This window comes from Henckelia pumila, chromosome 2 (assembly GCF_033568475.1).
Source record: "Henckelia pumila isolate YLH828 chromosome 2, ASM3356847v2, whole genome shotgun sequence".
Classification (NCBI taxonomy): domain Eukaryota; kingdom Viridiplantae; phylum Streptophyta; class Magnoliopsida; order Lamiales; family Gesneriaceae; genus Henckelia; species Henckelia pumila.
Window position 1 is genome coordinate 11,984,984 of NC_133121.1, and position 69,955 is coordinate 12,054,938.

Here is a 69,955-nt window from a genome sequence, read left to right on the forward strand (position 1 = left end):
TTTTCATCAATTTATATTCCCCATGCTTTCTGAGGCATGTTCGAATGACTAAAAGTCATAAAATAATTCATGTTTCTGAATATAAATCACATTTCATCAATTTATATTCCCCATGCTTTCTAAGGCATGTTCGGATGACTCGTAGTCATTTTCTGGATCACTTAGGATCTCCTTTGTTATTCCGTTACTATGGATAGTATAATTTGGATGAAGTTCTCTGGTTAATGCGTCAGGTAATGAATTATCCGTTCCTTTGACATGCTGGATCTCGAACTGATAATGGTTCAATTCCAATTTCCATCTAATTAATCTTGCTGCATTTCTTCCTGCATTTCTTGATATTTTCCTTGTCTTGAAATATGTTAAATTCATATTATCCGTTCTTACTAAAAACGGTTTAGAAATAAGATAAATCTCATAAGTTCTAATTGTAAATATTGAAGATAATAATTCTTTTTCATTTGAATGATAATTTAGTTGTGCACCTTGAAAAGTTCCTGATGTATAATTACATAATTCTTTATTATTCCTGGTAGTTGTTTTAGTAAGTTCTTCTAAATTTTTTTTCTCCTGTATAAGTTTTTAAACATGCTCCTCAATATTCGTCTGATGCGTCTGTTTCAATTATTATTATATCTTTATTTGATGAAAAATATAATTCAGGAAGATTACTAATTATTTTCTTTTTAAAAGTATCTATGTAATTAGTATCTTCTTTCGACCATTTCCATTTATAGTCTTGTTTAAGTTTTACTTGTAAAGGTTTTCTTATCTCTGCAAGTTTCTTAATATAATTTTCAGAATATGTTAATAATCCTAGAAATTTTTTTAATTGATCTTTATCTTTGATTTCACTAGGAAAGTCATGAATTTTCTTGAGTATATGTTGTTGTAAACAATGTTTTTCGTTTTTTATTTGTAATCCTAGATAATTTATTTTTGTTTTAAACAATTGTGCTTTCTTTTCAGAAAGTATAATTCCATCTTATGACATATATCTAAAACTGTCATGAGGTCTTTATAATATTGATCCAATGTTTTTGAGTAAATTAATATATCATCTTTGTAAACACACCAAAAATCTACATAAGGTTTAAAAGATTCATCCATGTATCTTTGGAAAATACCTGGAGCTTGTTTAAGTCCGAAAGGTAATACAGTCAATTGATATTGTCCTTTTGGACAACTGAATGCTGTAAGTAATTGTGATTGTGATTCTAGCTGAATTTGCCAGAATCCTGATTTACAATCTAAACTGGAGAAATATTTCATTCCCCCTATATAAGATAGTAAATCATTCTTGTTTGGGATGTAGTATCCATCCATAATTGTTGCATTATTCATTTTTCGATAATCAATTACCATTCTTTTCTTATCAGTATCTTTTTTACTGACATAAAAAGCTGGTGAAGAGTGTGAACTCTTACTAGGGATGATTATCTTAAGTTTTAATAATTCTTGAACCTCTTTTTCAAATATTTTTACATCATCCATGTTACATCTTCTTGGTGCTTTACGAATTGTGATATTAGGGTTTTTGAGTTTTATTGAAGCAATGAATTGTTTTCTTTTTTTAATTTTGTCATGAGGATTTTCAGAACAAATATCATGAAATTTCTTCATGATTTCTTTTTCAGGATTAATCGTTAAAATATTTTCTATTTTTAGTTCTATTGGATTTGTATTTCGTTTATGAAAATTCTTTGTAAATCCTTCATTTCCTACACGAAATGCTGATCGAATTTTAGGAATGTAAATCATTGATGATCCTTTGTTTAAAGTTATGTGATCTTCAAACTGTGTAAAAGGAAGATATTCTCTTAAAAAGTTATTTCCTATTATAATGTCTATTCCTAATTCTATTTGGTATATAATGGGTATTACAAATTTTGTTTCCTCAATTTCTATTTTTAATTTTTTTGCTACTGTATCAAGCATGATTATTGATCCATCTTCTATTCGAACTTTTAATACTTTATCGTATTTTTTCCAATAATGATTTGGGAGTATGTGTTTACTTGCTAGACACATACTTGCTCATGTATCAACATAAGCATGTATATGATATGGTTTATGTTCTTTAATTTGAATTTTTATATAAATGCTATTTGGATTTTTTTTGTTTTTAGTATCCATTCTCTCTTTTTTTTGTTTTTTGTTTTTTTAGTGATTTAATAGGATAAGGGTAGAATTGGTATTTGTAAACAAAATTTTCTCTCTCAAGGGAGTAGAAAATAAGTTTTAAATGGGTAGGTATTTATAAATAAGTTGGAAAATAGTTTAGGTAGTGATTAACAATTAATCCTAGATAATATAATAATAATAATAATAATAATAATAATAATAATAATAATAATAATAATAATAATAATAATAATATAGTAATATATATCTATTACTATATATAAAGGGAGAGGACATAATAGAAATCGTTATTTGGTAAAAAAAATTTATATTTCAATAATACCCTTCTAATTTTTCACTACCCATTATCCACATTTTTTTAAAAAAACAAAAATCTCATCCAATCATGTTAATCCGCATAATCTTTTTTTCTCACAATCTCAAGGTTTAATTCAACTTACCTTAAGGATATTATCCTAATAGGAGATCTAACAACCCATGATTTTCAAGTCAATTTTATAATATTAATTATGTATATGTGTGAGATGTGGACCCTTAAATGAATGATTTGGGTATTATTCATATGGTAGAATCTCATTAACTTTACACACCTAACATCTATATTTTGATTGGTTAATCACCAAATCTATTGATGAGTTTTCAAATTATAAAACGAAAATCTTATCTTATGATGTAAATATTAAAATTTTTATTAGGTTCCGATTAATTCTTTTTTTACATAAAAAATTGCATAAAATTTCATTAAAAAACTAATTTAAAAAATAAAATATTTCAAGCACACGTATTGCGTGTGCATTGTCGCTAGTATATATATATATATATGTATGTATATATATATTTGAAAAATGAGTTTTTATATAACTAATCGTAGGATTCAAGTATGTTTTTTTTTAAAAAAATCATAATCTAACCCTTTAATAATTTTTTAAAAACCTTTTTTAAGATAAATGTTTATGTAGAATTTCGAGAATATCATATGTTTTAAAATACTATTTACAATAATAATTTCCTATTTTTGTAATTGGGAAAATAGGATAGTATTTGTTTGATTGAGAAATTGGGAGGAAGAGGACATCCAACAAATTGGACAAAATATCGGTTGTGGAGTTAAATATATGTGTGACCCCCTAACAAATTAGAAATCAAACACTTAACTGCTTTGACTCGAGATGCACCATCATCTATTCATCTTTCCTTGAGACATTTCACTACGTTTTTAGCTGTACGTAGTATGTTAATCTTACTTTTATAAGACCATATCTAAATGAAAAATAAAATATTTATTGATTATTCATTTTTGCTTTATCAAATGATTGATATTTATATCTTTATCTTTCAATCTATGAGTCAAACAGTTCCCAAAAGTATTTTAACGTATCATATATAATCATTTTATTTTACATATTTGAGTTATCCATTCATGATATTCATACTAATTAACATATGTTTTTTAACATCATAAAATATATGTTCTGATCCTAATACTAGATAATAACATGAAAAGACATGGCAATGACAATTGTCAATGTAAATTGAATGGGGATAGAGACAATAGGGTGGACGATAATTTCTAAGATTTCGTGTGTAGATTATAAATTTATTTTTACAGGTTTTTGATAAATTTATTCAGAGCAACGTGAAGCACGTATGTCTTAAAAAATTTGTTTATTGAGTTTTAAATTATTAAAGTGTTCTATAATATAAAAATACGGTCTTTCGTACGCGATACATGCATATACATAATTTTTTTGTAATTAATTTTCGTGTTAATTTAGAAATGAGTTAAATATTCAAAAATTTGATACATATAATATATAAATTTTTTTTTGTTAATGTCATAATGATACGATGAATTAAACATTCAAATGTTTAGATAAATATAAAATATTATTTAGAAATTTTATTTTAAAATTTAAAAATAGATAAGATATTATTACAAATAAATTAATTATTATACACTTCTTAACCTTAATATATTGTATGTATAAAGAAAAATAGCATGTACTATACAGTATACACATTCAATACTACTGACCATTGGTTTTTATTGCATTAGAATACATCTAACCTTTATTAAACTTATTTGGATTAGTAGGTCAACTCGAGTTATAAATGTTGAAAATATATATAAATATATATTATTATTTATTGTTGAATGTTGAAGGTTGAAAGTTGAAAATTGAGTTGTAAAATATTGAAAATTAGTGTGTGATGATGTAATTAATGATGTATTAATTTTTTACTAATCTCCAATTGAGATCTATAAATAGGTCTCTCCATTTGTGTAGAAAAACACAATTGTGAAGAGAGAAAAATTTTATAAAGTGTAGAATTTGATAAATTTTGAGTTTTTGAGTTTTTACTTTTTACCGTAAATTTTTACTTTTTCACAACACGTTATCAGCACGATCGCTCGAAGGTTCTCTATATTTTCCGACGCTCCAAAATACAAGAAGAAGTCAAAAATATTCAACAAGTAAGAATTTTTATTTTACTGTTTATATATTTTTATTGTGTATATATTAATATATAATATCATGTTATGAAAAAAATAAGTTTTTTTCAAAACTTGTTATAAATCCTGGGAGGATGTTAAGACGACATCCCACACTTCCGGTAAGGGATACGACAAGTATAAAAGCCTCTAAGGTTTTTAAACAATAACGTGATATATATTTATTATGTATATATATTAACTATATTAATATATAATTTCATGTTATTATATAAAAGGTTGTCTATGACACTGACCTTATAATAACGTGATATGATATATATTATTGTGTATTTATATACTAACCATATTTGTATAATTTCATGTTATTATATAAAAGGTTGTCTATGACACTGACCTTATAATAACGTGATATGATATATATTATTGTGTATTTATATACTAACCATATTTGTATAATCTCATGTTATTATATAAAAGGTTGTCTACGACACCGATCTTATAATAATGTGATATGATATACTATACCTGACTTTATACTAACTATATTGGTATAATTTCACAACATTATATAAAAGGCTGTCTACGACACTGACCTTATAATAATGTGATATGATATACATAATTATTTAATTATGATTATCATTATATGCATTACATGATTATCACGAATTTTTATTCAACACATACTCAATTTTTTCTTTACCCCCAACGGTCACAAACGGTAACAAAACGGCTAGTTTTTGCCCTATAAATATGTTCACTCAAACTCATTTTCAATCACACCAAATTCATTCTTTCTCTCAAAATATTTTATCCTCGGTTTTTTCGAAGATGGAGATGATGACATTTATAAGGATATTTTTCATAACGACTATGATCATCATGCTCACGGGTCCTTTACTCACCAGCGATTTTCCAACACATATTTTTTCTCTATTTATATACGCACTTGTAATTTACGTTCTTCCATTATTTTGTATTGTCATATTTATGGAAATTAACTAATAAAATGCATTGTTATTTTCTAGTACCACCATGTCGAACTTGGCGAAACTCGAATTCATTGCACTTGATATAACCGGAAAGAATTATATGCCATGGACCCTCGATGTAGAAATGCATCTCGAGTCATTGGGTCTTAACGAAACTATCAAAGAAAATAACATATCATCCTCACAAGATAAAGCAAAAGCGATGATATTTTTACGCAGACATCTTGATGAGGGGTTGAAATGTGAATATTTGACCGAAAAAGACCCAATGATTTTGTGGAAAGGGTTAAAAGAACGTTTTGAGCATATACGGGAAGTTATACTTCCGACCGCACGAGATGAATGGAATACTTTAAGATTCCAAGATTTTAAAAAGGTGAGTGATTATAATTCTGCGATGTATCGAATTGTCTCACAGCTGAAATTTTGTGGGCATAATATTACTGAGATGGAAATGCTTGAAAAGACATTTTCCACATTCCACGCATCAAATATAACTCTACAACAGCAATATAGAGTGCGTGGATTTTCAAGATACTCAGAACTCATCGCATGTTTACTCGTGGCGGAAAAGAATAATGAATTGCTCATGAGAAATCATCAGTCCAGACCTACTGGTTCAACGGCATTTCCTGAAGCAAATGTCGTAAGTAAAAATGAAAACCAAAATCAAAGATATAGACAAGATTTTGGTCGAGGTCGTGGACGAGGACGTGGGCGTGGACGTGGGCGTAGAAATGATCGCGGTCGTGGTCGAGGCCGTGGATTTGAAAATAAAAGAGATAGTTATTTCAATAACTCATCTCAAAGGAACGTCACGAACCACCCACAAAAGAGGCAGCATGATAATACGAGTGAAAATGAAAATCATCCAAAAAGAACTGAGAGTGTTTGTTATAGATGTGGCACTCCAGGACATTGGTCAAGAACTTGTCGAGCCCCTGAGCATCTGTGTAAGCTCTATAAAGATTCAATAAAGGGGAAAGAAAAAGAGACCAATTTTACTGAAAACATTGACCATGCAAGTGGTTCAATGAATTTAGATGCTGCCTACTTTTTGAATGATTTCGAAGATATTGATTAAATATACTGGTGGGAAAAGAATGTAACAATGTAATTTTTATTTTATAAAACATATTATATTTTGCATGTATTGTTTGCATGTATCTTTCTTAATTCATTTTATTGCATATTGTTTTTGAAGATCATTATGGAAAATGCTATGATCAAAGATGGAAATAATGCACTGGAAGTTTGCATACCAGATAGTGGTACAACGCACACTATCCTCAGAAATGAAAAATATTTCTTGGAATTAAAACCAACAAAAACAATGGTGAATACAATATCAGGTCCTGTAGACTTGATTGAAGGATGTGGCAAAGCACAATTTTTGTTACCTAATGGTACAAAATTTTTGATAAATAGTGCTTTATATTCACCACGATCACAAAGAAATTTGTTGAGTTTTAATGATATATATTCTCATGATTATGATACGGAAACAATAACCGAAGGAAATGAGAAATATATGTGTCTTACTACATATAAATCAGGAAAGAAATATGTAGTTGAGAAATTATCAATGCTCCCTACTGGATTGCATTATACACATATAAGTCCAATCGAATCAAATATGGTTATTGGAAATTCTTCAATACTAACAAATTGGCATGATCGATTGGGACATCCGGGTTCAATAATGATGCGAAGGATTATAGAAAATACAAGTGGTCATCCACTGAAAGACCAGAAGATCTTTCAGAATAATAAGTTTCAGTGTAAGGCATGTTCTCTGGGGAAACTTATTATAAGACCATCACCAGCTAAAATCCAAAAGGAATCACCCATATTTCTTGAACGTATTCAAGGTGATATTTGTGGGCCAATTCATCCACCATGTGGACCATTTCGATACTTTATGGTATTGATCGATGCCTCTAGCAGATGGTCACATGTATGTTTATTGTCCACTCGGAATGTGGCATTTGCAAAATTGATGGCTCAAATAATAAAATTGCGGAATCAATTTCCCGAATATACGATCAAGAAAATAAGACTTGATAATGCTGGAGAATTTACTTCCCAGACTTTTAACGACTATTGTATGTCGATGGGAATTACTGTTGAACATCCTGTAGCTCATGTTCATACACAAAATGGATTAGCTGAATCATTGATTAAACGTCCGCAGTTGATTGCTAGACCAATGATTATGAGAACGAAACTCCCTATTTCTATATGGGGACATGCAATTTTACATGCTGCTGCATTGATTCGCATCAGGCCAAGTGCATATCATAAACACTCCCCATTGCAGCTTGTATTTGGCAAAGAACCAGATATTTCTCATTTGAGAATTTTTGGATGTATGGTGTATGTGCCTATTGCACCACCTCAAAGAACAAAAATGGGACCTCAAAGAAAGAATGATATTTATATCGGCTATGATAGTCCATCAATCATTAGATATCTTGAGGCTCAGACAGGCGATGTGTTTACAGCACGGTTTGCTGATTGTCATTTTGATGAAAATAACTTCCCAATGTTAGGGGGAAAAAAGAAACACATCGAAAAAGAAATCACATGGTATGTACCATCATTATTACATTTGGATCCTAGAACTAAACAATGTGATAAAGATGTACAGCAAATTGTGCATTTGCAAAGAATAGCAAATCAAATGCCAGATGCATTTGCAGACACAAAAGGGGTAACAAAATCATATATACCTGCTGTAAATGCCCCTGCTCGAGTTGAAATTCCAAAGAAACAAAATGAAGACATTCATGATGTCATAAAACGCCTGAAGCGTGGAAGGCCAATCGGTTCAAAGGATAAAAATCCTCGGAAAATAAAATACATAGAGAAAAATGATGATCAGAAAATAGAAAATGGTGTTCCAGAAGAAACACACGATGATAAAAATATTTTGTCAGAACCACAAACTGACGAGAATCATGAAATCTCTATCAATTATATTAATACTGGAAAAATATGGAACCGAAAGAATGTACAAGATATTGATGAGATATTTTCGTACAATGTGGCATGTGACATCGTAAATGAAGATAATGAACCAAAATCTTTTGGTGAATGCAAAACTCGAAAGGATTGGTCAAAATGGAAAGATGCCATCCAGGTTGAATTAAATTCGCTAAATAAACGTAGTGTTTTTGGACCTATAGTCCTTACACCTAAAGGTGTTAAACCTGTTGGGTACAAATGGGTTTTTATTCGAAAGAGAAATGAGAAAAATGAAATAGTGAGATATAAAGCTCGACTTGTTGCACAAGGTTTTTCTCAAAGACCTGGAATTGATTATGAAGAAACATATTCTTCTGTTATGGATGCAATTACGTTTCGGTATTTGATCAGTTTAGCAGTGTCTGAAAACTTGGACATGCGTCTAATGGATGTTGTTACAGCTTATTTATACGGATCACTTGATAGTGATATATACATGAAAATCCCTGAAGGATTTAAGATGCTAGAAGCACAAAGTTCAGAACCCAGAGAATTTTATTCTGTGAAATTACAAAGATCATTGTATGGGTTAAAGCAATCCGGCCGAATGTGGTATAATCGGCTAAGTGAACACTTGATGAAAAAGGGATATGTAAATGATCCAATATGCCCTTGTGTTTTCATCAAGAAAACAACATCGGGATGCGTGATTATTGCTGTATATGTTGATGATTTAAACATCATTGGAACGAATAAAGAAATTCAAGAAGTGATGTTATACTTGAAGGAAGAATTTGAAATGAAAGACCTTGGAAAAACCAAGTATTGTCTTGGTTTACAAATTGAACAAAAAGAATGTGGAATTTTTGTTCACCAGTCTAATTATACAGAGAAGGTCCTTAAACGTTTCAATATGGATCAATCAAATCCTTTAAGTACTCCAATGGTTGTCAGATCATTGAATATAGAAAAGGATCCATTTCGTCCATGTGAAGATGATGAAGTTGTTCTTGGTCCTGAAGTACCATATCTAAGTGCCATTGGTGCCCTTATGTATCTTGCAAATTGCACTAGACCAGACATATCTTTTGCAGTAAATTTATTGGCAAGATTCAGTTCATGTCCAACGAAGAGGCACTGAAACGGAATTAAACATATATTCCGTTATTTACGAGGAACGACGGATTTGGGACTTTTGTATCCAAAAGATACAAATCAGAGAATAATTGGTTATGCTGATGCTGGATACTTATCTGATCCACATAAGGCACGTTTCCAAACCGGATATGTATTTACTCGTGGAGGCACTGCAATCTCTTGGCGATCACAGAAACAAACACTTGTTACAACTTCATCAAATCATGCCGAGATTATTGCACTACATGAAGCAAGCCGTGAATGTGTCTGGCTTAAATCAATGACTCGGCATATCCAAACTTCTTGCGGATTATCAGTGGACAAGAATCCAATCACACTGTATGAAGATAATGCCGCATGTGTTGCCCAAATGAAAGAAGGATACATCAAAAGTGACAGAACTAAACATATTCCTCCTAAATTCTTTGCATACACTCAAGAGCTGGAGAAGAATAAAGATATTGATATCTGTTACATTCAATCAAGTGAGAACTCATCCGATCTCTTCACAAAGGCACTTCCCACGGCGATATTCAGAAAACACATTTATAATATTGGGATGCGCAATCTACGAAATATGTGAAGAATCATTCATGTTGACATCAGGGGGAGTTTACGTGGCTGCACTCTTTTTTTCTTACTATGGTTTTTGTCCCAATGGGTTTTTCCTAGTAAGGTTTTTAACGAGGCAGTATACAACACGTAATGGAGATAGTCATTCTATCATGATCATCATCACAAGGGGGAGTGTTGAAAATATATATAAATATATATTATTATTTATTGTTGAATGTTGAAGGTTGAAAGTTGAAAATTGAGTTGTAAAATATTGAAAATTAGTGTGTGATGATGTAATTAATGATGTATTAATTTTTGACTAATCTCCAATTGAAATCTATAAATAGGTCTCTCCATTTGTGTAGAAAAACACAATTGTGAAGAGAGAAAAATTTTATAAAGTGTAGAATTTGATAAATTTTGAGTTTTTGAGTTTTTACTTTTTACCGTAAATTTTTACTTTTTCACAACAATAAATACAATAGAAATAATATTTTTTAATATAAAAAGCAATAACTTTTATAATTCGTGTCGATAAAAGAGATCGGTATCACAAAATAGAAGCGTGTTTTCTCACTGTAGGTTTTATAAACCCTGTTTTTATCCTCTGTGTTTGTACATGCTTCCAAAACCTTATACATTGGCAATGTTGGCATCAAACTATACTCCAAATTTGCAAAATTTCATACCAACAACAAGAAAACATTCGACTCAGAATGTCGTGATATATATATATAAAAAAAATCGGGAAAAACAATAAAAATATACACTCCCAAGAAATCTGCTAAAGAAAGAGACCCTTTCTCCATCGCTTTCTTTCTCCTTGTATTTCATGGTCCCCACCACCACGCTTCAATCCCACCTGTGCACACGCAGGTGGCAATGGCAATGGCGCATATAATACAATGCTGCTTCTTCTCCTTCCATTAACAAAAAGCTCGAGAGTTATATATATGTCTTCTCTCTCACACAGACACGCACTGTTACTTTCACTTTTTCCGACCTTTGATTCTTTTCTCCCGTCTTTCAGACTTTAATGGCTGCTTCCCACATCATTTTGCTCCCACTCTAATGAGTGTTGGTGGGTTTCCTATCTGGGGCCACTCTCTTTTTGGTCGGTTGGGAATTAGATACGCTCCCACCTAAGCAATAAAGTTCCATCTTTCTGCATTTTTCTTGGTTTGCGTTTGTGGGTATGCTTGTAAATGCTGCCAAGATTTAATCTTTTTTTCCCCTTTAGCTCTTTGTTCGTGTTCTAAAGGTGTAGTGTAAAATGTGGTTGATCTTATTGTTGTTACAGAGAAAGAGTTTGTATCTTGATTGGGAGTTTCATTTCCCAAATGGGCTTCAAATTTTATGTTAGAAGGAATCTGATGTTGTTGAATGTTGAAAGTTAAAGGGATTAGAGATTGATCATCGCTATAGCCTTTGAAGCATGCATACGCATAGGTCATTACTTGATTGTTTGATGTGATCATGTTATTCGTTATAAGATCTCCTTGAAGGCAAATCTGGATGATTTGCACATTCTAATCAAATCTTAAATTTCTGAAATGGATGAGTGATTGCAAGAAATTTCCGGTAAAATAGTTCTAATTGGAGTATGCATTTTGAATCTTAGGTAGAAACAGAAGATCCATGAAGGCAAAATCCTGTTTTCTTGACAGAAACAGAAAGATACATTAACTTGAGCTATACTCTTTTGTACATCTGTCTGCCTGTTGGATCCATTTTCAGGTAACAATTCTAATTTGAGATTTTGCCTTTTAGTTTACTTCTCAAGCACCATATGTACACAGAATCTTTGTTTTCCTTCCTGATTTAGCTCTTTTGTGTCTTTACTGTAAACTCGAGTTTTTGGGTGTAAGATATAAAAATGTGTTACATTTTCAAAATAACTGTGAACGAAATTTGAGGAATTTTTGTATGATGAGATCGTGTTGATCGGTTTCGAATTTTGCCATGATTGGAACAATTTCTTGAAGTACATGTCTTTGCTTCCAAATACTAGTTTTTTCCATGAAATGTTATGATGTGGAATGGAAGTTGATTTCTTTGGATAAGACGAAGCAGAGCATTTTTTGTTGGCTGACCTAATGAAATCAATTCATAGCATATTTACCAAATTATTCCTGAATTAAATTTAAAATTTTTATTGTCCAATTGTTTGTGAATACCGACATAGTTTGTTTTGAAAAGATTAGTAGAAGCTTCAACATTTTGTAAAACATTAAAACAGGACTTCAAGCCCTTTTTGCAGCCCTATGATGAATTTCTAGAGATGGACTCGTGTTTATCTGAATTATTTGATATTGCTTGCGAGTACCTTTTTCCTCCTTTTTTTCAACTTAATTCATCAATTGTCGATGTCGATTAATTTTCCGTCACTGTTATTTACTTGCAGCGGACGGATAATTAAATGATTGCATGATACTGAAGTGAAAACATCACTTGTTATGGCTAAGAGATCAAAGAGACGCCCGTCACGGGGTGAAAGGAATCAAGCAAGTTGTATATGGGGTTTAATTAGCATATTTAGATTCGGTCATGGCCGTTCCACCCATAGATTGCTTGGAAATAGAATGCGAGCAAGCAAGCAATGCGTTGGTAAGATTTACACCTGCAAGTGTTGCTCTTTTCCTAGAATCAAGGTTATTTTTAATCCAATACCTGTTTTATTTTAACTCAAGTCCTGTGGTTCTGCAGTTGCTCCTTCGAATACCAAAAGAATTCTATCTGGTCATGCCGAAAAATCTGAAGTAGTTTCTGTAAGTTTAGGTATCTTTTCCTAGTTAGCATATTATTTATCTGTCTGCTTATTTATTTCATGAAGAATCTCAGGATGTTGAAGAAAAGAAGATGGCAATGACTGTTGTCAAGACTAGAGTGAAGGAACTTATGGAAGAGGAAATGTTCAACGAGCAGGGCTCAACAAAGCAGTCAGATGCTTCTGATACACGTTTCGAGCAAAACGATTTGCAAAAAGGATCTCGAGTAAAAAATAATCACAGGCGAAAAAATAAAGCGTACGGTAGTTACTCAGGCAATATGGAAGTTTCCAAGTTTGATGCTGAAATTTGCTTGATGCCTGATGAATCTTGTGAATCCCATTTGCAAAAATCATCTGACATTCTTGATCTTGAAATGACTATGGAAGAGTTAGCATCCTGGATTAATCAGAGAAACACAAAGTGCACAGATCATGATTTATGTAGCAAACCTGATAGTCCAGCTGGTCAGGCTGTTGTGGTTGGAGAGAATATAGTTGCAGCAATAAAGGCACTTGTAGAACAGAGACTAAATGACCGTATAAATTTAGGGGAAGAGGGGAAATTTTGTTCAAAAGGATTGATGGATACCTTCGGTTCAAATGAGGAATTGTTCTTAAAACTGCTACATGATCCAAACTCTGTTCTGGTCCAGCACATACAAAATTTAGAAGTTGCTGGGTTTGAAAAAGGTCAAAAGCTCGGTTTGGTGACTGGAACCCATTTGTCTGAAGAAAAGCCAACCAACTTAAAAGATGATGGATTTAGTAGCCGTAAACAGTGCAACTTCTTCCGCCGAAGGACCAAATCTCTTGATAGTTTCACTTCTGAAAGAGATGAGGAATTTGTAATATCAAGGCCTGGATCTAAAAGGTTGCAAAGCCCTGATACTACTATCAGATATTCACCACATTCACCATGCAATGCTGTTAATAATGCACACAGCGAGAGAAATAGGTCTCAGTTCTCTTTCACTGAAATTAAAAGAAAGCTTAAGAATGCAATGGGAAAAGAGAGACATGGGATTTCTTGGGATGGTATTATCCAGGAATCTTGTTCTAAACAGCAAAATAGGAACAATAATGAGGATAAAGGTCAAGTGGTAGAAAATTTCGGCTGGAGCTCTCCTAGCAGGAACCATTTCTACTCTGAAAGATTTGCGAATCCATCTACCATTCTTAAGAGGGGCGAACAAGCCAGCAAATCAAGAGATAGAAGTTTGGAAGCGGTGAAGGGAACATGCCAATATCCAAATCTTGGGGAATCTAATATCTATATTGAAGCTAGGAAGCATCTTTGTGAGATGCTGAATAATGGAGATGTAAATGCAGAATCAACGAGTCGGCGGCTGCCCAAATCCTTAGGTAGGATTCTCTGTCTACCTGAATATAATAGTTCCCCTTTCTGCAGCCCGAGAGAACATGTAGATGACATCTTCATAACTGCCCAGATGAGATTATCTCCGCGTGGCGTAGTGAAAAACAATGTTAGCGGGTTAGCACAAGAAAATCATATCACTCAGGCAAGTGCGGATAGGCAAAACTATGAGAATTTGTCATATCCCTTCTTTGATAGAGTACAATCTTCCGATACAAATATCAATGTTCCCTGCCGAGAGGATCACGAAAATTCTTCAGAAGTTCAATCCTGTACAGAGCATATCACTGTTCATGAAGGTGAATTTTGTTTATACTCTAAAAGTAGTTGTAAAGTCGAGTAACTCCTCAGGTCAGTGCTGAGATTTTTTTATTCTTTGAGCCACAGTTCCTAGTTATTCTTCAAAACTTTTGGGGATTGAAGAAATGACTGAATCAAGGTCTGATGAAGCGGGTGAAATTATTAGTGTTTCTTGCAAGTTACCCAGCAATGCAACCCAAATAGATGTTCAGAATGGAGACATTCGGGAAGTTGACGGTGAAGAAAGTTCTTCCCAACGCCTGAAAGATTCTAACCAAGGATTTAAATCGGTGAAAAATCCTATTTGTTGATTCTATGCTCCCATGAATTTCATTAGTGTCTTGTTCTCCTTATCATTTTCTTAGAATGACTGCCATTTTCTTGATATTTTCAAGGATTTATTTAGAGAGGGTCAAATGCTGTCTCCTCCAGCATTACCCCTTGTGCATTCTCCAGGAACCGTGGAAAGCAAAGATTCTGAGGATGCAATTAACAATACTGATCGAGCCAGTCCCATATCTGTTCTCGAGCCATTATTCACAGATGATGATGTCAGTCCTGCAAGCAAGTCTCAACGAGGTTAGATTGGTCATAAATAGTTTGGGCTCTCTTCACTTTCTATCTTTCATCTTGATATTAACTTAATGTGGCATTCAGTCGGAAAAGATGTTGAACCTCGACAAATCCATTTCGAAGAGCAGTCTTGTGCAAGTGAACAAGGAACTTGTATGAAAATTTCGCTTGAGGGTGAAGAATCAGCATTTGAATACGTGGAAGCTGTGTTGCTTGGTTCTGGATTGAACTGGGATGAATTTCTTTTAAGATGGTTCTCTCTCATCGAAGTTCTTGATCCTTCATTGTTTGATGAAGTTGAGTTATTTTCTAGCCGACCACGGCATGATCAGAAACTTCTCTTTGATTGTTCTAATGAAGTTCTAACGAAAGTGTGTGAGACACGTTTCGAGTGCTTGACTGGGAGATCAAGTGTTTCACATAGTATTCTGCCAGTTCCTACAGGGATGGATCTGATTAACGAGGTATGGAAACAAGTCGAATGGCATGTCTTTCGGTCTCTTGTGCTTCATTCTCTGGATCAACTTGTCAAAACAGACACGGTACAATATGGAAAATGCCTGAACATCCGATCAGATATTGAGCGTACCAGTTACGAAATGGGGGAAACCATTTTTGATGAACTGGTGGAAGATACGGTTCTGACCTTCTTAAACGATACTATCATAGACGATGAGTTCATGATACTTGGATAAAAATGTAACAGTCCTCATTTGGAGAGAGCCGCATGATGTGGTGAAGCTTATGGACATACCAGTGTGGTATATTTTCTTTATTTTACGAGTTTGCAAATAAATGATCGTTTTCTTTTCCAGTTTTCCCATGAATGGGGGGATACTGCGAGTGATCTTCGGAGCGTGATATACGACTCCATATGTTTTCAGTAAATCTAACCCGATAGAAGTAAACAAGGTGGTGGTGTGGGGTGCTATAGTTTTCTGGATTTTGTGACTGTTTTAGTGAGTTTCTGCATTCATATGTTTATAGTTTTGAGTATATGTTTGGTTTTGTAATGACGTAATGAACAAGATGAGTTGTAAATTGAAAGTTATAGCACGGGGATGCTAAGTAAAATTTGTCAGAATGGAAGAAACGAGTTATTGATATTGCTTATCATCTCATAAGACTCACATTTCACTTAAAATTTATTTGCAAGAAGAAACAAGGATCGGTATTCTCTCAAGGAAATACTGAAAAAAATGGATGCAAAATGTAAAGTTTATTTGGAATTTATGTACGATGGAACCCACCTGAACTTCCTTTGTTTAAACATTGCATAGTTTAGTAAACATAAGCCTCCATTTCCTCCTATACATGTCAACAATTGTATAGTCCTGGCATTGAATGAAGGAGCTAACTACGACAAGATTTTCTCATTTACATTCACAAAACCCGTGTCCATCAAGAGGGCTCGTATGCCCTGAGTTCGAATCACATAAGGCGTGTGTGTATCATAGTCGTGCCTACTCTCATTGTTTGTTTCATGTTCCTAAGAGTTCTTGAAAATCCTACTCTTGTTTCTGCATGGTTTTATCTACAAAAAGAACATCATCAATCCAGGCAACAATGTTGAATGCCAAACTTTCCAACACTCTGGAGTAGCTCTCCAGAATCGCTTGTCCTACATCCTGCATTTCACGAACCAAATCAATATTTTCTGTCTCCAAATGAATATCTAAGACATTTGATTAACGAATTTGGACAAGAGACTCACCGTGTTGTACTGGATTTTACACATATCCAGTGTTGTTTGTGAAAGTTTTGGGTATCTGAGTTTCAGACATAACAATAAGGTATCGGCTCTGTCTGCCAAGAGATGATTCTTGTCACTTCGATCTAAGTCAGACACTAGGTCCTTAACCATGGCCCATGATGATTTCGAGTGAGCCATGCACATTTTACGACGCCACGTGTGCATGGAGGCCTCGATCTTGTCTGCCAGTTCAAGGGCTTCGTGTTCTGAACTTAGGTTGAGTGAGTCAAGAAGATGATCAGCTGAGAATTTGGCAGCATTGTACATGTATTTGTAGATTGCATCTCCTACACTTGCTTTTCCACTCTACAGTAACACATAACCAAATCATAAGGTAAGATTTACGACATTCTAGGTGACAAAAAGATTTAACATTTAGAATGGAGTTAAGTACCTTAGGAAGAGAGGCCATGTACGATTCTGGAATCTGCATTTCAGCAAGAATGCCACTGTTTATAGCCATTGCAGCCTTGTGGATTTGGTTGGCAACGTCGCGTTTTTGTCGTAAATGCTTCTTTGATTCCTCAGAGAGCCCATCTGTGGGTATACATGGAACAGGCAACCACCACTTCTCCTCTTCTTTGTGTACAGGTTTCTGAGGTTGAATTATTCTCCTAAACGACCCCGAATGTGTTGAATTCCCCGATATGCTACCTTGTTCGGCATACCAAAACTCAGTCTCCTTAAAGCTCTCCAATATGTCCTGTTCAATACATTAGTTTCATCCTCAGTTTCACCTCCGAACATTATTGCTCAAATCGATGGAAAGTTCAAGACAGATGGTGAGAATAGTAAAACTTTTTCTAGAATACTTGACTTCAGAGTTCGCACTAATTGCTTTTTTATTGCTATTTTAGGATATGAAACCGCGTTTTAAGACATCCCAAAGGGAAATGACAGCGTATAGTTTCTAATTCCGAATATTTACCAGTAGCATTGCATCAAGTTTCTTCAAGGCAGGAAGGTTGATGTAAATGTCAGGTCTTGGCCTACTTGTCATCACCTGCAAGTAAATTCTTCCTTCGTCATTACATTAAAACGCAGTCGTCCCTCTCAATGAAGAAAGTACGTCGTTGCAAAAAATTAAATAAATTTCATGGATCCAATGGTGTGAAAATGGCCTAAAATAGACTCACCTCTAAAGTAGTCCCATCTTTCAAACTATGCAAAGTTGGACTCAATTCCACCATGTAATCACATACAGATAGCAGACAATTTATTTCTCTTTTCCACATCATCTTCCTGTCAAGATTCAAAGGCTCTAATCTCTGATGCTGACCAAATATTGAAGCTGCATCACATAAAACTATAATTAGATACAGCCCACAGAACAAAGAAACAAAATTCGAAAATACAAAACCCGTGTTGGATTAAACTCCCCGTAGAGTTTCGTTTGAATCTTACCATAGAGATTTGTGATGGCATTTGAGATTGTTATAGCAGTGGGCACCCCTTTGCCACTTCCAGACATATCCTCTCCTAATAATATCTTTGAAAATCTCTCCTTCATCAATTCCAACTCTATAAAATAGATTCTGGTTACCACTTCTTGATAGATTTCATGCGTTACTTGATCAAAATCAACGAAAAAAATCTCACCTAAATCGAGTATCTCCTCATCCATTCCTTGGGTGTGCTGCTTCATGCATAATCTTGAAAGTGCAGCTCTAGCTGGAGACTTGAGGCCCTGCCAGCTGAATGGAGAGGCTGTATCAGGACAGGTGATGTCGTCCGTGTGCCCCGAAAACGCCGAGGTCTCGGAATTAGTCCTGCAGTAGGCGAAAGAGTCGCCACTCGAAGCCGAGTAACTCGTGGTTTCTGTGAATGATTGACCAGAAGAAAGTGAAGGGCGATATCCCAAATCATTGCTTTCATCAGAATTCAATGCGCTTCTGTCCATTTTCTTGATTTTTCAATATGCGGGCTTGTGATTTTAATGTGTTGGGAACCAAATTCTGCAACGGAAAAATTTTCTACTTCTATCAAGAAATCACTTAAATATCATCATGCCATACGAGATACGAGATTCTTGAAACAAAGAAGGCAGAATCCGCAGAGAAAACTTGTATATATCTTCTTCTTTTTTTTTTTTTCCAAGAAATCACTTGAATAAACTACAACAGAAAAGGGGTATGAATCTGAAAATCTTGTATTCTAAATTTGAATGCGGGGAACTAGCCGGGAACTGCCAGAAATTATTGAAAAAGATAAAGCAAATATTCGATAATTGAAGATCTTTATCCAGAAAAAGAGCTACTGTCATTGTTTATATCAGAACTTTGGGTTTTTGTAATAAAAAAAAAAATCTTGATAAAAAATGTATCTTTTATCCCTTTTGATTAGAGCAGATAGAGTTTGAATTTCAAAGAGTTGGGAAGTTTGAAATTGAAACGGTTCCCTCTATAATACCTGCAAAAACTTTACCTTACAGAAAGCAAATTTTGTTCATGCGCCATGCGAATACCATGTGGTCAGAAATCTTGAACCACAAGCCATAGTTGCTAAAGATGGCGAAGTTTCATTCTGAGAGGAAATTAAAGCCAAACATCAACTTTAAATTTGATCAAATGTGGAAAAAGTTTGAGATTTCTTTGTGAAAAAAATCAATAAATAGTAGTAAATTGGATTGCGTGATGAGTGCCTTTCTAATATTTTTTTTAATACAGAAATATGTATTTAAGTTTAGTTTAGTTTTAAATAGATTTTTTCCCCTTTTGGTACTGATGATGTATTTTAGGTCTATTTTTGTGTTTTTAATATTTAGTTATTCACTATCTGTTTTTATTTTTTCTAAAATGGTTGATTCCGAAGGGACCCCCTTCCATATGAGTCAGAGGCTCATTGGCTCATGCGGTGGGTAAATCGAGAGATGTGCACGAGCGACAGGGGCCTGAAGGAGGGAGCACATGACCCAATCCCCAGGGCATATCCCCACAATATTTCAGCAGGGAATATGTTCCACACGAGGATCGAACCCGCAACGCTGGAGAATTTCTTCTCATGTCATCTCAGGCCTTACCAACTCGCCTATGCCCCTGTGGGCACTATCTGTTTTTATTTTAGGGGCTTCGGGTGGTTTCTTTAGTTTGATGAGGAATAAAATAACACAAATTTTCAGGAGATAGTCTTGCTTTTCAATTTTATGAAATATATTTCGTATTTGATCAAACTCATGAAAAAATATTATTTTTCATCATATACATAGATTGGATCAATCTGTCTTACATGTATAAATCTGTAAAAAAAAAAAAAAAAAAAAGTCAAATTTTTTTTTGAAGACGACGATTTCGTAATAATAATCAGCAAGAACATAAGTCTTGATAATATGGTATAGTGGTAAAACATTTTGAGTAACTTGTGGCTCAGGAGTTCAAGTTCCAATGGGTGATATAAACTAAACAACAATCAACTCGTATTTATGCTATAGATAGTAGTCAGTAGATCTCTATCTCTGGTGAGATGAACTGACCTTGTTTATATTTAAATTGAAAAATAATATTTTTGACATAAAAAATAATATGTTTTCATGAGTCGAATTGGATATGAGATTTATATCATACAAAATTAACTCGTAAGTCGGCTTGAAAAAAAATTTTGTTTACATTTAAACTATAAAGACATTCGGATTATTTGGGGGCGAATCGAGGTAAGATCATCCCCAGATTGGTCGAAGTCCAAGTAGCTGGGTTGAAAAAACATTTATAATTAAAGTTAGGAACTTTGGAATATAAAAATTTGGATGATAAGGGTAGTTATGTTAGTAAATAATGACGAAATAGTTATTCATTTTATTAGGTGTCATACAAAATTTTTAATTAGCATAATATGGCATGGAGTTGGCAATTATTAGTTTCTTTTAAAATTGTTGTTTGGTTTCAAATTTATTAAATTCATTGTTTACTATTTTAAATTTCGCCACAAAATATTATCTTAAACCGATGATAAAAAACAATTTCAAATCTTTCTTCTGAAACTTCAGTGGGTTTTAAGGTGTGAAACAATATAAAAAATGTACATAATGTCACCAATTATTTATAAGGGGTGCAAACGAACCGAACCTGCTCGTGAACTTTACGAACCCGCTCGATAAATATTTGATTCGTATTCGATCTTATCGAACTCGAGCCGAATTCGAACATGTTCGAACTTTTTTTCGAGCTGAGCTCGAGCCGAAATTACTCTGTTCGATAGTTCGCGAATAGTTTGCGGGCCTTAATATTTAATTAATATAATATAATTATATAATAATATATATACATTTCGAGCTTTCGAACCATAATATCCGAATAGTTCACGAATAGGTTCGAATATTTCGAACCGAACTCGAACTTCATTTCGAGCCGAACTCGAGCCAAAATATTTGAAATTATCGAAATTCGAATCGAGCTCGAACTCGAATATACTCTTATCGAGCCGAATTCGAACCTTAAAATTTTATCATTATTCGGCTCGATTCGGTTCGTTTGCACCCCTAATTTTTTTCAACCGACTTGAAAATTAGTATATATAAACTTTAAATTAATAATTTTATTGTATTTTAATATTATTGTTTTAGTCTTTGGTCTTTTGATGGACGTGCACACCATTATGTGTTACGAATGAATATCAGAACGTGCGATGGAGTGGGAATTTTAAAATTTTTGGTCAATGGGCAAAATATGCACGACTCATTCATTATTTATGAATAATATTGTTCAAAATAAATATTTTATCTATTGTTTTTTCAATATTTTTTGAGTAACACATACAAAATATTGCAATATAACTTAGTACATTGTTGTGATCATTTTTTTTTAAACCGTTCTCCTGACAAAGAAAGTCAAAAATAAATATATAAAAACTCATAATTGGCATGGACTTTTGTATATTTTCACTAATTTATGTATATATTCAACTTGGACCAAATTCGACAATCTTTTTGACCTCTCCGGGAAAAAAAAAAAGAGTATTAATCCTTTTAACGCTCATTGATGTACAACCAGAGGAAGATTTGGGTCCAAATGACATAGTAGTAGTGACGAAAATACAATATACTTTGAAATCTGATTGTTTCTTATCAATTCAACATATGCGAAAATCGACAGATATAGTGATACATCTTTTAACCAATAAAGCGATTTTTATCTTCTTCAAGCTTATAATGGATTAATTTTGATTTTCCTTGTTGGTTTCAAAACATTGTAACTAAAGATATTGTGCGAGTTCAAAAATATTAATTTCCTAACACGATATTAATATCTTTTAGAATAATTCTCTTCGGGCTCACGGATCTATATCCGTGAGATAGATCGGGTCACTCTATATTTATCATGAAAAATAATTCTTTTACATATAAAGTAATATTGTTCCTGACTTAATATATGGTCGAAATTGTTATAAGTAACAAATATACAAAGCTTGAGCATTTGTAGAATGAGTTGAGACTTGAGATTCATTATAACCTAATCGGTGGTCTGCTAAAACCTCAAAATAACTTTGTCAGTATAACAGAGTTAACAAGATTATAACATGAGTGAAAATGATGAAACCTTAAACTCCAACACAAACTCGTGACAAAAGAAGATTTGAATTCAAACTTTATTTCAAAAATAACTGTGCTTTGTGCATTTAAATACAACATGCCAACCGGCATCAGAGTATTTGGCATCTAAACAGTGTTTACTTTGTCAGCAAGAGATCGCAAAATGCATCCCAAACCAGCTCTCTCCGTCAGTTTTTCGTGAATTCGTAAGCATTGATCGCAGGTGGGTCGATCTCCAGTAGACAAACCTCGATATAAGTATCTACAAAAAATATTGCAGGCTTCTGTCATATCACAACCAAAAAATAATGGTATATAGCAACTAAAAACAACGGCAACAATTGCACATTATGGAAATGTAATATCAAGAATTTATCAATATCATCTGCCTCGAAGTCAAGAACACCGTTCACGTGTATATTGATTGGAAGGAGGGGAAAACTAGCACTACCATGATTTGATATTACAACATACACCTGCCCTTCGATGGTGTTTTGGACCTCTACTTACATCCTGTAAATGTACGGGCAATAAAATCGTAGTTCCTCAGTTGCAAAAATCAATTGTACATATCAGTTTTCACGACTTCAGTGAGTAACAGTGAATTTCAGCCTTTCAGTTATCAACTCTTAAATGAGTATTGACTCTTTCTAAGAATATTTTTCATTCTGATCTATTTATATATTAGCAGTGGTTTTCAGGCACGTAACAAACGAACAAGTATTGTTTATACCAATCAAATACAAAAGATTTGGAGAGAGAAAACCTCGAAACTCTTTACATGATAAATCCTGATAGCGCTTCAGTATGGATATAATTAAAACTTTATTCATCAGTTTCATTAATTTATCAGGCCAAAGAAAGGTAGAAGACAAATATAAAATCATCAAGATATAAGGAGTTAAGAATATAAAGTCATCCAGCATTTTGACTTGGCGTTTCAGTTTTACACAGATTTTATAGATTTTTAGGCCTTTTGATTTTCGTGATGCATTTCCAACCCTAGGTGATGCCAAAGTATAACATATTTGTAATCAACAAAGACCAGATTACAGTCATCGGAAATTTTCCATTGGGAAAATTTCAGATGTAAAGAACATATCCCCTTCACCCTAAAAATTTAGCTGAATGTCAGGATATTTAAAATGATCACAATTACAGATTTGTGATTTAATTTGGGTCATCTACTTTCTTACACAATTACTAAAATGGCAAATGACACATGGCCACAAAACTTGTTACAGCAGCAGCTAGCATGAGCCATGAATTCATCGTCTGTTCACCACAAAAGTTAGGACTCCTGGCTCACTGTCGCATTGTCTCTCTGCTACAAATTAAATGTTTTTAAATTGTCATGGCAACTACCACAAATTTATTCAAGTATCCTCCCAGTTAAGTTTGCTATCGAGATTAAGAAATTCTAATTAAAAAAAGTACCATGATTTTTAGCTAAAGAGAGTTACTTTTTCCAATAAGACTTGGACAATTGCTGAGTGCTACCAATGCTGCAGTATCAATTTTTTACACTTCCAAAGAACAACAAAATCATACATCATCGCATACTCTCCAAGTATAAGGTCTTCTTCTGTTTCAGTATGAACCAAACAGCCCACAAATCCTTAAGATAAAAGTATTCCCAGGCACATCTACGCTTGCAGTAAATCAGAACATTTTCAGAAACTGTCTTTTTCAAAGAGAAATGGAATAGTTCCTACAACAGCAACCCAGAAATTTAAAGCGAAAATGTTACCAATTCATCATATCATCCGTCATCGTAAAATCACCAGGGGAAAAAAAAAATAATACGGTCACAAAGCAAAAATGCCTGTCAAAAACAATGTACAGAAAAGGGAGGGTGACTTACTTCATTAGAATGTCATAGTACTCAGGATCAAGAGAAGAGAACAAGCTATCCACATCTTTTATTGCCATTATCGCCCTATGCACGACTATCCAATTCGCGGACTAGAAAAATTAACACGAAAAAAAAAAAGAATCAGTATCAATTGCCCCCCGAATTACACAAGATCAACAACTACGATCCAATAAATCAAATGTGATAATTTCAGCTAATCTATAGCTATCTTCGATTATTAAATGAAACCAGATATGCACTAACTGAAATCACAGTCGAATATACATCTACGTAAGAATATCAAATCAAATCATATAAAATCACATAAAATCACTTATGCCAAAAAAATCACAGAATCTATAAATTCACATCTACTGCATAAGAATCTTAAATCACATAAGATGAACAACAGCAAAACCAATTTGTAACAAAATCAAATCTACACGAGCTTATAAAAGGAATTCATTGAAGTATATAACCTTACAACGCTCGTCCTTAGTCTTGGGAGGAGACCCTTCGAGAGCTGTCTTTAGAGCTTCCACTGGTTTGTACCTATAATCCCAGCAAACACAAAATAAAATTAAACCGAAAAATCGAAGAATCTGTAAGAAAGTAGGTAGAATCAGAAACTACTGTTTGAGTAAGCTCTCGATTTTGCGAGACTTGTGCTCGATTCTGGTGATGATGGCTTCCGCATTATCTGCTTCCACAAATTCCGCCATTTCTCTGTTCGTGATCAACAAAACAGAGCGAATGAAGAGCAAAACATTTTCTCAAAAAAAAAAAAAAAGAAAGAAGAGCAAAACATATTTCTCAACTGTTAATTAATTAAAATCAAACAAGAGAGTAATCAATTTCCTATTTCAATGAAATTTTTATTGGCAAAATAAAATATGTAAGTGTTGTGAAAAGTAAAATTTATAAAAATTAAAAACTCAAAATATTTTCAAACTTCACACTTTAAATTTATTCTTTCAAATTGTGTTTTTCTACACAAATGGAGAGACCTATTTATAGATCTCAATGGGAGATTAGTTTAAAAATTAAATCATCATCATCTACATCATCACACATTAATTTTCAAAATAATACAACTCAATTTTCAACAATTCTAGTATAATATAATATATTTTCAACACTCCCCCTTGTGATGATGTTCGTCATATGATGATTGTCTTTATTACGTGTTTTATGATGCCTCGTTAAAAACCTTACTAAGAAAAACTCAGTGAGATAAAAACCATAGCAAGAAAAAAAGAGTGCAGCCACGTAAACTCCCCCTCATGTTAATATGAGTGATTCTTCACATATTCCGTAGATTGCGCATCCCAATGTTGTATATATATTTTCTGAATATCGTCGTTGGAAGTGCCTTTATGAAGAGATCTGATGAGTTCTCACTTGATTGAATGTAACAGATATCAATATCTTTATTCTTCTCAAGCTCTTGAGTGTAGGCAAAGAACTTTGAGGGGATATGTTTGGTTTTGTCACTTTTGATGTATCCTTCTTTCATTTGAGAAATACATGCAGCATTGTCTTCATACAACGTCACAGGCTTCTTGTCTACTGATAATCCACAAGAAGTTTGGATATGTTGTGTCATTGATTTTAACCACACACATTCACGACTTGCTTCATGTAATGCAATAATCTCGGCGTGATTTGATGAAGTTGTTACGAGTGTTTGTTTCTGTGAACGCCAAGAAATTGCGGTGCCTCCACGAGTAAATTCATATCCGGTTTGGAAACGTGCCTTATGTGGATCAGATAAATATCCAGCATCAGCATAACCAATGATACTTTGATTGATGTCTTTTGAGTACAAAAGTCCCAAATCTGTCGTTCCTCGTAGATAACGGAATATATGTTTAATTTCGTTCCAGTGTCTCTTTGTTGGATATGAACTGAATCTTGCCAATAAATTTACAGCAAAAGATAAATCAGGTCTAGTGCAATTTGCAAGATACATAAGGGCACCAATGGCACTTAGATATGGTACTTCTGGACCAAGAATAACTTCATCATCCTCACATGGATGGAATGGATCTTTTTCTATGTTTAATGATCTTACAACCATTGGAGTACTTAATGGATTTAATTTATCCATATTAAAACGTTTAAGGATCTTTTCTGTATAATTTGCCTGGTGAACAAAAATTCCACATTTTTTTTGTTCGATTTGCAAACCCAGACAGTACTTGGTTTTTTCAAGATCCTTCATTTCGAATTCTTCCTTCAAGTACATCATAACCTCTTGAATTTCTTTATCCGTTCCAATGATGTTTAAATCATCAACATATACAGCAATAATTATATATCCGGATGTTGTTTTCTTGATGAAAACACAAGGGCATATTGGATCATTTACATATCTCTTTTTCATCAAGTGCTCACTTAGCCGATTATACCACATTCGGCCGAATTGCTTCAACCCATATAATGATCTTTGCAATTTTACAGAATAAAATTCTCTGGGTTTTGAACTTTGTGCCTCAGACATCTTAAATCCTTCAGGGATCTTCATGTATATATCACTATCAAGTGATCCGTATAAGTAAGCCGTAACAACATCCATCAGACACATTTCAAAATTTTCAGACACTGCCAAACTAATCAAATATCGAAACGTAATTGCATCCATAACAGGAGAATACGTTTCTTCATAATCAATTCCAGGCCTTTGAGAAAAACCTTGTACAACAAGTCTAGTTTTATATCTTACTATTTCATTTTTCTTATTTCGCTTTCGAATAAAAACCCATTTGTATCCAACAGGTTTTACACCTTCAGGTGTGAGGACTATAGGTCCAAAAATATTACGTTTATTCAGCGAATCCAATTCAACCTGGATGACATCTTTCCATTTGGCCCAATCATGACGAGTTTTACATTCACCAAAAGATTTTGGTTCATGATCCTCATTTTCATTTATGATGTCACAAGCCACATTATAAGAAAATATCTCATCAATATCTTCTATGTCTTTTCGATTCCATATTTTTCCAGTATTAATATAATTGATAGAGATTTCACGATTCTCGTCAGTTTGTGGTTCTGACAGAACATTTTCATCATCAGGTGTTTCTTCTGGAACACCATTTTCTATTTTATGATCATCGTGCTTCTCTATGCCTTTTCTTTTTCGAGGATTTTTATCCTTGGAACCGACTGGCCTTCCACGCTTCAGGCGTTTAATGACATCATGAGTGTCTTCAATCTGTTTCTTTGGAATTTCAATTCGAGCTGGGGCATTTACAGCATGTATATATGATTTTGTCACCCCTTTTGTGTCTGCAAATGCATCTGGCATTTGATTTGCTATTCTTTGCAAATGTACAATTTGCTGTACATATTTTTCACATTGTTTGGTCCTTAGATCCAAATGTAACAATAATGGTACATACCATGTGATTTTTTTTTCGATATGTTTCTTTTCTTTCCCTAACACTGGGAATATTTCTTCATTAAATGACAATCAGCAAAGCGTGCTGTAAACACATCGCCTGTCTGAGGCTCAAGATATCGAATGATTGATGGACTATCATAACCGATATAAATACCGATTTTTCTTTGAGGACCCATTTTTGATCGTTGAGGTGGTGCAATAGGCACATACACCATACATCCAAAAATTCTTAGATGAGAGATACTTGGTTCTTTACCAAATGCAAGTTGCAATTGGGAGAATTTATGATATGCACTTGGTCTGATGCGAATTAATGCCGCAGCATGTAAAATTGCATGTCCCCATATAGAAATAGGGAGTTTTGTTTTCATAATCATTGGTTTAGCAATCAGTTGTAGACGTTTAATCAATGATTCAGCTAATCTATTTTGCGTATGAACATGAGCTACAGGATGTTCAATAGTGATTTCCATTGACATACAATAATCATTGAAAGTCTGGGATGTAAATTCTCCAGCATTATCAAGTATTATTTTTTTGATTGTATAATCGGGAAATTGATTTCGCAATTTTATTATTTGAGCCATCAATCTTGAAAATGCCACATTCCGAGTTGACAATAAGCATACATGTGACCATCTGCTAGAGGCATCGATCAATACCATAAAGTATCGAAATGGTCCACATGGTGGATGAATTGGCCCACAAATATCACCCTGAATACGTTCAAGAAATATGGGTGATTCAGTTTGGATTTTAGCTGGTGATGGTCTTATAATAATTTTTCCAAGTGAACATGCTTTACATTGAAACTTATTATTCTGAAAGATCTTCTGGTATTTTAGTGGATGACCCTGTGTATTTTCAATAATTCTTCGCATCATTGTTGAACCAGGATGTCCCAATCGATAATGCCAATTTGTTAATATTGATGAATTATCCATCACCATATTTGATTCAATTGGACTTATATGTGTATAATGCAATCCAGTAGGGAGCATTGGTAGTTTCTCAACTACAAATTTCTTTCCTGACTTATATGTGGTAAGACACATATATTTCTGATTTCCATCAGTCATTGTCTCAGTATCATACCCATGAGAATATATGTCATTAAAACTCAACAAATTTCTTTTCGATCGTGGTGAATATAAAGCATCATTTATCAAAAATTTTGTACCATTAGGTAACAAAAATTTCGCTTTACCAAAACCTTCAATCAAGTCTACAGGACCTGATATTGTATTCACCATTGTTTTTGTTGGTTTTAGTTCCAAGAAATATCTTTCATCTCGCAGAATAGTATGCGTTGTACCACTATCCGGTATGCAAATTTTCATGATATTATTTCCATGTTTTCTCATAGCATTTTCCATATCAAACTTCACAAAAATGTAATAAAGAAAAATTAAGTACAATACAAATGTAAAATATAACATGCTTTATAATACAAAAATGCATGAAAAATACAAATTTGTTACAATCTAGTCCCACCAATCTTTTAATCAATGTCTTCGAAATCATTCAAAAAATCTGCAGCACTGAAACTAATTGAACCAATTAAATGGTCACTATTTTCAACAAAATTGGTCTCTTTTCCTTTCCCCTTTATCGATTCTTTATAGAGCTTACAAAGGTGCTCGGGGGCTCGACAAGTTCGTGACCAATGTCTCGGAGTGCCACATCTATAACAAACACTCTCGGTTCTTTTTGAGTGATTTTCATTTCCACTCATGTTTTCATGCTGCCTTTTTAGTGGGTGGTGCGTGACGCTCTTTTAAGATGAGTTACTGAAATAACTATCTCGATTATTTTCATATCCACGACCACGTCCACGACCACGGTCATTTCTACGTCCACGCCCACGTCCTCGACCTCGTCCACGACCAAAATCTGGTCTATTCCTTTGATTTTGGTTTTCATTTTTCATTACGACATTTGCTTCAGGAAATGCCGTTGATCCAGTGGGTCGGGATTGATGATTTCTTACTAACAATTCGTTGTTCTTTTCCGCCACAAGAAGACATGCGATTAGTTCGGAATATCTCAAAAATCCACGCACTCTATATTGTTGTTGTAGAGTTATATTCGATGCGTGAAAAGTGGAAAATATTTTCTCAAGCATTTCCATCTCTGTGACTTCAAGTCCACAGAATTTTAATTGCGAGACTATTCGATACATCGCAGAATTATAATCACTGACTTTTTTAAAGTTTTGGAATCTCAACGTATTCCATTCATCACGGGCAGTCGGGAGTATCACTTCCCTTATATGCTCAAATCTTTCTTTCAGCCCTTTCCATAAAGTCATTGGGTCTTTTTTTGTGAGATACTCACATTTCAACCCTTCATCAAGATGTCGGCGCAAGAAAATCATAGTTTTTGCTTTATCTTGTGAGGTTGATATATTATTTTTTTTAATGCTTTCACTTAGACCCAATGACTCAAGATGCATCTCAACATCAAGAGTCCATGACATATAATTTTTTTCAGTGATATCGAGTGCAACGAATTCAAGCTTTGCCAAGTTTGACATGGTGGTATTGTTGAATATTTTTGACTTTTTCTTGTATTTTAGATCGTCGGAAAATATAGAGAATCTTCGAGCGATCGTGCTGATAACGTGTTGTGAAAAGTAAAATTTATAAAACTCAAAAACTCAAAATATTCTCAAACTCCACACTTTAAATTTATTCTCTCAAATTGTGTTTTTCTACACAAATGGAGAGACCTATTTATAGATCTCAATGGGAGATTAGTCCAAAAATTAAATCATCATCATCTACATCATCACACACTAATTTTTAAAATAATACAACTCAATTTTCAACAACTTTAATATAATATAATATATTTTCAACAGTAACAAATTTAATTTAAATTATACACCAATTTTTTAATATAGTTTTCTAGTCAAAGTAAATTATCACGCCTCTTTGTAATTTATGATCCAAATAAAAATATAGATTGATTATGGTATGTATTTTGGATGATTAACACTTCTGTGAGATGGTATCATTTGTGAGATGGATCAACTCTATCGATATTTATAATAATAAATAATATTTTTGGCATAAAATATAATACTTTTTAATTGATAATTCATATAAGAGATTAGTCTAAAAATGCTTTTAATTTTTTTTATGTCAATCACATTAGATCAATCATGATTGTAAGTAAAATACTTTATATAAAGTCCTAATAACTGGTTCGTCAAAAAAGCATCGGTGTGTACTTTAAGAGATCAGTAAGAAATTGTTAAGAATCGATTTAAAGTTCGATTTTAGAATTGGAGTTCTAATTTGAGCTCGACTCCAAATATTTGAGCATATTTGTAAAGTATTACCGTAAAAAAAATGCTTGAAAGATTTTTAACATATTGATTTAATATGTAATAGATTTGTATTTGAATTTCTAATTAATTTTGCTACGGTTTGCAAAGAACCCTCGCAAATTTTGCTACGATTTTTATAACGGTAGGAATTGTTGCGTTTTTTCTTGTAGTATACAAGGGTAAATAGTCAATATATTTATCTAAGTGGACATGTTTACGTTTTTGGTTTTCTAACTTGTCAAATTTGTTTTTTAGTCACACAATTTTTCTTTTTGTTGATTGTTAGTTTTATTTTAACAAAACAATAACATGACATTGAAAAATACTGATATGACATTAAAAATTTGATGATTTGTTAGAAGTCATGTCATCGATCCAACAAAATAGGATTAAAAACCTACAAAAAGAAAAGTAACGTGACCAATACTCACATTTGACTAGTTAGATGATGGGGAAAAAAACACTATAACTTAATTCACTATTTCCCCAAAAATTAATAATGAAACAAATAAAACTAAAATCAAGTTGAACCATTAACACGTACAATTTTCGATTGTCGCGTACATTAATTAGCTCATACTAGCTATTTTATAACATTACAAATTAAGATGCAAACCTTGTGAGGCAATGTTTTTTTAACCCTCTGTAAATTTTAATTTTTTTAAAAAATATATCATTAATGATTTTCTCAGTTATTCTTGCGCTTAAAAAAATATCATTAATGATTTTCTCAGTTATTCTTGCGCTTGTCGATAAAAATTTTATTTCTATAAGAAAATATATTCTTCCACCATTGCAATTTCCAAAAACTACTTGTTATTGTTCTGCATATTGATTTCCCATCATCATTCTCCTCTTGCATGGTTTCTCGTCTTTTCATTTGCAAAGCAATCTACAAAACAATAATAATTATTATTATTAATCAAAATGATTAATCCAAATTAAGTGTTATAAGAGTATCATAATATATATTTTATAAACCAAATCGAACATGTCTCGTGAAAGTCACTAACATTTGGGATAAACTTCAATCCTAGAGTCATTTGGCCATTGTATGTGTCATCCTCAAGCACCACATTGAATGGAGATGGATTCAATTCAACCAACGCTTTGTAATTTCCTTCCAAAAATACTCCTTTGAGGAAAATTCTAATTATTGGATAGAAAAATTATGTTAGAAATATATATATGATTATTATTAAATTTTAGTGATTTTTTTAATTATATATACATGAAAATACGATTGGTAAAATTAATTCTTACATCGTTTGACCAACAAATGCACCTTTGGTAAAATAATCCTCGCCCACAATTTTCAGTTTGAGGTAACCGTGAGTTTCCAGCTCCGATCGTGACAATTCGAACGTAAACTTTTCATTCCAGTAGATTTCGTCATGATTTACTGCGAAAGACGACGTTCAAAATCAAAATATTATTGTCGTAATTAGCTTGCGTCCGATTAAAAAAATAATCAGAATTATGTTCGATGATCTAGAACAAACCTGTTGCACTCTTGCTTCTACGTATTTGGCCACAACATTCAATATTGACATGGTAAGCTGGAGTCCCTGCATGTGAATAAAATTTTTAAAATTTTAGAATTAATTAACTATATAATATATATATATATATGTGTGTGTGTGTGTGTGTGTGTGGATATGGAAAAAAATTATATGCGTGTGTGTGTATATATTATAGTGGAATAAAAATATTTACCAATTATATTAATATTTTTAATGCCTTCAGCGCTGACAAGAAGAACATCAAGCATTGCACCTTTCATTTTATTAATATAATTTCGAGAAATATAATTTGTGTTCATTTTACTATACTGTGATTGTGATTAAAAGGACTTTTGCAATAGGAACTTTATTTCAATTAAATGAAGGGAATTTAATATCTCCATTAAATGGAGGAGTTACAACTCACAATATGATATATTTTAATTAATGAAAAATTGTAAATTTAGTTCTGTATATTTGTCACTTTGCGATTTTGGTACTCTATGTTTTCACATTTCAATTTTAGTCCTACATGTTCTGATTTTTGGCAATTTCGGTCATTTTTATTCGAAAATGCTTACGTGACACTGTACACATCAGCTCCACATCAGCATTGAATTGGTGCCACGTCAGCGCCACGTCGGGAAAAGGACTAAAATTACCAAAAAAATAAAGATAGCGGACTAAAACTGAAATCTGAAAATATAAAGGACTGAAATCGCAAAGTGACAAACATACAGGACAAAAAATGCAATTTCCCTTTAATTAATCAAATTTATTGGTATAATGTTTTCATTCTTATATATAACGATTTGTTTGAGAAATTAATAGTATTGTAGAGTCATTATTTTCCAATATATTGGACAATATTTTCATAACCGAACAGGTGATCGAACCGATCTACCTTAAAAAACGGTCCAATCGGTTCGACCGTTTTAACCGGACGATCGGATCGAAAAACCGTTTATATAATATAATATAATTAATAATATCTTTTAAATTTTAAAAATCTAAAAGATGTATATAAATAAACGAAAATATATATAGCATAGTTTAAAAAATAAATAACTATATAAATATATTCAAAATATTAATTATAGTTATATATACTATATTTTTAAAAATAAATTAATTAATTAAAAAATATAATAATAGAAAAATAATATTTTTAACGAAGTACAAATTTCAAATAATCATGTGTATATATATAAAATATTAAATTAAGATTTTAAAATTAAAAAAACAATTTAAAAAAAATAAAAAAAAATTCAAAAACCGGTTGAACCGGTTTTCTGGACGCTTCTTGGGATCGGTTCTTGGACGGTTCGTGGCCGGTTCGACCGGTTTTGACTGGTTCTTGACCGATTCTGAGCGGTTGAACCGTTAAAACGGTTTTTAGGGGTATTTCGGACCGGACCAGTGACCGGTTCCCGGTCGAACCGGCCGGTCCGGTCCAGTTTTTAAAACATTGATATTGGCATTGTTTCACCAAATTAATTAATTAATCGATATCGAGTTTTTCGTTCCTATAATTTAGGGCCTTTTTTTTCTTTTCTTTTTTTTTTAAAAATATTTATTTTATGTTGAGGAGAATTGGATTAGAATCGTAAGACGACGTTCAAAACTTAGGCTTTCGGTGTAACATTGAACCGCAAATCTTCTACTGACCAAAATGTTAGAGATATCGAAATGGGTAGCGAGAATCCGCCGCAACTTACCATTAGACAGGATGAGACGAATCGACCAGCCTTGTAAACGAGTTGACAAAACAATAACTAATCCATTTATTTTAAGTGACAGGACAATATTACCTAAAGTGGTATGAGTAATTTGGTGAGGCGAAGCGGATCGAACCGCGACAACATCCCACCATTAGGCACTATTAGGTGGGCCTCTGCGGAGTGGCCGGTTAGCTATTTTGGTGACCCCACTTATTTCATGTGAAGAGAGACCCGCCTTTTTGATTGGTTGGAAAATTACAATTCAATCCCTGTGAAAGTGAGAGAAACTAATGTTTTTAAAATCGGACCGGTCGATTCGACCGCAAACCGATCACGGGTCCGATCCAGAGTAAACTCAAAAACCGTTTTTCGGTCAAACCGCTCAAAACTTGTCAAAAATCAGTTCGACTGGTTCATCTTATTTTTTTCACAAAAATAATTTTTAAAAAATTTAATTATTCCTTATATCCCTTAAAAAATTTTATTTCCTATATTAAATTTTTTTGTTTATTTGGTTTTAAACCTTTTGAAATAATATTTGAGCTTATTTTGATTTTTTATATAAAATAAATAAATAATGATATTTGATATTTTGATTATATATATATATGTTCCTTAGATTTTAAACTTTGATAAATATATATTATTATATGTATATACAAGTTTTTAAAATTTAAAATATATCAATTACTTATATTATATATTTATATTATTATTTTATATAATATAAGTAACAATATCTCGGTCCGATCGTTTTGTTGAACCATCTTTTAACGGTTTACAATATAATTATAGGTCTGGTTATGAAAAAACGTTGCGAAACTACCAACACTTTGAATTTGTTTGTGATTGTTTTGCTATAATCTATACTATACTATTATATAATATTTCCAGCTCTTATACTAATCGTTTTTGGTACGTATGTCAAATCACATCAAAATTTCTTATCATTTTATTTCAAGTTTAACACACTTATCTTTTATGTTAGATCTTAATAATTAAATTCTATATCCGCACTTTTCTATATGACTATATCAACCTTATCATCTTTTTTTCTTTGTATTTTTTTTTCTTTCAAATTCATCATTCATCAATTCTTATTAAATTATTAACATGAGTTTTTATAATTTCACTCTACCTTATCTCAAAAATCCCATATTTTTTTCCGTGATAAATTTTTACATTTTTTTTAAATAATTAAATTATCGAGCTAGTTTATAATAATTTTTCAGATGTATGTAACTTTGGTAAGAATCACCCTCAAGGCGCTTTTGATGGTAGAGCAAGTTACTGCTCAAATGCAGAAAGTTTCATGCAGCCATCCGGCGATATCACACAACATTCAAAGAAAATGAAGTGTTCTGTTTCAAGAAAACCCAACATCCGGCCCACGTAAGCAGATTTCTTTTCCTTTTTTAAAAAATTATCCAGGCAATCAGCTTGGACGAATTATCCAAAGTTTTCCATCTTTCAGTTGTAATTTAACAAAAAAGACAACGCCACGATTCATGGGATTGTCCGGCGGTGATCGGGACTCTTTTGGACTGTCCTCCATGAGCGGCTGCTACTGTGACACGGTTGGTTGACCATGCATGATTGAGGTTATATATATTATGCTTTCTTGAATTTTTCCTTTTTCTTTTAATAACGCCAGCTTAGTGTTTGCTGAAGTGTCTCTGGGAACAAAGTTCGTTCCTTTTTCTATCATGGAAGATCACAGGCTTCGCTCTTCGCCTGCTAAGGTAATCACTTGTTTTAGACCATAGTGTTTTCTGTTTAGCTATTGCCAAGAATTTCGACATGCATTTGTGGCAGTCTTTTAAGATTAGTTTGGTGAAATACTTAAGTTTTTAATTTGGTTGGTGTCTGAGACAATAGTGCAAATTTTGTTTCTCCTAGTGTTCTCATAAATAGTGTGCTTTTTGCCTCATTATGCTTCTTGTTTCAGTTGTGTGGCATGATGCCTTGTTTTCCTTCACTTACTGACTTGAGATTAACCATCCTGTTCTTTCTATAACAGATCCCATCTCATGGAGGTGAGAGGGATGGTCCGTACCGTCTCCTGTTTTGTTCAAGCAAGGGTGATAAAGCTGGTGTTATCCAATTACTGAAGAAAGGCGTTGATGCCAACCTAGCCGACTATGACAAGAGAACAGCTCTTCACTTGGCATCATGCGAGGGTTGCACAGAGATAGTTGATCTACTTCTGGACAAAGGAGCTGATGTGAACTCCATGGATCGTTGGGGTCGCACTGTGAGTACCTTCTTAACATTTCTCAACTATATAAGGTCACATGATGTACAGTACAATCCAGTGTGTAATTACAATGGTATGGTTCATGACTTGGCTGAGTTCTCTTCTGCTGCATCCATGCCTAAACTTTATAGCATTAGAAAATTCTTTGGGTCTAAACCATGCGCTGCTGTGCAACCATGCTGCCATCTTAATATGCCATAAAATTTTGTTTTGGAATATGTTTAACAGGTTATATATTGAAATACATTGCAGCCACTTTCTGATGCTCGTACCTTTGGCCATGATGACATATGCGAAATTCTGGAAGCTCGTGGTGGAATTGACCCGGTATATTATGCTTCAGCGATATATTAACCTGCAAAAGTATTCATTGTTTTAGAACAATATTAATTTCCAATATTTATGTTTTAGTTATGCTATAATTTGTTTGATCTTCTTTACATACCAAAAATGTTGCCCTTAATTGTTGAGATTTATATTCTTGCTAGTTCGGTTATATTTCCATGCACGCAGGTGGTCTTTCAGCATGATCTTGAAAAAACAGCTTCAGGATTGACTCTCTGTAATTTCTATCATGGCCACTCTCATTAGAATTGAATGCCACTGGACATTATAACCTTTTGACCTTTACAATTGTAAACATTTCATGTCGATTTGCTTGCGACAGATGGGAGTTAATTCTCAGGCTCCATATTGTGAAATTGACAGCAGTGAAGTGAACATGGATGAAGGCACACTTATAGGAGAAGTAATTTCTCTTTCCTGATACCAAGGCAATCTCCTCCTATAAAACCACCTGTATTTTTTCTTAATGTTTTCGTCTTTGAAATTCTCATCTAGTCAGAAGACATATCCAACACATTTAAATATCGAATATTTATCCCATGTTTTACTACTGGAAATACATGCTACTTATATTATGAATAACCGACAGGGTGCCTATGGTGAAGTGTACTTAGTCAAATGGCGTGGTACAGAAGTTGCTGCAAAAACAATTCGTTCTTCCATTGCATCAAACCAGACAGTAAAGTGAGTTTATCTATGGGGGAAGAACACTGTTTAAATCTTGATGAGGAAAATAGAAATTTCTAAATTTTATTTCATTTCTTCCGGTAAATTATCTATACTCGAATGCATATGAAAAGAGAAGCATTAGTTAAACAAGATCTATCAGGGTGCAACATTCCCTGGCAGGATTATGGGAGTAAGGAGTTAAGTATCTCTCATCTGTTTCATTTGATTTTATTGGCTGATAAATTACAGGGATAACTTTCTAAAGGAACTGGCCTTGTGGCAAAAATTGCGTCACCCTAACATTGTGCAGTTCCTTGGTGTTTTGAAGTACCCTGATCACTTGGTCTTCCTCACCGAGTATCTGCAAAATGTATGTGTTGCGCGGAAAATTAATCGTTAATTTTTTAACGCATGAAATAATGCTTCTGTAATTGCAAATTCTAGGGGAGTTTGTATGACATATTGAGAAGGAAGGGAAGACTTGATATGCCGACTGCAGTTGCATATTCTCTTGACATAGCTAGGTATATTTACATACTCTGTTCTTGGATAACTACCAAGGTTAGTTTCAAGTCAGCATACATTCACCAGCTTTAAAAATTCGATTTTTTTAATGAAGCTGTACAAAGCCGTTGGTCTATGTTCTTTCGGTTAATTTTTCTACACCATGCAATGAATAATGATGTAGATTATAGGCAGTTGATTGAAAATTACAGAGACTAAGTTCATTTGTAGAGTTCGTTATCTGTTGCCACCCCTACAACTAATAATGTAACAATATCAAGCTTTTGTGTATTACTGCAGAGGCATGAATTATCTGCATCAACATACTCCTCATGCTATAATCCACCGCGATTTGACACCCAGGTCTGAATTGTAGTTTCATACTTAACATTATTGTTCTGCTAACATGCATTTTATCATTCTTGAAATGACTTACTACATTTCTGCTAGACATTACATCGACGGAGATTCCTTGCAGGAACGTTTTGCAGAACGATGCAGGGCACCTTAAGGTCACAGATTTCGGGCTTAGCAAAATCGCACAAGGAAAGGATGTCGGTTATAAAATGACCGGGGGAACTGGAACATGTACTAGTTCCTACTTCTTGCAAACCTTGGCAGTTTTGAATTATGATAAAAAAAAATAAAAAAAAAAACTCTTACAAGATGCTTTTGTGACTTTTGTCAGATCGCTACATGGCTCCAGAAGTCTATCGTCGAGAATCATATGGAAAAAGTGTTGATGTTTTCTCTTTTGCTTTGATTGTCCACGAGGTAAATTGACTTGTTAAGTTTTGTCACATGCAATTGGAAACTTGTGTTCTTACGTAACCATTCATATTCTTATAGGTTTTGTTTTGGCCTTTTTTTTGTTTTTAAAGAAAGAGAAGTGGTTTTGTTAAATGCAAGACGGTCAAAATAAAGTTTTCTTTTATAGTACGTAAAAGAATATAGTCATTTGCTGCCAACCTGCGACCAAATACTGCTCATATATTAAATTATTGTATGCAGATGTTTCAAGGAGGACCATCAAATAGGGGAGAGGATGCAGAAAAGTTGGCAGATAAACGAGCTTACGAAGATTCAAGGCCACATCTCTCATCAATTTTGTACCCCGAACCGATCAAGAAGTGAGTCTATCAGTTTCGATACAGCTCCTATCTTTAGCTTATTACCATTTGAGTTTATGAAAACTTGTCCATTTGAAAGCACAAGACTAAAAATGAGCGACTTTGATGTATTTTCCTTGTATTCATTCTATCTGCACGTATATATGTCACTTGGTTCGAATAAAGTTCACCCTCGAATGAAAAAAGGTTACTTTGGTGGCAGACTCCTACAAGATTGCTGGCATAAGAATCCGGATCGAAGGCCTACATTCGAAGAGATCATCTTGCACCTGGAGGCCATTCAAGAGAAGCTCCAAAATAAAACCATTGGAGCCTGCTGTAGCTGCGTTGTCTTATAAAAGGAGCTCTTAGCATTTATGTGCATATTATATGTGTGTTTTTGGCCCCAAAGGAGTTGTATTTCTTGTTTATTGGTTCATTTGACACATAGCTGTTGTTTTTTCATGTCTTTTAACCTTTCAGCTTGTAGTCACTCAAATTCTTATTGGTAAAAACTCAGGTTTATGGGGAAATATTTAAAACACATGCAAAAAAATTACTTGATGAACGTGAGAAAGACCGACCCCTCCCCTCATTGAAGATGTACCGAAGAGATTGATCTCAATCTTGCTTAATAACTCGAGTTGCTCAGGAATACACATGCAAACTATACTTGATGAGTGTACCCAATAGTAATGGATTTCAATCTTGCTATAAAACTCGAGTTGCTTAGCAAGTCGCATTCTGCACAAAAAATCTACATTGCTACTTTTATATTCACCACCATGGAAGTGTACAAAAGTTTTGAACAACAAAAGAAGATCCAAGTGACAACTTGTACAAAATTTGAACAAGAAATCTTACAACACATATTGACCGCCTACGGGTGTTTCTCTGCAGCAGGGGAAGGTAGCTTGCTCGTCTCATTTTGACTTTTCTTATCCTGTCCAAAGACAAACTCTTTCACAGATCGTTCAGCCGATAATATTGCATTTTTTATCTGTAATTTCAAAAGGAACACAGACAACGTTAAAAGCGAGCCACACCTCAGTTGTATATAGGCATTAATGAAACAAATTCAAGATTAGCCGAGCATGAACTGTGTTGCATTAGCATAAATATTTATTCCAAGTCAAATAATTCAATAGTCACCACACTACTAAACCGTCTACCAGAGAGAGACTCAGGAACTAATTCACATGCAAGAAAATATAATTGCATAGATATGCTATGCAAAGTTTTTCCAACAGGTTGTTCCTTATTCCTGCTGGACCCCTAACCTGCCTCATGTTCCTTTGCTCCCCATATTGCTCCTCTATTATTTCTCGAATAGTTGGGACCGTAACTCGCAACAGCTACTGTTAAATGGCACACCCTTCAGGAGAAACCAATGTTAATCAATCATCAAGTAGTTGCTTCCACTGAAAATGGCTTTACACAGAAGTTTCTTTGGCTGGTTTTTCCTAAACCTTTTGTTACCAATCGAATAAATTCTTCCCGGAGAGAAGACACACCGGACTGGTATTTCAGCTGAGCTTCTGCTGTCATCTCTTCGACTAAACCGATCGTTATCATCGATGTATTGTTTCGGGATTGTCCCCTAAATGCCGTAACAATACCGATAAAGATTAAATCAACCACGGGGCCAACCCAGTGTGAGGCGATCCTCACCCTCAAAATTGTATTAATATCCCCTAAAGCATATTCATGGTTCCGCCAAGAACTTAAACCAGTATCAACAATATTTACACAAGAGTTCAGCCTCAAGTTTCTTCATCTCAATCACCCATGGTTCATAATTTTAAATCTCAGATAAATTGCAAAAGCTTCACAATAAATTTCTGCGAACTATTACATTTGAAATGCACACAAACAAACAACTAAAATCGAGAACAATGATTACAACCTGCCACAAAACACGCACATCACCACCAATTCGAATAGAACACGTTAACTTTGAACATCGGAAATTAAACAAAAACCCAACAAATGTATCGGGAATCGATGCAATACAACGTCACCGAAAACACTTACGGGGTCAAGAAAATTGGGTTGAGGGCCATAGTCAGCAGTGAGAAGGAAATAAGAAGCAGTGACAGTGGCCACCATTGCTGTGCGCCGCACGAGTTTATCAGTTTTAGGGTCCATTTTCTCCCTGTTTTCCGCTCAAAATCAAGGCACCGAAACTCAAACAATGGAGGGTTTTCTGCTCCGTTCAAGATTCTGTCGACACCCGATGGGTTCAGATTTCAACTGCAAGATTTCTGGAAGTTTCAATTTGCTTCCATCTTCTTATGGTGATCGGAATTATTATCATTTTAGTCCTTCTAGTTTGAGAAATTATTTTTCCCCGTGATTTGGAATTTCCTAATGTTTTGGTTTTAAATTAAATGTATAGTCTTGATGGAAAAATTACATTTTTATATCATGATATTATATTTTATATTTTCAAATGTTATTCTCAATTTAATTTTTAAAATTTAAAATTTTATAGTACATTTATTAGATTCTAAATATAGTTTTATATCTATATTTTACTTTTTTTTAAGGTAAAACTTATAATATTATTATGAATGAGATAAATCGTTCATTATAATATTAATCAATCAAAACGAAAAATTCTTTAACTCTCTGACAAAGAGAGAGGGCCCCGAGGGGGAAGAAATTGCCAAAAAAAAAAAAAAAAAAAAATTGTGCGCGACCACAAGGGGAGTTTTAATTTTACTCTTAGAAGATCAATGCATAAAGCCACGAACTCAATTCATTATTTCCAAATTAAACAATTGATTAATATATATATATATATATATATAATGCATTAATACATGTATATATTATGATTTTTTATTGCATTAATTATTCAAAATTTCAACTTATTTGTTTTGAAAATTTCACAATCATGATATTTTGTTGGGATAAAAAAAATGAGTGTGGGGAGGGTGAATAAACTCTTTAAAATTTTATGATACTTTGAGTTGATTTAACATCTTGTTAAAAGTATTTTTGTTTAAACTAAGATTTTGCTCGAAAGAACTTAGGCGGAACAATCTTCATCGCAAAACTGAACTAAAAAAGCTTAAGACAGATTGAATGAGTAAATGCAGTAAGTAAATATAAGAGAGAGATTTTTATGGAAGTTCGAATTCAAAGCTTTTACGTCTCTTCTTCTTCTGTTTCCAGAGGATTTCACTATAAAAATTTGATTTACACAATAACTTATACAAATCCGATCTAATCAACCCTTGAAAGGGATAGGTTAGATCCTACCTATACAGGCACTGTCTTGACATGTATCTAACGGTTGATATTTATCAATAAATGTGTGGTCTATTATTTTTTAGTGGATCCCGCATGTATTGATAAATGATGACCCTTAGATCTATCATGGAGGTAGTACCTGTAAAGGTAGGTTAAAATGAACCCTTGAAAAGAACTCCTAGTAACAACTTCTCAATACATATCAACGTCTGTTTGAGTTACACATAAAAATCACAAGACAAATCAATCTGAGATATCACATAGTGCTTGAACTTGATCGTTCTGATATCAACAATAAGCTTTTTAGCTCTCTATGCTTTTCGATCTGATATCTGTTTTAACTGGGCACGATTCACAAATGAGAACTGTTTGGCTTTGAATCAAAATGATAAGAGTTTTTCGCTTGGCAAAAGTTGTTGTTTGTTGATCATCACCAAGTATTTATAAGCTTCTATTCGCAACGTTCAAAAATGTATTCGGTGGAATGATTGTCTCTGTTTTATCAGACATTTGAGAAGCAATTGACACGTGTCCTCGAACAACTCCATATGTAGTGAAATTTTTGAATAATTATCGAGTACGGAGGCTAGAGTAACTATTCCCAACAACCTTTTTTTTTAATAAAAAGATCGCTGCTTCGATCTGATCTTGTCTACTTGATTTGCTCTGGGAATATTTGATATGTCCTGACTTTCTTTCTTTCTTCTAAGAGATGTTTTGTGCTGATCTGATTGATTGATCTGGATAAACTGCTAGTTTGCTTTGTATAATTGATTTGATCTTATGTTCTTGATCTAAGATCAACTTATTGGAATTTTGTTCTTTGGTTTTGTTTGATCTGATCTTGTCTAGTATAATCACTAACATTATGAATTAATCACTATTAATTTCTCTTTTTTTGATGATTTCAAAACCAAGTCATTTCTCAAGACGCAAACCGATGAGTGCAGATCAAAACATCTTTTTTATAGTTCAAGAGAAAATCATATAACAAGAATTGTGCTGAACTGTAAAATTATTTCTCAATATTGCTATTTCTTTCTTTTTCCTTTAGCAGTGGTTCCTTTAACCTTTACTTTTGGTTGTAAAAAAAATAGAATCATAACAAAAATATTAAAATTGTTTGATTTTTATATTAGTAGGTTCTTTTATAACGATTTCAAATATCTATATCCATGATACGAGTTGATACGATTTATATATTATTATATGTAATGACAAGTAATCTTTTGACATAAAAAAATAATATTTTTTCATAAATCGAGTCGACCGTCTCACAAAATTGATTCGTGAGATGTTATACGTGTATTTGTGGTCATTATATTTTGATGACCTCAACTTACATTTATAATGATTTTAATGACTTTTAATGACCTATCTATAATAATAATAATAATAATAATAATAATAATAATAATAATAAATATCATTTCAAAATTAATAATAAAAATAAAAATATAAAAAACGTGTACATGAAATTTTACAATTGATATATAAAAAATTATATATTATATATTGATTTGGCTAATTATATCAAGGATTAATCCTTACAAAATAAAAAAAAACATGGGTAAAATTAATTAATAACATGTAGATCTTATATTTTAAAAAATTGAGCGCAAAACTTTATATCAATGATATGGAAAAATGTGTTTGAGTTTTTATAATATAAACGCAAAATATGTTATATTTTTTTAAGGAAATATTTTATATTTTTAAAAATGAAAGATACATCAACTAACCTATTAATAATTTAGAGAGTACCTATTAATAATTAGGAGATATTTATGCGTTTTTTCAGAATTTTCACGAGATTAGTGTTTTTTTTTTTGTTGTTTTTTTTTTAATTTTTTTTTTTTGAGTTATGCAATTAACCCTTTTGATTCACTATGATGTATTATTAATTTATGTACAACTTATCCCAATCAATTTCGCCTTATTTTCGTCATATTATTTATCTATTTTTTAATTAATAATTTTACATTAATTAAATCAAATAAATTATAATCTATCCATCAAATCAAATAATGTATTAACTAATTTTTCTTATTTATTTTTAATTTACATTGTATTACTTATCCATGAATTATTAATTATTTATCACTCAAACCATGCCTATATGTTTAACATGATTTGAGTTAAAATTAAAATTATAAATCAACCTTGGAACAAACCCCATCTAGCCCATTTCGCGCAAACGCAGAGCAGAGAACTGAGCGTGGAAGAGCTTCAATGGAGGAGCCAAAACCCTTTCAACAAGGCAGGAAGAGATCCCTCGAACAGTTTCAAGATTCCCCTTATTACAAGTTGCGTGTTGCTCTCAAAGATCTTCGACCCCATTTTATCCAGGTTTCAAGTTCTCGCTAATCTCCGTTCTTCATTTACTTTTTGTACCGTAATTTATTGTGGTTTAAGTTAACATGTTAGATGGGTTTTTTTTTTTAAAAAAAAACTTTCGGAATATCTGTTTGTAAACGTTTTCCTGTGGTGCTTTTGATATTCTCGATGTTCTGGGTATACGTAGGATTGCACAAAGATATGTTCTTTAGCCCAAAAGAGACTAAATTCGTCGTGGGATTCAGTTTTCAGATGTGTTCTGTTTATTACTTTGGGTAATTTTCCATTGTAACGGGAAATGGTGTAAACAAGTGTTGAGGATGTTTTATTTAGAGGGGCTGATAAACCTTTGACATGAGGTGTTTGTATAAGATAGAGTATTAGAGCCCTGTAGACTTTTTTTTTTTTTTTTGCAAATGATGCAAGTTGAGAGTTTTGTGCTTATGGTAGACTACATGGTTTTTATATGATGGGAATCTGTATTTACTAATTGAGAGATGGATTCTTTTGTGATCTTGTAGGTGCTCAAGACTCCCGATTTTCATAATTGCGATGCTGCTGATAAGATTCGGGATGGTGAGGATTCTTTTATGTTCCAAATTGGGTTAATATGTTATTTATCAAGAGCTTTTTGTGTTTTCTAGGACATCCATCTCTTCATAAGATTTGTATGGTTTAAATCTCAAGAACCAATGTTGGAATTTAGCAGAGGAGGAGAGAGTTTCTTTGGGGTGTGGAATGGTGGGATGTGTTCGCCACATTTTTTAGTTATATGCATGGAAACTGTCATCATCTATGGTGCCCTATGTTCTCGAGTTCCACGTTTCTGATTTGAACCTTCCCTGTTCCAATACTTTGCAAGTTTTTGCTTTTTACCAGTTGTATACCTCAACTGCATATACCTTAGCTTCTGCTTTTATAACTTTGTCCAATACCTGGTTCATGAATTTCGGTGTGTTTCTATTTTGTATGCTTCTGATGCCATTTTCCTTTCTTCTTTTTCTTTTTTGTGATTAAAGTTTTGTTAAAAAATACTCCTTGCTCTTGTTCTTGTTCTTGTATTGCAAATTTCAATATCTTGATAATCTGTTTCGTGAATATTAGATTTTTTTAATCTTTCTGTAATGACTTATTGAATAGAAGGATTGTTCATTAAACATGACCTTAGTAAGAGTGACAAATTTCACAGGCCTAATGAGAAAATAAGCACAAACAATGCCACTAAGTTGTCGTTTAACTCGTTCTTATCCCCTTGATTTTGCATTGTTGTGCCAAAATTCTTTGTGAGAAACCATCTTTCATGATGTAAAATTCAGCATGACAAGAAAAATGTTCAGATAATCCATTTACCATTTACTACTTGAATCTGGACGTGCCATAGAAAAATTTAAAATATAATCTGCAGGGATGAGAGTTATGATGGATCTGTACCAAGAAATTACATCAGAATCTTCTCCCCTGGAAAAGTGTACTACAGTTCCAAAAGATTCGTCTGGTGACACTCGTGATGGACCGAAGCCTATGGAACTCCAAGAAAATGCAAAATCTGCTGAAAACATTCCTTTTGATGAAGTTGGTCCGACCATAATCTCTGATCATGGGCCCCAAGGTACATACATTGTTGGTGGTTCGGCTTTTGGTTGGAATTTTGTCACATTCCTCGAAAACCAATCTGTTTACTACGGGCGAACAAAAGAGTCTTTTCGAGCTGCAAATCCCAAGCTCGATATGAATGAATGAAGATCTACAATTCCCGAGTTTCGCGTGTGGCTTCTCCGATCTCGATAGATAGCATTCATTGAGGTGACGGTTTTATCCCCACAGCGGGATAGAAAACATTTTTTCATAGTCGATTTCGCATGTATACCTATATTGATCAAAGAAACAATGTGATGAACAAATACTAGTAGTGAAGCTTGTCTTAGCTGTCATGGATTCTTTATGTTTTGGTTCAATGTGATCCTTTCATTTTATCATGTTAGCGGAAAATTCTATGTTAGCATACCAGGTTTAAATATTATCAAAATTTCAAAGGTTAATATAATTAAAATATTTTATCTTATCACTTAATTATAATTTGAGTAATTCACTTTGACTCTGAGTTTAAAAAAAAGTTTTCCATGAATAAAATGAAATATATTAATCAAATCTTAAATTATTAGAATTTTTATTCATCTTTTATAATTTTTAAATGGATTTTTAATATATTAAAATCAAATGAAATGTATTAAACATGCCTTCAAGTATTTGAAATTTATATTCATGTTTTATAATTTTTTAAATGGAATTTTAATATATTATTTTTGGGAAATAAAGAACATATTATGTAATTTTTTTCAATTGAAAACATAATTAGTTAAAAAGATTATTTATCACACCATTTATTTGTGATAAATAATCAAGATTTAAAGTTTAAATTAGGTAAATAAGAATGAGCTTTATGAGTTAATACGAGCCCTAAAAAAACAAGTAAACATGATATTGATAAGATTATATAATCATAGACATCCTGGGCTGTAGCTCATCCCATTGTTTTATTTTTGCTAAAGATATGGTAGACTTAAACCCAGTCCAATTTGTTTTTTTGCAAACATATAATGATATCTTATTGGAACATATATATACGGCTCATTTATATAAATATGATAAATCCATTGATTATTATTTATTATTTATTATTGTTAAATTAAATTTTTCATACCCTCGTGACCCTTATGCCTCTCTGATTATTATTATTATTATTATTATTATTAATTAAGTTTTATTTATAATTTCGAGTGTTCACAAGAATAAAATTTAATATTTTCATGAGTAAACCTTCTTGGGTTGTTGGACATATATTAATTTGTATGGGTTTCACAAATATGATATGAACTTCTAACAAGTTAATAGAAGAACAATAAAAATACTATAATTTATTTGTCAAATCTTTATTTAATAAATTTTAAATTTTAAAGTACATTTAAGATATACTAAAAATAGTTTTAACATGAAAATTTTGCATGTTACGTATTAATTTAATTAAAAAATAGAAATATTTTGAAAAATGGTCTTGGTCAATTTTTAAAAAAAGAAATTAATCATCTTAAGCGTATTTGAACTAGGGTTTCACTTTTTTTAAGTTTGATCAAGGTCATTTCCTCGTATATATTTTCCTTCATTTTTTTTATCTGCATATTAAATATTAATATGTCATATTTGATTTGTTATATTAAGTTCGAGCTTCCCCCAACTTTAATTTCTAGATTCGTCTCTAAATATTATCTTATAATTATCATAGCAAGTAAACATAATTTTTATTATGTATAAAATATCGAAATTATTTTTTTCCCCATAAAATGGAGCATAATAGAAAATGGAATCACTTGCGTTCACTTTATATATATCCTTTATGCGTTTAGCATTCAAATACCTTGTCAATTTTAAAAGTTATAGGAAGCAAGAAATGTGAATATAAAAATAAAAATAAAAATTAAGGTATTGATATTTCAAATCTATGAATTTCAAAATTAGCAAATTTATTTTTGTTATTAAAAAAATAACAAAAAAAATTTCAAATCCACTTATCTCATGTTTACATAGTATCCCATGATATTTGGGATGTATTTCAAATTCATTTAATAATAATGTTTTTTGAAATGCATTATACATTATATAAATATATTATGTAAATAAGTAGTACATGAATTTATCGTGATTTAATTTATTATTTTATTGTTAATAATAAAATTATAATCGAAATTCATATATTTGAAATATTTTCCTTCAAACGCAACTTATGAGACGTGAATAAAAATTACCCATAGAAAATGGTTACAAATGACAGCGATTTCATTCATATAATAGCATACGTGTAGGCATAAAACAAATGTCCATATAAACTTTCTTAATACAGGAGAGGTCTGAGTTATATCTATACAAAACAACTTATTCCATGTAATCGAAAAAATTGGAAGTGCAATCATTTTTATATTATATTTATCATTATTTTAGAAATTAAGTCATAAAAAAATTTAGATCCCCAATTGCTAGCAATCATTTGTTTTGATATTTAACCATTCAAAGAAATTGTGGTTATATAAAATAAAAGAAGACTTTGAGACATCAAGGGTCCATAGCTCAGTGGTAGAGCAATTGACTGCAGATCAATAGGTCACCGGTTCGAACCCGGTTGGGCCCTATGTAAAGTTTTCTATTTTTTCCCTCACACGTGTTCCTGGTTATTTGTAATAATGAATAATCGATAAAATTTGCTAGATTTTTTTTCTCCAATTATAGAATATATTTTTTCACTTAAAAATTCATTAATGATGATTACGGATGAAAAATAATTTTCTATTTGCTTTGCCATCAAAGTAATAATAAATGTGATGTAGGCAAAAAATACAAGTACTGGTACGTAAAGTCTGTAGGTTGAACATTGCAACGTAGGATAGGGTACTTATGTATCTGTAGCGTAAGGTGAACCTTGCAACGTAGGGTACTTACGTAGCGTAAGACGAACCTTGCAGCATAAGGTAAATGCGTAGCGTAAGCTGAAACTTCGTGGATCCTCACCTACGTCACAAACAAACGTCAGAGGCGCCGAGCAGTTTCCGACATAGGCACTCCGACACTCAAGTCAGTAAAGAGCACAATGATATCCAAAATAAGAAAGCTCAAATTAGACAGAAAAATGAGAATGTACCTTGAATATGAAGATGCTCCTCTATTTATAGAGTTTAGGAGTGCTTGTCGGACTTGGGCCTTGTATCTTGGGCTCAAGTTAATAATTAATAAAATTGAGCTTCTAACCCAACAACTAATAATTAATAAAATTGGGCTTCTAAACCATCAAAATGTATGTGATGGTTGATGTTCAGTGTCCGATTCAAAACAAAAAGCGAGTTTGAGATCCGTGAAACGGTCAATTTTATCTATAATTACAATAAAAGTTTATAAATAACCAAGTTAAAAGATCCGTCTCACAAAAATTTTGATGAACCTCTGGAGAATACATTCAAAACAAAAATTGAGTGTGAGATCTCTTTTAAAACCTCTACAGAATAATCCACATGATAATTAATAGAAAATGCAATATACTAAATTTTTTTTTTTTTGGGGGGGGGGGGGGGGGGGGGAGGGGTTGGGAATTTGCAATAATCCGAATGAAAACCCCATGAGCTAAAAAAGATGGGATATTTTAGAAGACACATGTGGTTCAGTGGTTGAGAGTTGAGACTGGAGAAGAGAAGACTATCCTAATCCGGGGCGGGTCATATGGAGCCCCAGACCCGGACGTATCCGAAATCAAGTCACCTCAAATGGTCCCTTTTGTCGCATCTAGTCTACCGATATTTTGGTCACCATCCCAAGCGCTCAATCATGGATTTCATGCGCGTGTGTTACACGCTAATATTTATGTTTTTATTAAAATATATTTATTTAAGTCAAATCAAATTATTCACCTGCGAGCTTTCGTATGATTGATAGATTTATGGGTGAATTGGTGTTCAGTCCCTAAATACAAAATCATATTAAAAATCAGTTTTTTGTCAGAAAAAATTTGTTTGCACTCCCTGGGTTCACATTATTTTTCTCGGATAAAATTAAGTACAAAAAATTGAAAATATGATACAAATACATGATATTTGAGTACTAATTGTTCAAGATCGAGTACAAAAAATACAATTTTGAGTATAAAATCTAAACATCTTTATTAATGTGAACTTGCAACATGTGTTTGAGTACTTAAAAATCATATATTTGTACCAGATCTAACACATTGGGTACTCAAAAATCACATATGAGTATCATATTTTCAATGTTTTGTACCTATTTTCATCAAAATAAGATAAATGTCTTATTAATATCAAAATTTTTTTAGTACTCAAAAATCATATATTTATACTAGATCTAACACATTTGATACTCAAATATCATGTACTTATACCATATTTTTCATGTTTTGTACCAAATTTCATCCGAAAAAACATGTGGGCCCAGAGAGTTTAAACAAAATTTTTTTTCTGACAGGGACTGATTACCAATTTAAGTTTAGATTTGGGGACTGAATTATAAATTACCGTAGATTTATTTCTATCATCATTTATACTAACAGCACGACACACGCACAGTGTATGTAATGTTATATACAAATATTATGTTATATGTGTATATAATATAAAGTTATTTTTTTCAAGTAATTGATTTGATTTTTTTTTTTTTGCAATTTGATAATTTTGTGGTGTTTTTTTAAAAATAAAAATAAAAATGGGCATATCAAGAGACCACTAAAATTCTCTTATTATATATATATATATATATATATATATAACACTTCAATCGAATGTTTATCATTAAGAGCATGCTCAATGGTGAGAGGATGTTGGTGTGATGAAGTTGGTAACTTCATTGCATGCTGATGTCAGCGATGATAACTTCATCTCATGGTTCTGCGAGGGTGAGATGATGTTGTAGAGAGGATGTTGAAATATTAATTATTTTATTTTATTAAATATATATATTTTTTATTTAAACGCAAAATAAATTTGTATAATTAAAAGAAATTAAAATTATACATAATTAAAATTTAAATATTAAAGAAAATTAAAAAATATACGAAATTAAAAAATACACGAAATTAAAAAAATTGTATATTTTCATTCACTCCTTGATTTTTTTAAAAATGTTTTATTATTATTTTTTTAATTTTAATTTTTTTAATTATTTTTATTAATTTAAAACGGCCAGATTAATCCAACGGCCTCAGATAATCTGGCCATTTGATCTAATTCTATTTTAAAAACAAAATATAAAAATATAAAAAAAGAAAAAAAGTTGTAGACTTGAGTAATTGGTGAATATACAAATGATAAATCAATATATATATGAATAAATTAATTTTTCTGTAAAACTCGAGTCAAGCCAATATGTGATAAAGAAATAATTAATAATCATTAGTATGTAATCCTCTACACCAAGCGGCACAATCTAATAAATAAGGCCGACAACGTATGATTATATTGTTCATGTGTTGAGGAATATTTAATTTCAGAGAGTTGTGTACTCATGAAATTATGACCGGAAATATTTGGAAATAATAAATTGGAGGATTCATATTTGACATAATCTAAATACGATTGCAATAGATGTTTAAATTGGTGGAGTAGTTGTCAGATGTTTGATTCTTTATACCAAAATTTTTTTGATCCAACCTAACTAACATAATTTGTATGATATTACGTTTGTCCGAAAATTTAACCCAAAAAGTAGCGAATTTCCTACTTAATGCCAAAAAAAAATACAATCCTAATATATACTCAAATAACTTTAGACTCAAAAAATAACTTTAGACTCAAATCAAACAAAAAGTAGAAAAAAAATATAAAGAAGATGAGGCATTTCTCATCATTCCATCCCACGCTCCACCACATGCGGGTGAGATTCAAGGTTTGACAAATCAACAGCAAATTGCAATGTTAGTGCTGCTACGGCGCCATGGGTATCCGACTTTGTACCGTGTCACATTTTTGTCTTCTCCTTTAATGCTTCACATTCATCATCCGGAACTTAGCTAAAATCTCGCATCATTCCTCGGCTCATCACCTCACCACACACCACAGACAGCGACGCTACGCGACACTCCATATTCTCGGTGCCAGAGGAAAAAGGAAAGTTTTTGTAGAGAATGAATGCAACGCATTTTTAGTTTACTCGGTGAGCTCGTCATCAATGGCGTTTTCTTCCACACCCGAGCGGTGCAGTTTGTCGCAGCTTTGAACTTTCTTGATACGCATTCTTTTCTCTTCCAACCCTTTTGATATCGTGTTTTGTACAGCTTTCCATTGATAAAGTTCCAAACTTTGTGTATCTCCCAGTTTTCTTGCAGCCATTTTGCTTGATTATATGAATGTTACTTAGAGGATGGAGCTTTTTGTTTTTATGGGAGGTTTAGTTGTTTTTTGATGAAGATTGCTGTGTGGTGAAGAGTTGGTAAAAGTTTCGTGTGTGTATTTGCTTGAATCTTCGGAAGAAAGCCTTTTTCTTGTCTCTCTTGATTAGGTAAGGTGAATTCTTTTGACCCTGTTTAGTCTACACTTTCCCTTTATCTATACCCCTTGCTAGCTTTTGTGTTTCTTGTCTCACTTTAATTCATTTCAATTATTTCAATAGATCTTTTCATCAAAGATCTTCAATTACATGTTTTGTGTATTCGTTCACTAGCATTTTCTGTAGCAGGGGATCATGTATATTACAATTGACCAAGTTCTGAAGTTGCTGAGTGCTTAGAATCCAAGGATCAATTAAGCTTATACTGCATATTGAGTTCAGTGCTTCTCAAAATTTCTCAATAAAAATTGGGCACTTGTTTAGAGGGCTTAGGTGTTTGGATTTCGTAGTGATCCGAGGTAGGCAGAGGAAGGATTCATATTTATTATGGATCAAAGAGAGCACATGACACTATCCGGTTCGGGTTCCTATTACATGCACAGAGGAAGCATGGATCCGGTGGCGGGTTTTCAAGATTCGACCATTATGAATTCATTATCTAATGCTAATTTACACTTTCCCTCTAACATTGGTAGCAGCTTAATTGGCTCAACATTACCTTTGGATACTTCATCAACAATATCACCACAAAGAGGTAGTGCAGGACCACCTTCTGCAGTGCTGCAAGGCGAACCAGTGCGCCGAAAACGGGGAAGGCCGAGGAAATATGGGCGGGATGGTGCCGTTCCATCGGCATTGTTTCCTTCCACGTCTAACCCTATGTTAACAGTAAGCCGGACTGAAAAACGGAGAGGAAGGCCACCAGGGACCGGCCGAAAGCTAAAATTACCTTCTCTTGGTAATTTTATGACTTATGTTCCATCAATCAAAAGCTGTATCATATCATTGCTATTATCAAAACTTTTTTTTTTTCCGAAAATCAATAACTGTCTTTGACAATTGTGGCTCTAATTGGTTGACTGTTCTGGTGATTTTGATAATGCCAGGCGCATCTTTGTTAAATTTTGGTGGAACTTTGACTCCACATGTCATCCACATTGTAAAGGGAGAAGTATGTACCGTCCCTTACATCTTCTAATTGCAGTTTTCGCCCTAAATGCGGCGCAAGCCATTATATTTGCCATGTATGGATAATCATTTGCATTTAGTCATACCTACATATGGTTATTGTGATGTATGTGATCGTGTTTTAGCCCATGTTTGTGTGATAGATATGCGTCGCTCTAGGTTCCACTTGCGTATAATAGTTGTGCAGTTCATTTTCTGTCAAAAAAAAATCTTTATTCTATATTTCTTTACAGTTCAGAATGGAGAATTTACTGTTGTACAACACAATGGCTTTTCCTGCAGGATATCAAAAGAAAGATACTAGCATTTTTCGGGCGGGGACAACGGGCCATTGTCATTTTATCAGGCGTCGGCGCCATCTCAACTGTAAATTGTAAAACCTCAAGCTCGGGTGGGACTATCACGTATGAGGTGTAAAATCTGAGCTTCTTCATAGTCGTCTCAAGTTGTGAAAATCACTGCAGCTATGGGAAATAGTATTATATCTCTATCACGAATTATACATAACAACTCTTTCTATGTCAGTTGTTTTTGATCAAGTAGCAACTCTTTCTTGTTTAAAGATTATGCATAGTTTCACCTGCAGGAACTTGTTGGATTGGTAGTAACATGTTCATTTGATCTTCTTGTAGGGGTGTTTTGATATGTTGAATTTATCTGGCTCTTATATGCACGACGATACCGACGGACCTTGTGGTGGTCTGAATGTCACTCTTGCTGGTCCTGATGGGCATGTTATAGGTGGTGGTGTTGAGGGAGTTCTCATCGCAGCTAGCCCGGTCCAGGTAGCTCTATATAACTATTTGCAACCTTTCATATTCGAATTTTGGTAGATTCTTGAACTGCTAAATTATCCGTTTCGGATCCTTGAAGATCTTGCTTTGTTCATTGGATTCCAGATTATCGTGGGAAGTATGGTGCCTCGTTCTTCGAAGACCAAAACTAAGGAGGAGGACGGTCAACCGTCGATGGATCCTCCAACCAACGTTCATCCGACTCAAAATCTCACTCCGATGGGCGGCTGGCCGGGTTTGTAGATAATTTCGCCGTTGACATAGGTTAAAACTGCTTGTATGAATTTGAATTCTCTGTTCTTTTAGAATACGGTAATTGTAGCCTACTTTAGTGGAAGCACTTGCAAAGAATGCTATCATCATAAAATATGACCTCTTTTAAGGCGATTGTTGATCCATTATGATATATTAATATTGTCCCATATGGTAACTATTCCAATGACCATTTTCACTTCTCATCTCTCCCACTATATACATTTTACTCTGTAGATATTTAAAACTTAAAATTTCGCCCATTTTTATGTGAATCATGGGCTCCAAAAACTGTTTTGACGTCTGATTTTGTAATATGATCTTGAGACTTGAATGCTAGTTTGAATTGTGACATGCAACTTGTTACAAGTGGCATATATTGCTATAGGGAACAACTTCCAAACAATTATTTGTCACATGCAGACTATCAAAAGGATTAAATTCTTCCCAATTCTATAAATTGTCTCGAATAATTCACCTTCATGATAGAAATTTTTTTGTCCAAAATTTATGCAGCTTTAAACTCACTATGTTCGAGCAAAGTGAAACCAATAAAATGGCAGATAGCATTTTAATTAACACCTCTATAAAAACCCTGAAACACATATAACTCCTTACATGAAATTAATGGTCTTTTAACAAATAGGCGCAAAACCCCTCAATGAGCTTCTTCTATGCTACGTACGCTATATACGCATGATGTTCGTGTGATAATCTAAATTCAAAACAAATATACAAGGACTCATCATATGATCACAAATATCTTGTATAAATAATACAATAAGTAATATTCATGATGTAGTATAGACTAAAGCCATATAATTTGACAAATATCTCCAAATTTTTAAAGACATTGGGTTGTAAAATACCTTTAGCCATCACTTGAAGTTGCACATTATTAATTATTTGATAATATATCTTATTTAGTCTCATGTTAACTTGGCCATATTATTTATCCATCTATTAATTATGTATCTTACATCAAGCAAATCGTTAATTATTTATCTTATATCTATCAAATATTTGAATTTAAATTACATTATTACCCTCAATAAATAATATCATTCATTTTTTTAATAATTATTAAAAGAACAAATGGTAATTCATAAAATTTAATCAATCAAATCAAACAAACTATTATTTATCAATCAAACCAAATAATATACTAACTATCATTTTTTATTTCTTTTTATTATCTACACTATATTATAATAGTTCAACCCCTTAGACTAACCGATTTTGGTGTGTCAAATCACGCAAAAAATCTTTCCCATTTTACCCCTAAATTTAACACACGTTTCTTTTACGTTAAATCTTAAATGACTAAATTATCCTCGTTTTCACTAACAGTCTTATCTCCTTTTATCTTTATCTCATTTTTTAAATTTCATCATTTATCAATTTTTATTAAATTATTTACAATTTTTTTTTTACAACTTCTCTCTAATTTATATATCAAATTATCAAGCACATGAAAATCATGTGTAACGATCACTAATATATATTATATTGCACACGCTTTCTACGATCACTAGTATTAAATTATTTATCTTTCTATTACTATCATGTCTTTATCTTGCGGAATTGGATCTAGATTCACCAACAAGATTAAAGCAACAAACACTTTAAAAATGAACACTACACACTTCAAACAACAAGAAAAGATCACAAAATTATAGTGGTTCAGATTAAATCAATCCTACATCCACTCGACCCGAGGATCAATCCATTATCACCAAGAATTACAAACTGCTAGATTAGAGTGGAAGCTTACAATCTTCTTTACTCACCTGAGAGAAAAAACCACCACACAATTACATGGATAACTGAATAGAATACAACACATAACACTCTCCTATTCATCTCGTCTCATCCCTCCTATTTATAGGTGCATAAGCTTCCCAGAGATTGGAGTAACCGCTAACAGAATATTTGGTATTCTATTATAACCGCTTTCGCGATCCCTAACTGATTCTTTAACTGTTGTTGACCTGAACATTGACTTCTGCTCAACTGAACTAACACTCCCAGTCTTCTAACACTTCTATTCGACTACTGATATCCAGCCAAGCTGAGACTAGCACTCCAGTTGACCTCTTTTGACTCTTCCAGTCGAGACCTGCCTAACAATCTCAATCGAGTCTCCAGTCGTGACCGTGTCTTCAGTTTCAGACTTTCAGTTGCCTCTTGGCTTCAGTTGTCCAACCAAGTTCTAGTAAAGTATTATCTTCCAGTCAAGTTCCACTGCTGAACACAAATCAGTTAACCTCATTTAATTGTGCATTCACTTCATCTGAAAGTGGATCAACTCTCACAAATCTCCAACTTGGTTCATTTAAGATCCTTGAGCCAATTCCTCAGTCAACTGCTGAGCTTTCTCCAAGTTCTCAACACTTAGCAGCCTTAGACAATGTTGGAACATTGAGCACATAACTGATTTGGTCAGCATGTCTGCGGGGTTGTCTTGAGTTGACACCTTGTGCATCTCCACCTCGCTCTGCTGCACCAAATCCCTGATAAAATACAGTCGGATGTCAATGTGCTTTGTCCTATCAGATGAGCAGGATTCTTTGTCAAATGGAGAGCACTTTGACTATCTGTGAAGTGTTGGGTTATCAACCAAAGTCCCGTGATAAGCTCTCGATGGGTGATGCTCCCGGGTAATTCATTTTAGGCATGTGCCTCAACACATTTAAGTGGAGTGGCTTTGATTGGAGGATATATTGAAGGGAGGCCTGGACCATGTGAATAATGTTGGAACTTCGTTTGAAGGGAGGATTGTTGGGTTATCAACATGAAGATTCTTGTAGACACCTTTCTACCCACCATCTCTTCCAGTATGTCCTTCATCCATATAGCTTCCTTGGCAGCTTCAGTTATGGCCACGTACTCAGCTTCAGTTGTGGATAGTGCAACTATAGCTTGCAAATTTGCCTTCCAGCTGATTACATTTCCTTCATAACTGAATACATATCCTGTAAGATACCTCTTATAAAGATCTCCAACAAAATCATCATCTGCAAATCCTTCCAACAGTCCTTCCTTGTCATTTTTCCTCCCATATACCAAACCAATTGAAATTGAACCCTTGAAGTATCTCAACATCTATTTCATAGCTTCCAAGTGCACTCTTCCATGTTTTGCCATAAATATGCAAACTAGACTGGAAGCATAAGCCAAGTTCGGCCTGGTACATACCATTAATACATCACGCTACCAGTTGCACTTGAGTAAAGAATTTAATCCATACATTGTTGTTCCTCTGGTGCAACAGGGCACTGATCAATTGAAAATTTTAAGTAAGCATATAATGGTGTTGCTACAGTCTTGGAATTCATCATCCCATACCTTGCCACAATCTTCTTAATATAGTCATATTGAGATAGATACAACATCCTCCTATGTCTATCTCTCACAATGTGCATTCCAATAATCACCTTTGCACTTCCAAGGTCTTTCATGTCGAATTCCATACTCAACTGATTCTTTAGCTTTGTAATCTCACTCATATCATTACAGACCATCAACTTATCATCCACATAAAGCACTAGATACTAGGGATGAAAACGGGGCGGGTTTTGCAAAATCCAAGACCCGCTCCGCCAATAAAAAATAAGACCCAGACCCGCCCCACCTCAAAACCCGACGGGTCCAACCTGGGCTTGGACCCGAACCCGTTAATATTTTATTTTAAAAAAACTTCAATAAATTATTATTTATAATATATAACTATATATCCATGCATATATATATATCTTTATTTATTATATATTTTATATAAAATGTATATATAGTGCATTACCTTATATATATGTATCTACAGTATATCATTGTTATATATATATATATATATATATATATATATATATATATATATATATATATATATAGAGTAATGATACCCTGCACACCCTTACCCTGCACACCTGTGGGCACCTGCCTACGTGGCGCGCCCACAACCACACAATTGTTTTTTACAAAAACTGGCTGACCAATCATGGACCGCCACGTATGCGGTACTCATGTTACCCTGCACACCTAGGGTGCAGGGTATCATTTCTATATATATATATATATATATATATATATATAGATATTAAATATAATATATTTTATATAAATATATATATATGTATATATGGGGCGGATCCACCCAAACTCGGGAACAACCTCGGACTCGTCTTTGGACCCGTTGACCTAGATCCGCCCCGCCCCAAAACCCGTTTGACTTTCAGGGTGGGTTTAGCATGGGGCCGGGTTTAAATCTGACTCATTGCCATCCCTATCAAATACGGTGTGCAGTCCTTTGAAAAAATTTTGTAGTATAAACAGTCGTCATATTTAGGGATGACAATTTTCTCCGAACCCGATGGGGAACCCGATATCCGACCCGAACAGAGGAGGGTATAGAGGCATTTTTTGGACCCAATTAAATAAATGGGTAAATGAGTATGAGGATCTCGTAAATGGGGATGGAGGAGGATGTAGTGGTATCCTACCCATATCAGACCCGATTATATATATATATATATATATAGTTTTTTTCAAGTGCCCACCTATCATGCCCACTACCATGCCCACCAATGATGTGTAACTATTCTATTGGACCTAATAGTGCCACATCATTGGTGGGCATGGTAGTGGGCATGATAAGTGGACACTTGAAAGAAACTATATATATATATATATATATACATACACATATTAATTTATATTAAATAAATGCTAATTTAATTTTTTTGGTTGAATTATGTTAGTTGGATGAAATAATAAAAATTATTAATATAAAACTAATGCTATTTTTTAGAATTTTTATTTTTTATATAAGTCTTTGGTTGTAAATTTTCTTCGATGTTTTATTTTTTTATTATCTTAAAAATTTTGATATAAAAATCTAGTAAATAAGTATAGTTTTATCAAATAATTAAAATTTTAAAAAAATTATTTTTATGGAGTATATACAATAAATGGGTATATGGGTAGGGTATGGATATCCGATCATCCGACGGATATGGGGATGGAGATGAAATTAAATATTCGATGGGTATGGGTATGAGTATGGGGATGGATTTAATAAATGGGTATGGGGATGGAGGCACGATATCCTACCCATACCCGACCCATTGCCATTTCTAGTCATATTTACTCCGAGTAAAAATTATGCCAACCATGAAACTATCAAAACGTTTATACCACTGTCAGGGTAACTGCTTGAGACCATACAGTGATTTCTGCAGCATGAAAACCTTAGAACCCTATCCAGACACTTCAAAACATTTTGGTTGCTTCATGAAGATCGTCTCATCCAGATTCTCATCTAAGAATGTTGTCCTTACATCTATATGTTCCAGTTCTAGGTCCTGACTGACCACCAAAGTTAACAGAATTCTGATTGAAGTATGCTTTACCACGAGATAAAACATCTTATGGAAGTCTATTCCTTCTCTTTATGTAAATGCATCCTCTTTCCTCTTGAAAATTCATTTACATCCCACAATTTTTCTGACCTCAAGTAGCTCCATCAGTGTCCAAGTGTCATTCTTTCAAAATTTTGTGAAGGAAAAACTGAGAAGTATTTTCTAGAAGCTCTCCTAAACACTACTTAGTTCTAGGCTTCTAGCTCCTATTTTTGTAAGAGATATTTATATGATGAGTGACAAGGTGTAATTTGTTTTTAAAAATAAAATAACATATTTTGAAGATTTATATATTTTTTTAATTTTAAACTCGTGGCGTTGATAAATTGCAAATGCTTCGTTTTTTTTAATTGAATATATTGGCACTTAATTATTTACAAGTACAATAGATAGATTAAACTAATAAACTTTGACGAGTATTTTTTCACGATCATAAGTTTGACTGTTCGAGTCTCCATCGCTCTATTATTGTCCCTTATTTTTTTTGACAGAAAAACGCATTTCATATCAATTCAACCAAATCGTTTTTCACAAAAGGACCCAAACTTATAGGACAAAAGTCATAGAAAATACTATCTGCACTTCGAGCAAAACCTTCAAAGGCAACAAAATGAGCTGCAAAATTAAACCTCCATGGACAAAACATCACTTGCACCTGCCTATTATGTGTGCACATTCGGCGAACTGGATTGAGAACAACATCAGCAGAAGAGTAAGGAGAAGACTTGTAAAATAGCATCAATCATATTCATAGCATCAGTTTCCAAAATCCACTTGGGCCAATTGAATTGGAGTGCAATATTTTAAGCCTCTCTAACTGCATACATCTTCGCAATAGAAGGTGGGAATATACCAGATAAACGACGAGCCAAGGCAAAAATCACCACACCCTTATCGTCCCGTGCAACCACCCCCACACCAAAGAACAAATATCCCTCTTTGACTGAAGCATCAACATTAAATTTAATCACACCTGGTGGAGGTGCAGTCCACCGGCTCTGAAGCTGCCGATCTACGCGAGATGGGAAACACGTTTTTTTTACAAGAGAGAAAATTGTCCCATAAAAAATTTGTTCGATCCAAAACTTCCCTGGCTGTCATTCGACGACCCTGAAAGATATATTGATTTATATCCAACCATATACTCCACACCAACGTGGCAACCGTACCCAAGTCATTGACGGCTCCAAACATTCCTACCCAACACCACAAATCCACAAAAGATGCCCCTTTGAACCTTGCAAGGAAAGGCCTAAGTGCCGAGAGTTCCCAAACAGCTCGCGCCCATTGACACTGCCACAGGGCATGAAAGCTAGTTTCAGGATATGCATGACATCGTGGACACAAAATATCAAGTTGAATACCTCGAGAAAATAGATTTACTCGAGTTGGAAGAGCTCCATGAATAGCCCTCCAAACATGTATTTTAATTTTATTTGGGATAGATAAATGCCAGATTTTCCGAAAGAACCTGGCGGGATTGTTTGGAGTTGCCCCACTGCTGGATGCCTCCGGTTGCATGGCTACATAGTAGCCAGATCGAACAGAATACTCGCCTGTAGAAGTATAATGCGAAACCATCAAATCTCTACCACACAAGTTGCCCAAAGGAATCCTTCGAATTTCATCATGGTCAATGTTCTATAAGTTTTGCTCAATGAGAGGCCAATTCCACTCCCCATCCGAAGTCAGCAAGTCTTTAAGAGTCATATTTTCATTATACTCGTTTGAGGGAGTGATTGGTTTAAAAGTCTTGGGTCTCAATAACCACGGGTCCTTAAAAACCTTAACCATTGTTCCCGAAGCTATTTGCCAACGAAGACCCTGCACAAGTAACTCACGACCCCAAACAAAGCTACGCCACACATAAGAAGCATTATGTCCCAAATGAGCTCGAATAAAAGAAGTGAAAGTGTAGTATTTAGCCTTAAAGACCCGTGCAAACAATGAATCAGGACAAGTCAATAGTCGCCAACACTGTTTAGCTAGTAGTGCTTGATTAAATTTAAAGAGATCACGAAAACCCATCCCACCTTTTCTTTGGACCGACATAGGTGATGCCAAGGCAGCCAATGAATGCGCTTTTGTTTGGCTGTGGCACCCCACCAAAACTGAAACGACCCTAACTCTATAATAAATAAATATGCGGAAATTTTTTTTTTTTTTTTATATACTACTAAATAAAATATGTACATATATGCCCATACATATATGCACAAGATAAAATATTTAAAATAAATACATGACTAAATAAATAAACAATTAAATACTTAAGAAAAAAAAATGCATTCTTTAAAATAATTAAACATCTGAGTCAACCCTAGAATTAAAAATATACTGCATAAATAAAATAATTAAAATATGTGCATGCACTAAAACATTTAATAAAATATTCCCATAAACCTCAACCACTAAAAATATAATAAAATGTTTCACATGACATCATGCACGGTGACTCAGAAGCTGTCACGGTCACGGGGCTACTGCAGCGCTGCTCATACGTCCTCACCACCGGTAGGAGTAACCTGCTCTTCTACGTACTCACCTGCACCATATCAGTGTAGTGAGCCTAGAGGCCCAACATGCATACTAACAAGGGTTCAAAATAATTTAAAACAATTTAATACTAATACATACATATACATGAATGAGCATGCTTAAAAATTACATAACATAACTTACTTAAATAACCATAAATACATAATACATAACATACATACTTGAGTTGTTGAGCATTTATTTTCTTAACATCGAATGGTTCTATCCGTAAGTGTGACCCATACTTATAGTGCGACTGATCAGTCTAAGAAACCATCGTACGAGGCTGGTGGCGAACCACCCATACATAAATGGCAGAAACTGCCCATACATAAATGGCCACACTACTTCAATTTCCACCTAAAATATTTTATTTGCTCAACCATAGAACTTCAATCATAACATAAAAATCGATTTCATGAATGCATGTACTTAAATAAATTATGTGTCCTTCATTTATATTTAATTTATTTTATAATATCATATAAATATTCAAATAACTTTTCATGCATAAAATAATTAAATATAAACTCAGGACACATGCAATTTCTCATGGTTTGATTCAACTGCTGGCCCTAGACATACAAGCCCATTAACTTAAGACTTGGCCCATTAGTGTACTTAAGCCCATTAACAACTTTTCTAGGCCCAATAAATCAACCAAAGCCCATTAAGACTAACTTAGGCCCAATAACACTGTCCCTGGCCCAATGGGCCCAAAAGCCCAATAACAGGCCCAATAACTTTCATGGGCTCCCAAACCCATAAAAATTTCTGGCCAACTTAAAAATTTAAATAAAAATTAATAAAAGCTCAAAAATAATTAAATTAACCCAAAATAATTTAATGGAGCCCAAATAAATTAAATGGTACTAATTAAATTTTTGGGAATTTAATTAGCCCATTTAACTCCTAATTAACTCAAAAACTTAAAAATAAAAATACCCGAGCCCAATTAAAATAACCCGGACCCGGACCCAACTAACTTAACCCATATTATTTTAGACCCGACCCGGACCACATGACCCGACCCGGATCCACCAACAACCCAAAAACCCGAAACCCTATTCTTCCCTCTTCCCCCTTGCCGCGGCCGCACGAGCAGCAGGCCTTCACGGCCTGCTGCAGCCCAGCTCCGACCACCGTGGCCGGAGCCCCGCCGGCAGGACCTCCCCAGGGTCCTGCCGGTTCGAACCATGCCCTGGTCCGAACCCCATGCTGCGCCTGCACCTAGCCCGAACCCCACTTCCACGAACCCTAGCTGCGCGGTCTGCTGCACCAGTCACGGTGCAGCTCGTCTCCTCCCTTTCCTAGCCCTCTCCAGCCTTAACCCCCGACTCCTACCTGGCCTAGGGACCCTACATCACCTTGACCAGCAATCAAACGAGCCATGGTTAGCCAAAAACGTGAACATGATCACCACAAAGCCAAAACCGAGTGCATAAGAGAAAGATTTTAAAAAAACTTGCTGTCAAAATGATATATCTCGATGCTACACACCCACACACATACATACACTGATATAGGATTGAAAAGAGAAGAAAATCATGCCTTAATACCGATTTATAGAGTTAGAAACGTGTACGACGGGCTTCGGGACGACGGGACGACGACGGGATGCCTTGGCTTGCTTGGAACCTTCGAAATAATGGCTATGGTGTTCTTGGGGGTTGGTTCAGTGAAGAAGACGATGGAGGTGACGGCTGATGCTAGGAGAGAAAGAGTGATCGGCTAAGGTAGGGTTTTTAGGTAGAATAGGTTTTATTTATTAGGTTAATTAGAATATAGGTTAAATAATTAAATATAAAAAGGTTTTAAATAATTAATATATAACTTAAACTCTTAATTAAACTTTAGAAATCTGATAACATAAAATAAATCTCGAAATATTAATTTAGGGGAATTTTAAAAATACTAAAAGTCAATATTTTGGCTAATTTTGGATAAAAATGACCCCTAAAATTAAATAAAATTAAATACTTAAAATTTTGAGATAATAAAACTCAAAATAATATTTTAAGGCTCCAAAAAGACTCATAAATAATTTGGCTAGAAAGTTGTCATCTCGTCCGTCCACGGTCCCGTCTACGTGATTAAATAATAAAAATCATAAAAATCATAAAAATCACTAATTATGGGTTAAATGCTTAAAAATAAATTAAATCATGCATAAATAATTCACATAATTATCTAACCCATAAATCATAAATTTAAATAATTAAATATCCTAATTATGCAGGCGGATTTATGTAATTAAAAATATCGGGTGTTACAATTCTCCCCCCCTTAAATTGAATTTCGTCCTCGAAATTAAAGTACTTACCCGAACAACTCCGGATAGCGAGTCCTCATATCCTCCTCGGTCTCCCAAGTAGCTTCCTCCTCCGAGTGATTCAGCCACTGGACTCTGACCATCGGTATGACCCGCGTCCTAAGCCTCCGCTCCTCTCTAGCCAAGATCCGCACTGGTCTCTCCTCGTATACAAGATCCGGTGGCAACTGTAAGGGCTCGAAATCCAACACATGCGACGGGTTGGAGACATATCTCCGAAGCATGGATACATGGAAAACGTTGTGCACTGCCGCTAGCCCTGGAGGTAGAGCTAAACGATAGGCCAACGTGCCAACTCGCTCCAAGATCTCGAATGGCCCTATATATCTCGGATTAAGCTTGCCTCTCCGTCCAAAATGCGCTACTCCCTTCATAGGTGACACCTTCAAGAATACGTGATCACCTACTGCGAACTCCAAATCGCGTCGTCTGGCATCTGCATAACTCTTCTGCCGACTCTGCGCAGTCCTCATCCTATCTCGAATCTGCGTCACAATGTCAGCTGTCTGCTGCACAATCTCCGGACCCAACAAAATCCGCTCACCAACCTCATCCCAATGCACCGGAGATCTGCATCTCCTCCCATAAAGTGCTGCATAAGGAGCCATACCTATAGACGACTGAAAGCTGTTGTTATAGGTAAACTCCACTAATGGCAGTCTAGTCTCCCAAGATCCTCGAAAATCGATGACACAAGCTCTCAGAAGATCCTCGAGAACCTGGATCACTCTCTCGGACTGCCCATCTGTCTGGGGATGAAATGCTGTACTGAACAAAAGTCTAGTCCCCAAAGCTGTGTGCAGACTCTTCCAAAACGCTGAGGTGAACCTCGGATCTCTGTCTGACACGATAGACACTGGTATGCCATGCAGTCTAACAATCTCTCTGACGTAAAGCTCTGCATACTGTGTCAAAGTGTAAGTAGTTCTTACCGGCAAGAAATGAGCTGATTTGGTGAGTCTATCCACAATCACCCAAATCGCTGTACACCCTCTGGTACTCCTCGGTAAGCCAACCACAAAGTCCATCGTAATATTCTCCCACTTCCATTCCGGAATAGGGAGAGGTCTAAGAAGTCCTGCTGGACGCTGATGCTCTGCTTTGACTTGCTGACAAGTCAAGCACTCTGACACCACTCTCCCGATGTCACTCTTCATCCCAGGCCACCAATACAATAACTGCAAGTCTCGGTACATCTTCGTACTTCCGGGGTGAATGGAGTACGGAGATGCATGAGCCTCTGCTAGAATCTCGGCTCTCAACTGATCAACGTTCGGTACCCACATCCTCCCACGGTACTGAATGATGCCATCCTCCACTGTATACAAGAGATTACCTCTGGCCTCATCTCTCTGTCTCCATCGCTGTAGCTCCTCATCAGTGGACTGTCCCTCTCTAATCCGATCTCGCAGAACTGGCTGCACCGTCAACACTGACAAGCTCGGTGCATGGCCACTCGGATAGCACTCCAAACCAAATCTCTGAATCTCGGTCTGTAGTGGTAACTGTACAGTCAAACATGATACCACTGACGGCTTCCGACTCAAAGCATCTGCCACCACATTAGCCTTACCCGGATGGTAGCTAATGTCACAGTCATAGTCCTTAACAAGCTCAAGCCATCTGCGCTGCCTCATGTTCAACTCCTTCTGGGTGAAGAAGTACTTGAGGCTCTTGTGGTCTGTGAAAATCTTGCACTTCTCGCCATACAGATATTGCCTCCAGATTTTCAACGCAAATACCACTGCTGCAAGCTCCAAATCATGCGTCGGATAGTTCTGCTCATGAATCTTCAACTGTCGCGACGCATATGCGATGACTCTGCCACTCTGCATAAGTACTGCGCCCAAACCAAACTTAGACGCGTCGGTGTACACCACTAACTCCTCATGTGGCACTGTCATAGCTAACACCGGTGCTGAAGTAAGTGCATCCTTCAGCTGATCAAAGCTCCTCTGACAATCTGGACTCCAACTATACTTCGCGTTCTTCTTGGTCAAGGAAGTCAAGGGTACTGCAATAGAGGAAAAACCCTTGATGAACTTCCTATAGTATCCTGCTAAACCCAAGAAGCTACGAATCTCCGAAGCATTCTTTGGAATCCCCCAATCCCTCACTGCCTGCATCTTGGACTGATCCACTGCAATCCCATCCCTAGAAATAATGTGGCCTAGAAACGCCACCTGCTCCAACCAAAACTCACACTTACTGAACTTTGCAAACAGTCGATGCTCTCTCAAAGTCTGCAAGGCTGTATGCAAATGCTGTGTATGCTCCTCAATGCTCCTCGAGTAGATCAATATGTCATTAATGAATACAATGACAAACTGATCTAGATACGGCTGGAAGACACGATGCATGAGATCCATAAAAACTGCTGGAGCATTGGTCAACCCAAAGGGCATCACCAAGAACTCATAGTGCCCATATCGTGTCCTAAAGGCAGTCTTAGACACGTCTGAATCTCTGACTCTCAGCTGATGGTAACCAGATCGCAGATCGATCTTGGAGAATACCGAAGCTCCCTGCAACTGATCGAATAAATCCTCTATCCTCGGTAACGGATACTTATTCTTCACTGTGACTCTGTTGAGCTCTCGGTAGTCAATGCACAATCTCATGCTGCCGTCCTTCTTCTTCACAAACAACACTGGAGCTCCCCATGGAGAAAAGCTAGGACGAACAAAGCCCTTCTCCAACAGCTCCTGAATCTGCTCCTTCAACTCTCTCATCTCTGTAGGAGCAAGTCGATACGGTGCCTTGGAGATAGGCACAGTATCCGGCAACAACTCAATACTGAACTCCACCTCCCTCACTGGTGGAACTCCTGCAACATCATCAGGAAAAACATCTGGATAGTCACGTACCACCTCTATATCTGATAAAGATCTGCTAGAAACGTTTGAGGTAGTGACCACACTAGCAAGAAAACCCTGACATCCATTGCGCAACAGTTTCCTCGCACGAACAAGTGATATCATCTGAGGAATACTGCTAGACTGAGATGCAAAGAAAGTAAACATCTCACCTCCTGCTGGCTTCACTGACACTGTCCTACGCCGGAAATCAATCGAAGCTCCATTAACTGATAGCCAGTCCATACCCAGAATCAAGTCAAACCCAGTCAATGGAAGAACCACTAGATCTGCTTGAATGGAGTGTCCCTGCAACTCCAATGCCAGATCCTTGATGACACTAGTGGTAGTGATAATCTGTCCGGATGGCATGGTAACATCGTAACCACTGTCTACAACCTCCGGTGAAATGCCTATCCGTCTGATAAAATCTCGGGAGATAAACGAATGCGTGGCTCCTGAATCTAGCAACGCAAACGTGGAGTTGCCTCCAACTAGAATTCTCCCTGCACGCAGAAGATTCCCAACAATTCATACCACTATGCTCCCAAGGTTAAAACACTAAAATCCTTAATTCTAATCACAAAGAAACAAAATTCTTATTCTAGCATGCTGATAATTAGACTCATGTAATAGGCATTCAGATATAATCACAATTAAACAAAAGCAAAGAATTGAAAAAGTTCTAGGGGTTAGGTATACCGGTGATCAAGGAGGTATCTGGGTCTGCCTCCTCAGCCTGCATCACATAAACTCGCCCACTGACATTCTGCCTCTGCGGGCAGTTGGCAATCTGATGCCCTGGCTCCTTGCAACGATAGCAGACTCCTGCTCCCAATAGACACTGCCCGGAATGCATCTTCTGGCACTTCGGACACACTGGATATCTCCCTGGAGTAGGGGCCTCGCCCCTAGTCTGCTGCTGTGGCTTCCCCTGAGGCCTCTGCTGATTCGGGCCCTTAGATGGCCCTGTAGACTGTTTCTTCGCAGGTGGCTGCGAAGATGGTCGCTGATACCCTGTCTGCACAAACTGCCTCTTACCCTGCTGCTCTCTCTGTATCTCCCTCCGTCCCTCCTCGGAACGCAAGGCCCTGCTGACTGCAGACTCATATGTAAAGACGTCTGCCATACGTACGTCATGCCTGATCTCAGCCCTCAAGCCCTCAACAAACTGTCGCAGCTTCTCCTGCGGACTATCAGCAATCATGGGCACAAAATGACAGCCCCTCTCATACTGGCTCACGTACTCCACCACAGATCTGTCCCCCTGACGGAGACTCATGAACTCTCGGATCATGCGACTGCGCACATCCTCAGTGAAATATTTGGCGTAGAAGATACGCCTGAACTCAGCCCACGTCAGTGTAGGTAGATGGACTCCTCTGACTGCACCCTCCCACCAAAGGGCTGCATCGCCTCGCATCATGTACGTAGCACAGCTCACCCTGTCGGCGTCTGTGATCCCCATATAGTCGAAGATGGACTCAAGAGAGCGAATCCATCCCTCAGCCACCAACGGATCGGTGGTTCCCACAAACTCCTTAGGCCCCTTCTTCTGGAACCTCTCTGCGACGTCCTCCTCGTGGGACAGTCTGGGACGGGCAGCCTGCTGCTCCAGCAAGGCAGTAATACCCGCCATCATCGTGGCACTGGCCTGCTCCAGTGCTGTCATGGGGTGCTGCTGAGGTGGCGGTGGAGGTGGAGGTCCCCCACGTCGGTTCACTGGTCTGGGAGGCATTCTGCACCACCACATATTTATTTACGTAAATCGCCTTGCATAACTAAGTGTTTAAAATTAAGGCTAACTTAAATTCTAGAAATTAAATCATACTATAAACATTTAAAACTTACAAACCGG

At 34.4% G+C, this 69,955-nt stretch overlaps 8 protein-coding genes and 1 non-coding gene across 22 annotated transcripts; 5 read left to right on the forward strand and 4 right to left on the reverse strand.

Annotated features, from left to right (window-relative positions):
* Positions 1–11,045: 11,045 nt before the first annotated feature.
* LOC140880627 (uncharacterized) lies at positions 11,046–16,359 on the forward strand. Of its 7 annotated transcripts, XM_073285234.1 has the most exons (10): positions 11,047–11,201; positions 11,288–11,450; positions 11,558–11,706; positions 11,879–11,994; positions 12,662–12,864; positions 12,964–13,025; positions 13,099–14,701; positions 14,790–14,992; positions 15,098–15,281; positions 15,360–16,359. In XM_073285234.1, exons 5-10 carry the CDS (start codon positions 12,714–12,716, stop codon positions 15,968–15,970), a joined length of 2,814 nt encoding a protein of 937 aa, XP_073141335.1. In that variant the 5' UTR covers positions 11,047–11,201; positions 11,288–11,450; positions 11,558–11,706; positions 11,879–11,994; positions 12,662–12,713; the 3' UTR covers positions 15,971–16,359. The 7 variants fall into 7 exon arrangements, with proteins under 7 accessions (XP_073141331.1, XP_073141332.1, XP_073141333.1 ...); XM_073285230.1 differs by having other exon boundaries at positions 11,046–11,450; XM_073285235.1 differs by lacking the exon at positions 11,558–11,706 and having other exon boundaries at positions 11,288–11,338.
* A 218-nt stretch (positions 16,360–16,577) lies between these two features.
* LOC140883103 (rop guanine nucleotide exchange factor 3-like) lies at positions 16,578–19,587 on the reverse strand. Of its 2 annotated transcripts, XM_073289432.1 has the most exons (8): positions 19,453–19,587; positions 18,628–18,983; positions 18,433–18,549; positions 18,165–18,319; positions 17,957–18,031; positions 17,423–17,731; positions 16,990–17,334; positions 16,578–16,903 (listed from the first exon to the last, which is right to left on the reverse strand). In XM_073289432.1, the coding sequence occupies exons 2-8, from the start codon at positions 18,926–18,928 to the stop codon at positions 16,784–16,786; spliced, it is 1,422 nt and encodes a 473-aa protein (XP_073145533.1). In that variant the 5' UTR covers positions 18,929–18,983; positions 19,453–19,587; the 3' UTR covers positions 16,578–16,783. The 2 variants fall into 2 exon arrangements, with proteins under 2 accessions (XP_073145533.1, XP_073145534.1); XM_073289433.1 differs by lacking the exon at positions 19,453–19,587 and having other exon boundaries at positions 18,628–19,102.
* A 2,999-nt stretch (positions 19,588–22,586) lies between these two features.
* On the reverse strand, positions 22,587–25,171 carry LOC140883986 (actin-related protein 2/3 complex subunit 5A). 2 transcript variants are annotated; one of them, XM_073290630.1, is made up of 4 exons: positions 25,038–25,171; positions 24,884–24,956; positions 24,414–24,514; positions 22,587–22,811 (listed from the first exon to the last, which is right to left on the reverse strand). In XM_073290630.1, the coding sequence occupies exons 1-4, from the start codon at positions 25,124–25,126 to the stop codon at positions 22,676–22,678; spliced, it is 399 nt and encodes a 132-aa protein (XP_073146731.1). In that variant the 5' UTR covers positions 25,127–25,171; the 3' UTR covers positions 22,587–22,675. The 2 variants fall into 2 exon arrangements, with proteins under 2 accessions (XP_073146731.1, XP_073146732.1); XM_073290631.1 differs by lacking the exon at positions 22,587–22,811 and adding an exon at positions 22,832–24,195.
* Positions 25,172–31,877: 6,706 nt separating this feature from the next.
* On the reverse strand, positions 31,878–32,934 carry LOC140877220 (elicitor-responsive protein 3). The gene is made up of 5 exons (XM_073280751.1): positions 32,864–32,934; positions 32,650–32,715; positions 32,411–32,549; positions 32,161–32,296; positions 31,878–32,039 (listed from the first exon to the last, which is right to left on the reverse strand). Exons 1-5 carry the CDS (start codon positions 32,928–32,930, stop codon positions 31,878–31,880), a joined length of 570 nt encoding a protein of 189 aa, XP_073136852.1. The 5' UTR covers positions 32,931–32,934.
* Positions 32,935–35,635: 2,701 nt separating this feature from the next.
* Positions 35,636–39,768, forward strand: LOC140883787 (serine/threonine-protein kinase 12-like). 2 transcript variants are annotated; one of them, XM_073290374.1, is made up of 14 exons: positions 35,636–35,762; positions 35,845–35,947; positions 36,030–36,112; positions 36,391–36,624; positions 36,880–36,954; positions 37,295–37,375; positions 37,562–37,656; positions 37,891–38,011; positions 38,086–38,165; positions 38,446–38,508; positions 38,624–38,733; positions 38,834–38,919; positions 39,157–39,275; positions 39,478–39,768. In XM_073290374.1, the coding sequence occupies exons 3-14, from the start codon at positions 36,077–36,079 to the stop codon at positions 39,611–39,613; spliced, it is 1,236 nt and encodes a 411-aa protein (XP_073146475.1). In that variant the 5' UTR covers positions 35,636–35,762; positions 35,845–35,947; positions 36,030–36,076; the 3' UTR covers positions 39,614–39,768. The 2 variants fall into 2 exon arrangements, with proteins under 2 accessions (XP_073146475.1, XP_073146474.1); XM_073290373.1 differs by having other exon boundaries at positions 35,845–35,946; positions 36,038–36,112.
* Positions 39,769–39,990: 222 nt separating this feature from the next.
* Positions 39,991–41,531, reverse strand: LOC140885253 (uncharacterized). Its single transcript, XM_073292198.1, has 2 exons — positions 41,289–41,531; positions 39,991–40,254 (listed from the first exon to the last, which is right to left on the reverse strand). The coding sequence occupies exons 1-2, from the start codon at positions 41,400–41,402 to the stop codon at positions 40,135–40,137; spliced, it is 234 nt and encodes a 77-aa protein (XP_073148299.1). The 5' UTR covers positions 41,403–41,531; the 3' UTR covers positions 39,991–40,134.
* A 3,153-nt stretch (positions 41,532–44,684) lies between these two features.
* Positions 44,685–46,822, forward strand: LOC140884087 (uncharacterized). The gene is made up of 3 exons (XM_073290755.1): positions 44,685–44,861; positions 45,371–45,425; positions 46,255–46,822. Exons 1-3 carry the CDS (start codon positions 44,745–44,747, stop codon positions 46,587–46,589), a joined length of 507 nt encoding a protein of 168 aa, XP_073146856.1. The 5' UTR covers positions 44,685–44,744; the 3' UTR covers positions 46,590–46,822.
* A 2,135-nt stretch (positions 46,823–48,957) lies between these two features.
* Positions 48,958–49,029, forward strand: TRNAC-GCA (transfer RNA cysteine (anticodon GCA)). Its single transcript has one exon. It is a non-coding gene; the product is annotated as a tRNA-Cys (tRNA).
* A 3,258-nt stretch (positions 49,030–52,287) lies between these two features.
* LOC140881345 (AT-hook motif nuclear-localized protein 11-like) lies at positions 52,288–55,136 on the forward strand. Of its 5 annotated transcripts, none has more exons than XM_073286585.1 (7): positions 52,288–52,547; positions 52,709–52,892; positions 53,070–53,679; positions 53,828–53,892; positions 54,192–54,320; positions 54,542–54,694; positions 54,809–55,136. In XM_073286585.1, exons 3-7 carry the CDS (start codon positions 53,268–53,270, stop codon positions 54,944–54,946), a joined length of 897 nt encoding a protein of 298 aa, XP_073142686.1. In that variant the 5' UTR covers positions 52,288–52,547; positions 52,709–52,892; positions 53,070–53,267; the 3' UTR covers positions 54,947–55,136. The 5 variants fall into 5 exon arrangements, with proteins under 5 accessions (XP_073142686.1, XP_073142687.1, XP_073142685.1 ...); XM_073286586.1 differs by having other exon boundaries at positions 52,720–52,892; XM_073286584.1 differs by having other exon boundaries at positions 52,288–52,897.
* Positions 55,137–69,955: the final 14,819 nt, after the last annotated feature.

What these genes read in the sequence shown, in the direction of transcription:
- LOC140880627 (XM_073285231.1), top strand. Translation starts at nt 12,714, where the DNA reads ATGGCTAAGAGATCAAAGAGACGCCCGTCACGGGGTGAAAGGAATCAA. An exon ending in AGCAAGCAAGCAATGCGTTG is followed by an intron (nt 12,865 to 12,963) that starts GTAAGATTTACA and finishes GTGGTTCTGCAG; the next exon opens with TTGCTCCTTCGAATACCAAA. An exon ending in GCATATCACTGTTCATGAAG is followed by an intron (nt 14,702 to 14,789) that starts GTGAATTTTGTT and finishes TTTGAGCCACAG; the next exon opens with TTCCTAGTTATTCTTCAAAA.
- LOC140883986 (XM_073290630.1), bottom strand. Translation starts at nt 25,126, where the DNA reads ATGGCGGAATTTGTGGAAGCAGATAATGCGGAAGCCATCATCACCAGA. An exon ending in ATCGAGAGCTTACTCAAACA is followed by an intron (nt 24,957 to 25,037) that starts GTAGTTTCTGAT and finishes CTGGGATTATAG; the next exon opens with GTACAAACCAGTGGAAGCTC. An exon ending in CTAAGGACGAGCGTTGTAAG is followed by an intron (nt 24,515 to 24,883) that starts GTTATATACTTC and finishes TAATTTTTCTAG; the next exon opens with TCCGCGAATTGGATAGTCGT.
- LOC140881345 (XM_073286583.1), top strand. Translation starts at nt 53,268, where the DNA reads ATGGATCAAAGAGAGCACATGACACTATCCGGTTCGGGTTCCTATTAC. An exon ending in TCCACATTGTAAAGGGAGAA is followed by an intron (nt 53,893 to 54,191) that starts GTATGTACCGTC and finishes CTTTTCCTGCAG; the next exon opens with GATATCAAAAGAAAGATACT. An exon ending in GTGGGACTATCACGTATGAG is followed by an intron (nt 54,321 to 54,541) that starts GTGTAAAATCTG and finishes ATCTTCTTGTAG; the next exon opens with GGGTGTTTTGATATGTTGAA.
- LOC140883787 (XM_073290374.1), top strand. Translation starts at nt 36,077, where the DNA reads ATGGAAGATCACAGGCTTCGCTCTTCGCCTGCTAAG. An exon ending in GCATCAAACCAGACAGTAAA is followed by an intron (nt 37,657 to 37,890) that starts GTGAGTTTATCT and finishes GATAAATTACAG; the next exon opens with GGATAACTTTCTAAAGGAAC. An exon ending in GACCGGGGGAACTGGAACAT is followed by an intron (nt 38,734 to 38,833) that starts GTACTAGTTCCT and finishes GACTTTTGTCAG; the next exon opens with ATCGCTACATGGCTCCAGAA.
- LOC140883103 (XM_073289432.1), bottom strand. Translation starts at nt 18,928, where the DNA reads ATGGACAGAAGCGCATTGAATTCTGATGAAAGCAATGATTTGGGATAT. An exon ending in TGCCATCACAAATCTCTATG is followed by an intron (nt 18,320 to 18,432) that starts GTAAGATTCAAA and finishes TATGTGATGCAG; the next exon opens with CTTCAATATTTGGTCAGCAT. An exon ending in GTAAAATCCAGTACAACACG is followed by an intron (nt 16,904 to 16,989) that starts GTGAGTCTCTTG and finishes CGTGAAATGCAG; the next exon opens with GATGTAGGACAAGCGATTCT.
- LOC140877220 (XM_073280751.1), bottom strand. Translation starts at nt 32,930, where the DNA reads ATGAAAGGTGCAATGCTTGATGTTCTTCTTGTCAGCGCTGAAGGCATT. An exon ending in TAGAAGCAAGAGTGCAACAG is followed by an intron (nt 32,550 to 32,649) that starts GTTTGTTCTAGA and finishes CGTCTTTCGCAG; the next exon opens with TAAATCATGACGAAATCTAC. An exon ending in GCATTTGTTGGTCAAACGAT is followed by an intron (nt 32,297 to 32,410) that starts GTAAGAATTAAT and finishes TCCAATAATTAG; the next exon opens with AATTTTCCTCAAAGGAGTAT.
- LOC140884087 (XM_073290755.1), top strand. Translation starts at nt 44,745, where the DNA reads ATGGAGGAGCCAAAACCCTTTCAACAAGGCAGGAAGAGATCCCTCGAA. An exon ending in TTCGACCCCATTTTATCCAG is followed by an intron (nt 44,862 to 45,370) that starts GTTTCAAGTTCT and finishes GTGATCTTGTAG; the next exon opens with GTGCTCAAGACTCCCGATTT. An exon ending in TGCTGATAAGATTCGGGATG is followed by an intron (nt 45,426 to 46,254) that starts GTGAGGATTCTT and finishes TATAATCTGCAG; the next exon opens with GGATGAGAGTTATGATGGAT.
- LOC140885253 (XM_073292198.1), bottom strand. Translation starts at nt 41,402, where the DNA reads ATGGACCCTAAAACTGATAAACTCGTGCGGCGCACAGCAATGGTGGCC. An exon ending in AACCCAATTTTCTTGACCCC is followed by an intron (nt 40,255 to 41,288) that starts GTAAGTGTTTTC and finishes TTGAAATTACAG; the next exon opens with ATAAAAAATGCAATATTATC.